Source organism: Lactuca virosa, chromosome 4 (genome assembly GCF_052849685.1).
Source record: "Lactuca virosa cultivar CGN04683 chromosome 4, Lactuca_virosa_CGN04683_v6, whole genome shotgun sequence".
Lineage (NCBI taxonomy): Eukaryota > Viridiplantae > Streptophyta > Magnoliopsida > Asterales > Asteraceae > Lactuca > Lactuca virosa.
This window is the reverse complement of record NC_136429.1, coordinates 58,987,541-59,059,629: the sequence shown is the minus strand read 5'-3', so window position 1 is coordinate 59,059,629 and position 72,089 is coordinate 58,987,541. Positions and strand designations below refer to the sequence as shown.

The 72,089-nt window shown below is 37.4% G+C and overlaps 3 protein-coding genes and 2 long non-coding RNA genes across 9 annotated transcripts; 3 read left to right on the top strand and 2 right to left on the bottom strand.

The window, feature by feature from the left end:
* Positions 1-7,963: 7,963 nt before the first annotated feature.
* Positions 7,964-8,896, bottom strand: LOC145104511 (uncharacterized). Its single transcript, XM_079041741.1, has 2 exons — positions 8,414-8,896; positions 7,964-8,032 (listed from the first exon to the last, which is right to left on the bottom strand). Exons 1-2 carry the CDS (start codon positions 8,894-8,896, stop codon positions 7,964-7,966), a joined length of 552 nt encoding a protein of 183 aa, XP_078897867.1.
* An 881-nt stretch (positions 8,897-9,777) lies between these two features.
* On the top strand, positions 9,778-12,090 carry LOC145104604 (uncharacterized). 4 transcript variants are annotated; one of them, XR_013707110.1, is made up of 5 exons: positions 9,778-9,945; positions 10,201-10,352; positions 10,551-10,642; positions 11,592-11,704; positions 11,874-12,090. It is a non-coding gene; the product is annotated as an uncharacterized LOC145104604 (long non-coding RNA). The 4 variants fall into 4 exon arrangements; XR_013707108.1 differs by having other exon boundaries at positions 11,866-12,090; XR_013707111.1 differs by having other exon boundaries at positions 11,592-11,710.
* Positions 12,091-16,185: 4,095 nt separating this feature from the next.
* On the top strand, positions 16,186-17,752 carry LOC145104599 (protein TILLER ANGLE CONTROL 1-like). Its single transcript, XM_079041820.1, has 4 exons — positions 16,186-16,275; positions 16,353-16,979; positions 17,139-17,271; positions 17,517-17,752. The coding sequence occupies exons 1-3, from the start codon at positions 16,270-16,272 to the stop codon at positions 17,241-17,243; spliced, it is 738 nt and encodes a 245-aa protein (XP_078897946.1). The 5' UTR covers positions 16,186-16,269; the 3' UTR covers positions 17,244-17,271; positions 17,517-17,752.
* Positions 17,753-24,921: 7,169 nt separating this feature from the next.
* Positions 24,922-28,976, top strand: LOC145104597 (SWAP (Suppressor-of-White-APricot)/surp RNA-binding domain-containing protein). Of its 2 annotated transcripts, none has more exons than XM_079041818.1 (4): positions 24,922-25,189; positions 25,853-26,912; positions 26,984-27,240; positions 28,095-28,976. In XM_079041818.1, the coding sequence occupies exons 2-4, from the start codon at positions 25,885-25,887 to the stop codon at positions 28,814-28,816; spliced, it is 2,007 nt and encodes a 668-aa protein (XP_078897944.1). In that variant the 5' UTR covers positions 24,922-25,189; positions 25,853-25,884; the 3' UTR covers positions 28,817-28,976. The 2 variants fall into 2 exon arrangements, with proteins under 2 accessions (XP_078897944.1, XP_078897943.1); XM_079041817.1 differs by having other exon boundaries at positions 26,984-27,261.
* Positions 28,977-68,308: 39,332 nt separating this feature from the next.
* LOC145109778 (uncharacterized) lies at positions 68,309-69,930 on the bottom strand. Its single transcript, XR_013709199.1, has 3 exons — positions 69,638-69,930; positions 69,516-69,560; positions 68,309-68,510 (listed from the first exon to the last, which is right to left on the bottom strand). It is a non-coding gene; the product is annotated as an uncharacterized LOC145109778 (long non-coding RNA).
* Between the last annotated feature and the right edge of the window lie 2,159 nt (positions 69,931-72,089).

Sequence of the window (72,089 nt, the reverse complement as noted above, 5' to 3'; positions counted from 1 at the left end):
TAAATACTCCGTTCACCCAGGTTCGGACAAGATGTACCTCGATCTCAAGAAACTGTATTGGTGGCCGAACATGAAAGCAGAGATCGCTACCTTCGTGGGCAAGTGCCTGACTTGCGCCAAGGTGAAGGTCGAATATCAGAAACCCTCAGGTTTACTCCACCAGCCGGAGATACCTGAATGGAAGTGGGAGAGAATTACTATGGATTTTATCACCAAATTACCCAAGTCTCCGAGTGGGCACGACGCCATCTGAGTAATTGTCGACCGTCTGACTAAATCCGCCCACTTCCTACCGATCAAGGAAAACTACAAAATGGAGAGGCTCACGCTAATCTACATCCAAGAGATAGTTCGACTGCATGGTGTGCCTGTGTCCATTATCTCCGATCGAGATAGCAGGTTCACTTCGAGGTTCTGGCAGTCACTTCAGAAAGCTCTTGGAACTAAGATGGATATGAGAACGGCTTACCATCCTCATACTGATGGACAGAGTGAGAGAACAATTCAAACATTGGAAGATATGTTGAGAGCCTGCGTCATCGATTTCGACGCGTCATGGGACACTCATCTTCCTTTGGTTGAATTTTCCTACAACAACAGCTACCATACCAGCATTAAGGCTGCACCTTTCGAAGCCCTCTACGGTCGCAAGTGCAGATCCCCTCTGTGTTGGGCTGAGGTGGGCGACACGCAGCTAGCTAAGGGACAAGTCCCCGACAGCACTCTCACAGGTCCAGAAATCATCCGTGAAACCACCGAAAAGATCGTGCAAATCCGAGAACGACTTAAGGCCTCACGAGATAGACAGAAGAGCTACGCCGATAAACGACGAAAACCCTTGGAGTTCCATGTTGGAGGTCGTGTCCTACTAAAAGTCTCGCCCTGGAAAGGCATGATACGCTTCGGAAAGCGTGGAAAGCTAAACCCGAGGTACATAGGACCATTCGAGATCCTCGCTAGGATTGGTCCCGTAGCCTACAAACTTCGTTTACCGCGTGAACTTAGCAACATTCATCCTGTATTCCACGTTTCGAATCTTAAGAAATGCGTATCTGACGAAACCTTTACGATTCCTCTCGATGAGATTGAAATCAACGAGAACCTGAACTTCGTGGAAGAACCAGTCGAAATCATGGATATAGAGATCAAACGAACGAAACAGAGTCGCATCCCGATAGTGAAGGTTCGCTGGAATGCCAAGCGGGGACCTGAATTCACTTGGGAACGCGAAGATCAGATGAAACAGAAGTATCCACATCTCTTTTCAAATCCATGATTTGTATTCTATGTTCGAATTTCGGGACGAAATTCCCTCTAACGGGGGATAATGTGACAACCTGAAACTTTTCCGTTATCCTTACTAAATTCCCGTTAATCAAATTTGGATTTTTATCTAATTCCGTCAAATTTGATAGTTTGGGAAGGACTTTACGTTTAAATAAATCTTTTCGAATTTATTTCCGTTCACGTTAGTATAATTTTTAGTCTAACGGAATATTCTAAACTCAGTTCGATCGACTTCCGTATTTGAAAACGAAGTTTTCTAAGTCGAAACATAGCATTCGGGCCAAACGACTCTTCAAAAGGAGTTTACGACCGCAAACCCGGTTTACGACCGTAAACTCTGTTTACGGCCGTAAACACTGTTTACGACCGTAAACCCTCCCCCACCTCCTGACCGTAAACTCACCCCTATATAAGGGATGGGTGGCCTCCATTGCTCACTTTACACACTCCAGAAGGCTTTCTCTCTCTACTCTCTCTCTCTACAAACTTCGATTTTTCTCAAAGATCCTCAAGAATGTAAGTGATTCTTCACCTTGATTATGTTTCTATCTCATTTCTAGTGGCAAATCCATGTTCTTAGCTCATAAATCTCATCATTTTTCTAGATTTTCTCTCTCACCAAGAACACCAAGAACACACACTAGTGTTTTTGGGACTCTAACCACCCTTTCAAGCTTCTATTTCGTAAGTACTCTACCCTTAGCTTGTTGGATACAAGAATCACTTGTTAACATCTAGAAATCATGACCAGAAGGGTGTTTACGGTCAAGGCAATCTCCCTTGACCGTAAACTCTATTTAAGTGGCACAAAGTTGCCACAACACCCTCCTAAACATAGAAACTAAGCTTAGAACACTTCCAGAAAACTAGAAAGGGCCTTGAAACACCGAAAATCGCACTTCTCGTCGAAGTGTTTACGGCCGTAAACACTTGGACCGTAAACACCTTTTACGACCGTAAACACCTGGACCGTAAACCCCTTTTACGACCGTAAACTCATGAACCGTTAGCCCATGAACCGTAAACTCCTTTTTCGACCGTAAACTCCCCATTTTCAATCACATATGATTCTAACACTTAGTTTTAAGTGTTTCCTAGTCCCTAAGGTGGTTTCCTTCCATAACAAATAGTGTTATGCCCTCACCTAATGTATATATATGAACTTCTTCATGCTAAATAGGATCCGTTTGTGTCCAAGGCTTTTATTGACACTCAAAAATTCCTAGCAACTTACACTCGGATCCCATGTCAATTTGTGAGTTCATACCCCTATACTTTTCCGAATTTTTCATGTTTTCAAGGGGGGGAATACAAGCAAAAAGTACAAGGAAACTTGTGCTCAAATATATAATTTTGTTTAAAATAATTATATGTTCAGTATGCTTTTAACACAGAAAAGCGTTTTACCACTCGATTAAGAAATCAACTCGTAGAAACAGTTTTCAAATCTAAAGCAAGGAACTTGTGAATCTTATCATAATATGTATTGTCTCATAAAGGATTCATGCAAATCATAAACAAGATTTTCGTACTATTACTTGTAAATTCGTAAGGCTAAGTTTGAGACATGTCCTTGGTAACACTCCCCCGGATTCGTGAGTGGAGGACTACGACTTATAACCAGAATCTCTTGGAGGGAGAGCGTGACTATTGTGTATAGATCTGTACGGGACTGACTATCCTGCACCCTCGCTGCTAGCTACAGCGGAACCGTTAGGTTCAGGGGTGACAAAGTCTTAAAAAGATACTGGCCCCCGTTCGTGCCTTATCCAGTCAAAGTACGGTTATGGCACTCACAAATTAGGTAACGAGAATTTACTTTTCCAATATACTCCTCTGGATGTAACCAGAGCTTCGAAAATACGGCTAAAATACTCCTTTGGGTGTAACCAGAGCTTCGAAAAGAAAATTGCTGTCCGAGTATGGTAGATACTCGCGTATGGATAATCAACTATCAACCCTTAAGAAAATATGGGGTTTTCTGGAATAACTTAATCTTTCATAAATAATCTGTTTAATGTGTAACTAATGGATAATCAAAACTCTTTCATAAGAAAATATGGGATTTTTCTTGGGAAACAACTTTTCAAAGAATCAAGGAAACATTCCTTTCACCAGAATTAACCGCTTATGAACTCACCAGCTTTATGCTGATATTTTAAAACTACTTGTATTCTCAGGGCATCAATAGGCAGGTACTTTTGCCAACTTTTGGAGAAGATGGAACATCCTGAAGTCACATCTTTTACTTTTGCTATATATACTGACATGTATAAACCATGTTTTTGAACAATGTAAATATTCTTATTTCAATGTAATGGTTGTGTTTACTATGCTTACTATGATACAACTGTTGTGATACTACGCATGACGTCCTCCGCCCCGGAACGTTTCCGCCTTCGGTTTCGGGGTGTGACACGTTGCCTTTTACTCAGTAACTACGTGTTTTAAGCTTGACTGGAATGATTTTCCAGTGTAGACGTGTCTTGTGTTTACTATTTCTACACATGTAAATAATAAACAAGAAACATATTCGTTAATCTCGTCAAGAAATAATATTTGTAATATTCAGGATCCTGACTCCACTTTAAGATCTGAGATTGTAACACCCATAAAAATTGAGTCAAATTAAAACATTTTCATTCATTCAAAAACCATTAACTTCATACATCTCGTTTTCAAAATAGTTTATTATCATAGTATCCCCAGAACCATATCATAAAAATCGTAAAACATGAGGAGCGGTACGATCACGCCTTCGCCTTGCCACGATCTCCTGAAGTACCTGAAACATAACACTACAACTGTAAGCCCGAAAGCTTAGTAAGTTACCCCCAAAATATCAACCACACATAACATACTCATATCATATCACAAATGGAACAACCACGCATATCGGGTCTACTGTGTGACTGGTCCGCCCGCACCTGGCCTTCAGTCCACCTGGTCCACCCTCCGAGTCTAGCCATGTACATCGAGTCTATAGTGTGATTGGTCCGCCCGCACCAGGCCTTCAATCCACCTGGTCCACTCTCTGAGTCTACAATATGACTGGTCCGCCCACACCGGGCCTTCAGTCGGCCTGGTCCACTCTCTGAGCCTCGGCACGTCTGGTCCGACCTCTCGGGGCCTTCAGCCTATCCGGACCGCTCGCTGGGCCTTCGGAATGTCCGGTCCGCCCTGGGTATGTTGGCCTACAGCACTAAGCAGGACCCGCCTCAACCCAACCCCCGTCAAACAACCATGTGCACATAAAACAAATAATCACATAACAATCCTCAACCAGACAACAGTCTAACAGATCACATAACATATCAACATCCTAACCAGGATTCCGACCTAACCGGTCACTAGCATAACATTACCCTATATCTCGGGTACCGACCTTAACCAGGTCACTAACATAACACCATCCTAAATACCAGGATGCAGATCTAGCAAAACAATCACATAACAATCAATACCCGGATTTCCATCCGTTAAAGGGCCGGCCTTGGTGCCGTAGACCCTGTCGATATAGTGAGGATAACTCACCTTGCGACTGCCGAAATACTGCTGGTACCCTTCTGGCTGCTATCTGACAATCCCCGCACTGCTGCTCCTCTAGCTCCCCGAACTATCAATGCCACAATAACACTTAGCCCAAAACAATATCCTTCTAAGGGTAAATTGACCATTTTACCCTTAACCCAATCTGGTCCATGACTAAGGCCCAACACCATAATATGAAGGGCCCAACACTAGGTAAGCTTCTCAAGCCCACTAGTGACCCACTAATGGCCCAATTTGCTACATTGGGCCCAATCCCTTAATGGGCCTCACCCTAAGCCCAAAATATATTCCTTGGTCCATATAATATGATTTCTGATGGCCCACTAAGACCCAAATACCCAAACATGCCCCTAACCACGGCCCAAAAACTCACGATCCATACAGACAGAGTACGCGGGGCGTACCCCCCATGTACGCTAAGCGTACAGGCAGAATGGTGAGTACGCTGGGCGTACATCACTTTACGCGGGGAGTAAACTCGCTGAACTAAAAGTCCTCATAAGTTCTTAATGGCTTAAGCTCTTAAGCCCAAACTTCAGATCCATCGACCAAACATGCCTAGGATCCATAAAGTCTCAAACTCTATCACTTGGGACGTCCATAAAGCTCTTAACTCAAGGTCTTAATCCATTAAGACCCACCTACATCATACATGAGACAACCAAAGCCATTGGGACCTCATTTTTTCTCACTCAAGACCTCTCCTAAGGTCTGAAAGGACAGCTAATCTCAATCAAATCACATCATGCATCACTTTGGGGTTTTAGGACAAGAAATGATGTCAAAACTTCATAACACCAAGATCTACACAAAATAGATGACAAGCAAGAGACTTTATACCTCAAAAGGGCTCCAGAATATGATGCCTTCCCAGATCTACGAGCTCCAGCCACCCAACTCCTTCCTTGACAACTTCCTATTTTCCTCTTCCAAGCTTAAACCACCAGGATGAGCTTTCCAAGGCCAAGATCTCTAAAAATGGAGGTTGGAACGTTCTAGGGTTTCTTTTGAGGTTAGGGAGGCTGATATGGGGGCTAGGGTTGAAGCCATTATGTTCTATATATAGTGGCTCACTCTCAAATTAGGGTTTAAAGACTCTGGACGTATGCTGGGCGTACATCCTGTACGTTGGGCGTACGCCCCCAACACCCGCGTTCATTTATCCACTCTACGCTGGGCGTAACCTAGCTTACGTTGGGCGTACCCAACCAATTACACGCATGCACTCCATGCATGCCTAGTACCCCTTTGCCAGATATTTCCTTTAGGGACCATTGTTGACACTATCTTCAAAGTGTCATAACTCCTTTATTCTAAGTCCGCTTCCGACGAACTTTATATCCACGAAAAGGTGGCGAGAAGCCCTATGCTTCTAGCAACACACCCCGACCCGAAATCTTCTCGAATAAAACCCATTGCCCATAAAAGACCGAAACGCCCTTACTCTTGATCTCGGAAGTTCATAAATAAGTACTTTTCGAACGGGGCGTTACAGAGATCCTATACATGTTTCAGGATCTTGACCCCTAACAGTAGCAATTGAAGATTTCCAAAACTGCTTCAACTCAAACATGGTTCATGCCTATTGGCTTCCCTATTGTTATTATGTATGTTGTTCCCATCTTCATTTTTCTAAGAGGTGTTGTTCTCATTGGCTTTGTAAGTGGCCAAGTGTCTATGATTTGTATTGTAATCATTTCCTTGACAGTGGTTGAGTCTAGTGTTGGTGATGTTCCTGGTATCAGTGTTGGGTGACTTTAACGAGATGGGGGATGGAAAATTTATATACGCTAGTTTGGAGTCCCTGATGTTAAGGGTATTGATGTCCTTCAGAGTATCCCTAGTCGATGGTGTAATATGTGGAGAGTCTGATCGTCTAAATGGCGGTTTAACTTGATGCTTAGCATCCAACCAACTAGTGTTTTAGTAGTCTTCTTGATGGTCTTTACGTTTTTACTAACTAATATGAGCTAGTGGTCGAGGTGAGTATCGTGCGTCACTATATGGGGCACAATGCTCTCCACTGGCTTATTTGTGAGAGATGTGGGTTCGTGAGTCTATGATGACTCGCACACCTCATATGTAGAGGGTATCCCTTTCTTGGCTCTCCACTGTTGTAGGGTATTAGTCATTGAATTCTCAAATGTTTGGTTGATTGGTCAGGTCATCTTTACTATTGGTGCAGGTAATGACGTGGTTGGAGTATATGAGAATGATCTAAGGATGAGACTGTGCAGCTTGTTCCCTAGGTGTGTTCATGTGAAATTAATCTGTAGAAGGGATCAATATGATTGATGGAAAAGTAGGAAAGTGTAGCAGTGGGCATGGGCTCATCGACCTTTTCCAGTTTGATCATGGGTTTGATTTTCAAGGTCAATATCCCTTCCATAGAAGACTCTTCCGTATTCGTCGTTGATATGCAGGTGGGTGATGAAATAGTCGGTGAGGTGGGGGAATGAGATGGTGAAAGTGGAACTACCTGTTCCATAGAAGGAAGTGGAATAACCTGAATCTCGTCGGAGTCAGAGATGATGGTTATAAGTAGTGTTGGTGAAGACATCTATGTTATATTGATAATATCCATTTTTTATTAATCGTGTTAGTAGTATGGGATTCATAAGTAGTTGTAACTTGTTAATTAATTGTAACTGCGCAAACTTTCTAAGGTATTCATGCGTTTTGTATCGTCGTTAATTAGTTATGGTTCTGTATAAACATCATACAAGATTGATGTTTATAAGTGTTAGAGTTTTATGAGTATTTGTAATATATATTTATCAAGTATATGTATTCATAAAAACTAGTATTCTTGTGAGTTCTTAAGTGTTCTCCATTGTATTTTGAACTATGGTCTTCCTTTGAGTTTCTTAGAATCTCCAAGTGTTTAGTCTGTTAACTACCATATCCAAGTTTCGTTGTGCATCGGTCTGACCATAATTAAACATAGGTGATCAGTCCACGTTTAGTTGTGGTTCAGCCTATGTACAACAAAAGCTAGCTAAGGTATTTGACCTAAAATCTTGAGTTGTATTCTCATCGAGTGTTAGAGTTTTCTATATGTTTGGGCTGTATATACATGTGTTCTCCTCAAGGGTCTGAGTTTATATGTATATGTATGTATGTACTAGGTTAAAACCCGTGGAAATCCACGGTTGATAATTTGAAATTGAATTATAATTTTCATTTTGGTTATCTAATAAAAAAACATATCAAAGTTTACAAAAAATGAAGAATAGTGATATTGTAATTAACATGAATAAATCAAATGCAATAAAGTATTATAAATTAATTAATTATTATGATGGATGAAGTATGATTTTTGAAAAGTAAATAAAAGATGGTACAAAAACACTATTTATAAATTCTGGAAAACTTCTTTATAAACAACATTGGAAGTTTGATTTGTGAGGCTACCATCCTTATCTAAAATTAATAATTTTAATCTCTCTCTGCTTTGAACTCTAGATAATGCAACATACAATTGGCCATGTGAAAACACGGGATGTTTGAGAAACAAACCAACCTTGGATAATGATTGTCCCCGACTCTTATTAATGGTCATTGCAAAACATACAGCCAATGGAAACTGTCTTCTTCGGAATTTGAAGGGAATCTTCTTTTCTGATGGAGTTAAAGACATTCTTGGAATAAAAGTGTGGTTTCCAATATTAGTTCCAGATATGATACGCGCCTCAATAACACGTTTGCCCAATGATATCACCTGGAGTCTTGTCCCATTACATAAGCCATTTTTCTGATCAATATTTCTCAGGAACATAACTGGAACACCGATTTTTAAAACTAACTTATGGTTTGGTAAACCTGTCACCTTCAGACCATTTAAAACATCAGGTGAATATAAATTTGCATCAAACTCATCATGGACAAATTCAGATTGGCATATACTATCTGAACTTAAGTATTCAACCTCATCTCCTGGAAACTTCGATAGCAAACGGTCGTTTATTTCCTGAACCACTTCATTCTTTGGAGCAAGTATTGCTCTTTCTTTGAAAATAACCGTTGTTAACAAATATTGCAGATGATGAATATTCATCTGTCGATGAAGAAGACAATGTATTTGCTTTTTCTTCTTATGTCAATATATCATCATATTTCTATGTTATTAAATGATTTATTTAGGCCTTAAAAAGTTTGTATTGACATAAGAAGAAAAAGCAAATACATTGCCTTCTTCATTTAATAACATAAAAATATGATGATATTATAAGGCCTAAATAATATTTGTAGTGGTTGAAGCTTGTTCGATTGATATAATAGACAAATTAATGTTACTTATATTATCTAAATAAAAACTATTTAATTTTTTAGTCTTTTTAGAATTAAACAACTTCATGATATGTCTGTAATATGAACAAATAATAACAATTAATTTATAAAATAAGATGATAGGTAATAAAGAATATGATTAAATTAAAGAAAATAACATATAAACTAACATTATGCTAATATTTGATATATAATTGCTATTTGTTTGATACAAGTTTGTAAGTCGGTCAATTTTTGATAAATAAATTATGAACAAATAATATTTATATTAAACACAATATAATAAAGAAAAGATAAGACACGATGATTTTGACATATATTTGAAATATTTTTTACACAAGTTTGTAAGTGGGACCATCTTTATAATTTGGTTGCATTTAAATATTTTTATATTATTACTAAATAAATATAAAACATAATTTTATCATACTTTTTTTTCAAAATGTTTTAATCAACCAATACAATAAAACAATTTTATTTAATATCATAGAAATGCATTTCCACTTTTGTATTAAAAGTGAACCGTAAATTGAGAATATATATATATTTATATTATAAATTTTATTTTTATTTATAAATCTTAAATAATAAAATTGTAGCTATAATATTTGTGGTTACAGACAAATTATACATTTTGGGAAATGGGAAATGTAATCGGCACAAACAGATAAAATCCTCTCCCCTTTCTAACTTTACTTATCTAGACTTGAAGGTATGAGAAATCGGAAGAATGGTATTTAGAAATCCAATATTATTGCCCTAACAAAATCGTTATGATTCAGCACCGATATTGAAATCATTATCATCCCGATAACAGTAAGTATCCTTCATCCATGTGTTTAATTCTTAAGATTTTGTTTTCATCTATCGATTTCTTATACGTATGTCATCAACCGAAGTCGATTACATGTATATGCTCGACATTCATTTGTTTTGTTCTTCTATCGTTTCTCTAGTTCGGGTATCGACTAATATCTATTTAGAAGATTCTGCAATTTCATCGTATTCCTTATTTTTTTCTGACAGAAAATAGATTAAAGTAAAAATAAAACTTACCTGTTAATTTTGCAGGAGAATCGATGGAGAAGGATGCTACACCAGAAGAAGACATATAGAGAACGGAAAAAAAAACGTAAATTTTTTGAAATAAATTATTGGCTGTTTTGAAGAGTTTTCGGCAAGCAAAACTTCAAAATTTGAAATTTGAAAATGCGATTATTCAGGTGATTATTCGTACAGAATATTTATGTCCTTAATTAAAGTAACAAAAGATTGATTTTTATTTATGTAAAATAAGTAGCATTTGGAAATTGACAAATTTCAATTTTTTATTGATTTCTAAATTTATGTTATCAATAATGGACCAACAATGAAAAACATATGTATGAACATAGAATTTGGTTTTTTTGGAACCTGAACAGGAAAATGATGGTCCAGAGGTTGCTGTTGCTAGATTGTTTACATCTGGGAAGAAGAGTTGTGCAGAAGAAGTTGTTGTTAGACTATTTATCAGGTGTGTTGTTTGTTGTTATGTTCTTTCATCAAGGTAACATATTAAACCAATTACTTCCATTGTTGAATGTTGTAGTGTTTTGGTGAGTAACAAAAGAAATAAAAACATTCAGTTTCTTGTTTTCAAATTAAGGGCATTATGGTCTTTTCTGCAGTAAATGAAGTTGATAATGAGGTCACATTGTCGTTTAAAAATTTGTGTAACAGTTGTGAGTTTTAGAAAATATAGTTATATATAAGATATATATACAGCATTGAAAGTAAAATAATATAATGAGAAAAAAAATCGAAAACTATATCATACACTATAGCAGAAGTTTTATTATTCAGGATACATAAAAATAAAAAAAGACAAAATAGCAATGTACATTCAGTTAATTGTTTTTGATACTATAATTATACAGAAACAACAATGAAGGGGAAACAGTCAAATACCGACTGATAACAGGTAAAGTATATTGTTGCTATGAATCGAAATGAAGGCGATGGAAATAGTAAAATACATATAGAAACAGAAAGTATATATCACATAAAGATAGAATGGATATACGTAACAAACCTGGTTGATTATGCAGTCCACAAAAAGAAGGCGATTGGTATACCCTGAATATACGAAAAACAGATTGCAAACAGAAAAAAAAATAAAAATCGATGAGTATAAGCTCGATATATGAAGAACAGAAAGAAAACAATGTAGTATCCCTTACCACACATTGAATATTCGATTTATTCGTATTGAAAGAGGAACGTAAAGAGGAACGTAGCTGTTTCTGTATATATACAAATATTTAAATTTAAATTAGGAGGACTTTACCTGATTTTTTGGGATTGTTATTCGATTGACTGATTATTTGGGATTGAGATAGAGTTTAACACATATTTTCTTCCTAATTTGTTGCAGATTTATATGGTATAATTGATAATTAAAATTTTAAATTTCAAACTTGCAGTATTTGTCCGGATTTGCAGTATTTTTGGAACGGAAGGGCAAAGTGGGAAATTCAGTTAAGACTATTGAGCGGGAAAATGAAAGAAGCAGGATACAAGGGAGTGACACGTGGCGGTAATGGTACTGTTTTATTAGGAGAGAAGATATGTGTGTGTCTATATATATATATATATATATATATATATATAGCTTTATTAACGTTTTTTTATTACTTCAGGATTAACAAGTAAGGATCAACCAGTCGATAATATAACTAATAATACTTTTATTTTTAGGTTTACAGGGATAAACCTAATCGGAGTGGTGAGCCTAGAGCTATAGTCGTAATTTCCTACGAAAATACTAGTTTGCCATAGCCAATAGCTTTGACACCAATCTGTCACACCCTAGTCGGCGGCTGAAATGTCGGGCTGTGCGACGTCATGATGGATCACATATATTTGTTACATTGAACAATAAACAAAAGTATAACATAAATATCACTTCAATTATAACATCAATTATTATCTATCGTACTAAGTATTGAGATACTAAAACTTATGTACAAGCAGTGCCTTAATAGTTAGGCAATTTAAATAAACAAAATGATAAAAAAAGTACACCTGCGAATCCATGAATGTTCCCAAAAGATGATACGCGACTGAATTTTAGTTTCCTGAGAACATATGTGATTTTAAAAACGTCAACATATTGTTGCTGAGTTCACAGGTTTGAAATGTTTGTATCAGAAAGTAATTTTATACCAAAAATATGTTTACAAAAAGTATATCTTTATATAAAAAATATATTTATTGAAAGTGTACTTTTAAATCAAAATTGTGTTTTAAAAGTGTTCTTTCTTGATTGAAAGTATGTTCGATATATATATGTGCTTTGTTGATCGAAAGTGTATTCGTTAAGGACATACTTTTATGCGAAAGTAGCGTTTTACTGTGTATGTACTTTCTTGACTGAAAGTGTATTCGTTAAGAATGTACTTTTATACCAAAAGTAGTGTTTATAAGTATTATTTTAACTTCTATGTATTTAGTATTATTTAACCATGTGAGTCCCTATAATCGAGTTCTTGATGAAAATTGTCACTCACGACGCTTCATCGGGCGTCATAATTGTTTAGAAAGTTATCACCCGATATGACTATTCCGTCAAGGTTGTAGCCAACAACCACAGATGGGGGTATCAACCCGTGTAGATCTACACATAACTATCCTGATCACTTAAGATTTAACGGTTTTAAGTCTTTACTAAGCGTTGCCACTTAGGTGATCAATGTGCCTCAAGGTACCATAACGTTTAAATAAAATGTTCTAAAAATTGTAGTCGTAACTTTATAAGTTCGAGTTATCAGGAAAAATTTTGTGTTATAAAATTATAAGAATGTTTTATAATTATATCCTGTAATTATTTTATAAAATTAATCGGTCAGAGTAACGACATAGTATAATAAATATTTTATATTATACGTACAGAATAACAACAGAGTATAATAAATATTTTATATTATATGGGCAACAAATATTTTATATTATACGGGCAGAGTAACAACAGAGTAAAATATTTATATTATGCGGGCAGAGTGACGACAGAGTGAAATATTTGATATCATATTGGCAGAGTAACGACAGGGTAAAGCTAATATCCAAGTTTTGTAAAAACAGTACATTAATATTTATAATATAACAATAACAATTGATATATAACAAATAATATTATTTTAACACGTATCCCCCCTCCCCCTAAAAATGGTAAAAAAGCGGAAAATGGGGTCGTGAAACTCACCCTCAAAACACTCTTTATATCACGATAATACCTCTCGGAAAAGTGGCCAGAAGCTCGGGATCGGGCCTCGGGGTGGGAAGATTTCCAGAGCAAAAGAGGGAAGTTATGAAAACTTGTGTGATAATGGTTCAACCTTTGGTTTCTTTCTATAGCTGCCAAAAGGGGAGGGCGCGTCGTGCCTAGGCGTAAGAGGAAAGGATTCGAGTCTGATGCTGACACGTGTTCAATCTGTTCCCATTCCAACAAGCATTTTTCATAATCTTTAAAAATTCATATCTCTCGTATACGAGTCTCGTTTTCGACGTTCTTTATATCTCCAATTTTGTATCGACTAGTACTACACCTTTCCTTTAGACTTCCACAACTAATTCACATTCTATTTTTAATTTTATTTTTATGAAGGGTGCTCTCAAAAAGATTTTACGAAAATCATAACTCTCTCATACGAGCTCTGTTCTCTACATTCTTTATATCCACATATTTGTATGCATGAGTACTACAATTCTCTTTTACATTGTTTTGGCTAAACTCACCCGATTCTCCTCTAACTTTTTATGACACACATTTTTGTGTTGTGTTGAGTGTAAATCTTAGATAAATCACAATTTTTTCATACAAAGTCAGATTTTTTGCGTTCTTTATATTTTTGGAATTATGTTTACGTGTACTTTCAGATTATTATACAAAATAATACAAAATTTGCACTCCTAAATTTTCTGCTATTGGATGATTTAACTCACTTTGATGTGTAATGTTTTATTTTCATTAAACTTTGTTATATATTGACGTTCGTCACGTTTGTGATTGACGATCGTTGACCAACTTTTGACGGATGTCACAATATGACGATCCTTTCATATTTGTCTCACAAGTACGACATGTATTCTATGTGAGAGACCCGGAGGATAACAAAAAGTCAATTGTGATCATGACACCTCCACAAAGTTATAAAGATACATATAAAATCGATGATGAGGAATACAATACAGTAGTTTTACCACACAAACATAATTATATAATGTCACTCGTAGATAAAATTGATATGACTTCTGAATCCTGCAATGATTACTTCCGATGGAACTGTACGGGTATAAAAATACGTAAGGCCAAATAAAAGTTATGAAGATACAATAGTTGCAGGACAAAACTTGATACTATTCTTTTATCTTTTATAAGTTTTATAGATATTTTTGTTTAGTTTTTTCTTTTTGATAATTTTCAGTATATATACCAGTATACTGGGATCTGTTATTGTATACCTACTATTTTTATTAATAATTAGTTTAATATTTTTTTAGTTTTTGTTAAGATTACTTGTGTAAAATTATTAGCTTAACAAATTCTTCCTAGTACGATCATTTCTTTTTTGTCATATGCTCGTGAAATTTATCATATTTATTTATAACATGAGGTGCATGAGAATAACAATATAAATAGAATGTGATGAATAAATTGAATGACCAAAAAATATTTATAACAAGGTTGATATTTTACAACTTGTAGTGAAAAATTATAATATTATGACCAATGTTTTTAAAACCGGTTCAAACCAGGAATCGGGGACGAGATTGGAAAAAAACAAGTTTTATGCCAATTTTTAGACCAATCTAACCTGACGTTTTCTTGAAAAACCGGGCTGAAACGATGTGATAGATACGTTAAAAAACCGTTTGAACCGGTTTATTGGACTTGAATAATTGGATTTTACTTAGCCTATTAAAAACACAGTTCATTTCCCAAAAAATTGAATAACTCGATCGATCATGTGTACACAACTTGAAGACCAACACGGACCACTGCCACATGTAGACCGGCTGTTGAAACGAGAATTGGTAATCAGACCAGTTCAAATAAAAAATAGGTTTTTAAAACATTGTTCTGACTATTTTTTTTACTTTGTCATGGGTTTTTTCATGTGACAAATTTCAATATAAGATCCACAAGGTAAATTAAGGTACATATCAAATAAAAACCCGTTATAAAAGATGACATTTTTGCCACCGTTTTCGACTGTCACTATTTGTCATGATGAGTTATTTCGTGTAACAAATTTCAATATAAGATTTAATTTAATCTTTTAAAATTATACTTTATCACTTTATGTCTTTACGTCTCACTCAATACCCGAGTCAATGTAAATGTACATATAACATAAAAAAACCTGTTATAAAAGATAACATTTGGCCAACGTTTTCGACCGTTGCACATCTTGTCACGAGTGTTTTTTTATGTTACAAATTTCAATTTAAGATTTAATAACTTAAAATGAAATTTCAACACCTTATGTCTTATGTAATAACCGACATAAGATAAATGTACATATAAAATAACAAACATGTTATAAAAGAAGATATTTGACCATCGTATTCGGTTGTCACATTACTTTTCATCTTTTTTATGTAAAATGGACGTTAACGTGTGAAGTCCGATTTGCAATGGTGATTTTTTTTCAGTAAACTGTCATGGAAACAATCATGTGAATTAGTTTATGACCTTTAGTAATAAGAAAAATGAAAACCGACACTACACAGTTTTCAAAAACAGACGACATACAGTTTTGTACCAAGGTCATATATGTATATAAAAATGAATAATAATAGAAAATATATATAGAATTATTAATTATATACAAAAATTGTTGCATTCGACATAACTCATACTCGTAAAAACTTGAGGCTTGACATTGCAGACAAATAACGTTTAATTGAACCTTGTTCACTGTTGAAATACTCTACCATGTTAGTCCCTTCCACTTTGGTCCCCCTGTGGTCCTTGTTTTCCTCTTTTTTACCTAAACCCTATAATTCATTCGTTTGTGGCCAACATCCACACATAAAACGCTTTCCATGTTTATTTTAGTCTTTGTTAACTAAATTGAGCTGCAACCAAGAAAGAAGAATATGAAGGTATTCAATGGTTAATATTAATTATTCTCGTAACATTAGTTGATTATAGATCATAACTAGTTTTCATTAATCCACAGATCTTCAGTTGGGTTCATCGTCGGTTTCAAAAAAAAAGTGTGGCAGATGAAGATGCCAAGAAGGCTGAAAATGACAAGTTATCATTGCTTGAGAATGAAGCGTTAGCAGGGGTTTGTGATGGCTGGAAAGAAGGTATACTCGCCATTGGTACGTTGGGGATTGATCTTTCCAAAACTTTCCAGGTGAAAGATGTTGCGTACACCGACAATCAGTTGTTGTTTGGCCATGATGAAGATGAGGAGGACCAGGAAGGAGAAATGGAATGGCCATTGGTGCTAAAAGCTTGTAAACATGGGTTTCATCATGTTCAGAAACAAGATCCGTCACCATGTGATAAGGTTGCTAAACCTAATAATGGTAAAGAAGAAGTTGATGCTAAAGATCCTACGAATTTGAACACTGAATGCACCGAGAAGAAGATTATGAATAGTGGAGAGCGAACAACTCTTGCGGATTTGCTTTGGGGTGATTCGGAGAAGAACTTGTTGAAGGAGAGGTTATGTGATCCTTTCAATGTCCCCTACCATGTAAGCACAGGTACCGAATCCATCAAGAGTACCCTGATCTCAAAAAAGAAGAAGATCGAGAAAGATGATTCCACTCACCCGATCAAGAAAACAAAACGAGTGAGCTTCTCTCTCTCTCTCTCTCTCTCTCTCTCTCATACATTCGAGTTATGGATCTCTCTCATACATTCGAGTTATGGATCTTTAATTTTATCTTTTGTTACTATCTATTGAAACTTCTAATGTGGGTTGCTGCCATTTAAACGTTTTATGTAAAAGCTGATGAGAAAGATGCTGAAGAAGAAAATCTACCCAGATATCGCGAGTCAAAAGAAGGAGACTGAAGGGATCATCTATCAGGATATACATGTGCATGCTACTTGATGAATCCATCCCAGTCTTCGAAATTATGGTAATCCTCTAAGGTCTAGACTTGACGTACGTATTTTGATGGCCATTTCTACAATAGGAATCCAATTAGAATGCGCCAAATTGTGTCGCATGCCTCATATCCTATCCACATCAAATGATATATACAGATCAAAGTGTCACTGTAGCTAGATTGATTGGTTTAGGCACTTTATCTTACACTTTTAGCTGCTAATTAATCCTTTTTGTCAAAAAGGTTGTGGGCTAACTTGTGTTTTATTTGTCTAGATGCAGTTTTTCTACATCGAGGAGTGTGTTTGTACGTATTAACCATCCCTGCTGCATGCCAATTATTTCCCCTTCCTTTAATTTGTTAATTGTTATTTGTATTATTTTATGATCGAACTATATATGTAAGGTGGTGTTGCTCATATTATTAAGTTTGTGATTCGGATTAATTGAACGAATGTTTGGCTTTTGTTGGTGTTTATCCAATAAAATAAAGGGAAGATTTAGACATCTAATTAACCTGATCCACCTCCCACAAATTACCAGTTTTCCGTCAAGTAGATTTAGAAATATGGCTCTGGAAAATAATGTGGTCCAAAGACTCCTCAAGACTCGAAAGAAGGGGCGCAAAGGAGCTATCGAGGTCCTCTCCATGTTATAGAAAATTAGCTTTGGTCCAAAGCTTGTTGAGGGCCACTCTCTGTTAGTGTATATTAGTTCGTAGGTTAATTAAAAAAGATTAAATATAAGATGCAAACATTAATTATTTTTTAAAGTAAAATTTTGAAATAAATACAAACAAAACGATGAATATGTAAGTAGTTCAATCTAAACTAAAAGTCTTAAGGAAGTAACATGTGTTATTGTAGCTATTAGACATGATTAGCTAGCTGTGTTTATTTTGTTATTGTCTAAGGGTGTATTTGTAACTTTTTTATTCTATTTATTGCATTCCTCTCTGCCTAATTGTGCATCAGAGAGTTCTTTGTGAGTTACAATCATATGGTATCAGAGCACTAACCGTTCCTCTTCTCCTCTTCCATTCCTTCCTTCTCATCTTCATCTTCTACATGGCTAGTTCATCTTCTGATTCCCTCCTCTCCATGAATACAGTTCTTCATCTCATCTCCAATCGTCTCACACCTTCAAACTACCTATTGTGGAAGAATCAAATTCTTCCCCTTCTCTCTTATCAGAACTTGATGCCCTTCGTTGATGGCACCTCCCCTGCACCGCCGCCTACATTAATCACTGATGGAAAATCAACTCCAAACCCGGAATTTGCTGCCTGACAATCCGCTGATCAAAGGGCTGTTATTCTCCTTCAGGCCTCCCTATCTGAAGAAGCTTTCTCTGAAATTGTTGGTCTGTCCTCTGCACGTGACATCTGGCTGGCCTTAGAAGATGCTTACAGCAACTCCTCCGTCGAGCGCATTCAGAATCTGCGGGATCAACTTCGTCAGATCACCAAGGGTTCTTCCTCTGTTGCAGATTTTGGTCGAAAATTTCGTGCCCTATGTGATCAGTTAGCAGCGATTGGTAAACCTGTGGCCGATTCTGACAAGGTTCATTGGTTTCTATGCGGTCTCGGAGCACCTTTTGAGACCTTTTCCACCACGATTCGAGCCTCGTGCACTTCTATCACCTTCTGTGACCTTGTTGCTCAAGCCGAAGGGCATGAGTTGTTCATGCATTCTATTCACGGTTCATCTACACCACCGGTTGCTTTCAATGTGAATTCTCGTGACTCTCCTCCTACTCGGGGTTGCGGTGGTCGTTTTTCTCGTGGCGGTCGAGGGCGGGGGCGTCGTCCTCCCCACTGCCAACTTTGTCGAACTAATGGACACTTCGCAAATACTTGTCCTCAGCTTGCTCGGTTTGCTAGCTCCCCTGTTGCCACTTCCGATGCCGATCTTGCAAGAGCCTTTCATGCTCAATGTCATGTGACTTCATCTGGCCCCGATTGGTATGTCGATTCGGGTGCATCTGATCACATGTCATCCTCAGCCGCTTCTGTCAACAATCCGACTCCATTTTCTGGTCCGAACAAGGTTTCCTTTGGTAATGGTACGACTCTTCCTATATCCCACATTGGGCACACGTTTTTACACAAGAATATCCATCTTCGGGATGTGTTAGTCGTTCCCAATCTCACTATAAACCTTCTATCTGTTAGCAAATTGACATACGATAATTCTCTGGATGTTTTATTTTCTCATCCTAATTTTTACATTCAGGACCGAAAGACGAAGCAAGTTCTAGCACAGGGCCGGTGTAACGGTGGTCTTTATGTGCTCTCCTCCAATCCGCATGTCTTTTTTGCTTCCACTAGTTCCAAGTTGAAGGCTTCTTTTGAACTTTGGCACGCCCGTTTAGGACATGTGTCCTATGACTCTATTTCTCTGTTAAATAAAAAGGGCCAATTGTCGGTTACCTCTATTTTACCCAAACCGTTTTTATGCTCTTCTTGTCAGATGGCTAAAGCTCATCGGTTACCTTTTGTAAACAATGAAAAACGTGCTATGAAAGTATCAGATCTTATTCACTGTGATTTGTGGGGACCTTCTCCCGTATGTTCGGTTGATTCTTCTCGTTATTATGTTGTGTTTGTAGATGACTACTCTCGATTTACGTGGTTTTATCCACTAAAAACAAAGTCGGGTTTTCATGCTGTATTGGATGTATTTCTTAAATTTGTGCAGACCCAATTTAACACTAAAGTCAAAATCTTTCAAAGCGACGGTGGCAAGGAATTTCTCAATCACTTAGTTCGTTCTCTACTTGAGAAAAATGGCACATTTCACCGTATTTCATGCCCGTACACTCCACAACAAAACGGGCGGGTCGAGCGGAAGCATCGCCACATCTTTGAGACAGGTCTTGCTATGCTCTTTAGCGGTCATGTTTCCCCATCTTACTGGGTTCACGCATTCAGCACCGCCGTCTATATTATCAACCGGCTCCCCTCTTCGGTATTAGAGAATCGCTCCCCATTTGAGATGCTTTTTAAGACTCCACCTTCCTATGATCATTTTCGCCCGTTCGGGTGTCGGGTCTATCCTTATTTACATGACTATGTGGATCACAAACTATCTCCACGAAGCCTTCCATGTATTTTTCTCGGGTATTGCTCTCAATATAAGGGGTTTCAATGTTTGGAGCCCTCCACATCTCGTATCTTTGTCTCTCGTCATGCTCGCTTTGACGAACAATGCTTTCCCTTCCATAATGATGCAACTTCATTACCGGCCCACATGCTTGTTTTATCACAGTTTCGAGATGACGCTTACGATGCTACGACACTGCCACCGTCTCCACCTGCTACTGTTACCGCTCCAACACCAACTCCCATGTTACCCTCGTGGTGTCTATCTGAGGATCACTCTCCACCGGCCGTTTCTCCCATTCCTGCTCCCACTGCTGATAATAATGACCATGGCGCTAATGATCACAACCATGGTGGTGTTGATTCTGACTATGATGTTGTCTCTGAAGATCTTCCAACTGAGCCGACATCTTCGGTCTCCTCATCTCCATCACCATAATGTCCTCCTCCTCCGAGTCACCCGATGATCACCCGGGCTAAAGCTGGCATTTTCAAACCTAAATATCGGGCGGATCTCGCTTCTCATGGGCTTTTGGCAGCTCTTCACGCTTCCACCGATCCCACCAGTTTTAAAACCGCCGCTCGTTACCCGCATTGGGTGGACGCCATGCAACAGGAGTTGGATGCTTTACGTCGCAACAATACCTTCACCTTGATCCCTCACCCGCACAACCACAATGTTGTTGGCTGTAAATGGATATTTCGGACAAAATACCTTGCTGATGGTTCCATTGATCGTTACAAGGCCCGTTTAGTTGCCCAAGGATTCAGCCAAGTTCCTGGTTTGGATTACTCTCATACTTTTAGCCCGGTAGTTAAAGCCGCTACAGTCCGCATTGTTTTGTCTCTTGCCGTTACCAACAAGTGGAATCTTCATCAACTTGATGTTAACAATGCTTTTCTCAATGGCCACTTGAGTGAGCGTGTGTACATGGAGCAGCCACCGGGTTTCCAAGACCCCCAATTTCCTAATCATGTGTGTCGTTTAAACAAAGCTCTCTACGGCCTCAAACAAGCGCCATGGGCTTGGTTCCATCGACTTAGCTCGTTTCTAATCACAAATGGTTTTGTGTGTAGCCGGGCCGACCCTTCTCTCTTTATTTTTAAACGGGGTGTATGTATTATGTATTTGTTGGTTTATGTTGATGACCTGATCCTTACTGGAAATCAGGCCTCGATTATTCAATCCTTTATCCACAAGTTGCATGTTGAATTTGCCATTAAAGACCTTGGTCGTCTTAACTACTTTCTTGGTCTCGAGGTGACATATACTACCGACGGTTTGTTCCTCAATCAGTCCAAATATGCCCATGACATCCTCAAGCGGGCAAATATGATTGATGCCAAACCTGTCACCACTCCCCTTGCCGCTAATGCTGCTTTTGTCACAAGTGGTGACCCGTTTGATGACCCCACCACTTACCGTTCACTTGTGGGAGCACTCCAATACTTGACGATTACCAGACCTGATATCTCGTATGCGGTAAATCAAGTCATCCAGTTCCTTCAGGCTCCGACTCTCCCCCATTTTCAGAGTGTCAAACGTATTCTTCGGTATGTCAAGGGCACCATGTCCTTCGGCCTAACTTTCTCTCACCGAAATTCTCCATCACCTCTTCTCGGGTACTCTGATGCTGATTGGGTTCGTTGTCTTGACACCCGACGCTCCACCTATGGCTACTCTATCTTCCTCGGTGGCAACCTTGTTTCCTGGAGTGCCAAGAAGCAACCTACCGTCTCTCGCTCCAGCTGCGAATCCGAATATCGGGCCATGGCAAATACCGCTGCTGAACTCATTTGGATTACCCATCTGCTTCAAGAACTCCATCCTCTCCCATTTGTTCGTCCCACTCTCCTATGCGACAACAAAAGTGCGTTATTTCTTACTCAGAATCCGGTTTCCCACAAGCGTGCGAAGCATATTGAACTCGATTACCATTTCATTCGGGAGCTCGTTTCTTCTGGGAAACTTCATACCAAATTCGTATCCAGCAAGCTCCAGGTGGCTGACATCTTTACCAAAAGTCTTCCCCGCCATCAGTTTGAGTTCTTCTGTGACTTGCTCACCATTGGTCCACCACCGTTCCGCTTGAAGGGGGATATTAGACATGATTAGCTAGCTGTGTTTATTTTGTTATTGTCTCTGCCTAATTGTGCATCAGAGAGTTCTTTGTGAGTTACGATCATAGTAGCCCATTAGTATCCACCCAGTATTGTTGTATGTAGGCGCATATGTATTATCTCTTGTATATATTTGTGTATACGTTTTAATGAAAGGCAAAAGAGAATATTTCACATCCTAAAATGCTATCAGAGTCGAGATCGCTATACCTCTATCTTCCCCTCCTCATGTTGATTTTCTATTCTCCTTGACGATCCATCTTCTGTGATCGCTCATTTGTTTCGTTCCAATGACAGGAGGTGAAAGCTCTAACCCTACCAACAAAAACCTTAAACCCTATAGCATCACTAACATCTAAGCCTTTGTTCCTTTGATACTTGATTTGAATCAACTAGACTATGATGCTTGGAGAGTCCTTTTCGAGACCCACTGCAAAGCCTATGGAGTCTTCAATCACCTTGATGATACATCAAATCTGAAGGATGCTATTGACAGGGAATAGGAAAACCTCGATTCTCTTGTTTCCATGCATGTGGATCTATGGCACCCTTACTCATCGCCTTCTCACTATGGTTCTTAAGAATGGTCACAAGGCTTGGGATAACTGGAAGGCTCTTGAAGACTTATTATGTGACAAAAAAGATGCAAGGGCCATTAAACTAGAGAATGAACTTCGCTCCATGGTTATTGGTGATTCGTCCGTTATGTAGTATTGTCAAAAGATCAATGCAGTGGCAGATTTATTAGCAATTATTGGCTCCCCCGTCCTCGATAAAACATTGGTTACTTACCATCTCAATGGAATGGAACCCAAGTTTGATAATATTCCTAATCTTATTCGCTATCGTGAGTGTCTCCCAAGTTTTCTTCAACCCTGTTCAATGTTTGTCCTTAAAGAACAACACTTTGATCGGATCTGTTCTTTTCAAGCCATCCACTCGGATCACCGTTTCACCCCTCAAGTGCTCTATACGATGGCAATGGGTCTCAATCTCAGTCTCCGGGGAACCAATCTTGTGCACCAAATCGTAGCAACAAAAACAACAGAGGACCACCTCACAACAATCGTCGTAGCCAAAACCACGACAACCGTCGCGAGCAGCCCCTTATTGAGCGGAGTAATTAAGCAACAAAAACAGACACCTTCACTGCCGTTTCCTTGGCTTAGCTACCCCTACCATGGCAACCTTATGGTTGGCCTCCCTCTTCGTGGTCCAACTACCGCCTGACGCAACAACATGCCCACTCCAGATACTAACAAAATGTAGTCCGACAGCAGCCGAGAATCCTCCGCCAACCTCCTTCGATGACTCCTCTTTCGAGTTTTCATGTTTCACAAAAAAATTCCATGCAGCCACCATGAAATTGGTTTCTCCCCGTCTCAAATGATCAACCTACCGATATTGGTCAAACTTTTAGCTCTATGTCTCTCCAAGAGCCTACATACTCTACTTGGTTCATGGACACGAGTGCTACATCCCACTTAGCCTCCGATTCAGGTATACTTACTTCCTTTAGCAATAAAATCAATTTTAATTTTGTCTTTGTTGTTAATAGTTCATCTATTTCCGTTACTCACACTAGTCACACTATTATTCCTTCCACTCACCGTCCTCTTCATTTACATAGTGTCCTTGCCACCCCTAATATTATTAAAAATCTTGTATTTTTCTGTAAATTTGCTAAAGATAATATATTTTCTATTTAATTTGATGATTATGGTTTTTCTGTGAAGGATTATCTGACCAAAAAGGTCCTCATCTGGTCTGATAAGCACTGGTGATCTTTACCCTGCTCTCACGAAACAACCTGATCTTGTTGCTTTTCTCACCAGCAGTCCTATAACACTCGTGAATTAGGCTTCCATAATAAGGTCTACTATTTACCGGTGAAAAAGAAGATTTTGATCATAGAAGAAGCAGAATTGGCGTCGAATTCCGACCATCTTCTTCGCCTACAACTCCAGTTCCGATTCCGAAATCATATGTATCTGATAGCGGGGTAGATCCATTTTCCGGTGGTGGTTGTGGTTAAATGTTCTTTCGGTAGCAGTGTTAGGTGGTGGTCCAGTGGCCAGATTTTTTCTTTAAGGGGAGTGAGTTCGTGACTTCGTGGGAGGCAGATAGAGAGTCTGAAGGGAGAAATGGGGTGGGGTGGGTAGGGAATAAAGATGATAGGTTTATTGTTTAAAAATTATTAATATATATGTAAATAATGGGTTTAAATTTATTTTCTTTTTATTTTAAATAAAAAATAAAAAAAGGTAATATAGTCATTTTATGTTGGCGAAAAATTATGCAAATTTAAACTAACAACAAGTTAAATTTTGAAATTAATGAATTATGCAAATTTAAACTAACAACAACTTAATTTTTGAAAATAAAGGGTAAAGATACGTTTTGACATACCATTCGCATGATTACTCTAAATATTTAAACAAAATAGATTAATTCAAATCGTGGTTTTATCAAACCTATACAGCGGCTACAGCCGAGTTGCACCGCTGCTTCTGCTCTAGAGACCGTGAATGAAATAGAGGACTACAGGAAACAATCGCTCCACCAATTATCTGGTTTTCCGGTATCAGCTTGCCGGCGCCTTACTTCTCCTGCGCCGTCCATCTTCTCCCTCCGACCGCCGATTCCACAATTTATTCCCTCAAAAAGCTTTGAAGATCTTCTTCCTACATTTGTCTATATTAAAAGCCCTAATTTTTACTCTCAAGTGCGTACTGATGCCTTAGCTTTTTATCATATTCTAATTCATATCTACAATATGATTGCGTTGAAATTTTGCTTTATCATTTTAGAATTCATTTACTAATCTGAAGTTTTCCTCAAGTTTTATTCTGTTCCCAGCATATAGGTTTTTGATTTACCTGTGTCGTTGATGTTCCTTTAGCAAATACTCGTGCAATAATACTTCCACTGATAAAATCCTCTTATGTAAAGTGGTTTAGTATGTCTTCGAGTTCAAATTATATTGATTATCGGGTCCATTGATTCATTTAAGTTCATTCAAAGTTAGATTTTAAATTGATTTGTTCTTTTAATGGAGTGCATATTTATGTCTGCTTCTTGTATTTAGCACTGTCTCTCACTTCTATAACGAATATAGGAGGGTTTCTGGTTAACAATTTGAATTCTTCAGTTTGCGTTAGCCCATGTACGATTAATTAATCATAAATAGCTCCATACATTTTTGTGAATTGTGATAGGATCTGAATCATGCAGATAGATAGCTGGTTTAGCCTCATTGCTTATGGAACACACTAATGATTCAATAGTCACGTAATCATCTAGTTAGGGGTTTCAAATTCATGTATAGTTTCTATATTGCAACTACTTTGAGCTTATTGCAAGTTATATGTTAATATCATCATGATAGGTGGTTCTTGAAGATCATCTTGCTAAAGATTGATGGATCGTCAAGGCCATGATTATGCAGCTGCTGCCATGGCATTTGCACAACAACAACAGCAACAAGCTGCTAATATCCAGAACCAGCAGCCACCACCACCACCACCACCATATGGTTTTCACCCACAACATCAACAACAATTCCTACCTTCAGTTCATGGCCCTCCTTTTATACCACCACATCCTTCCATCCAACAATTTCCCCGCCACCCCCTCATGCAACAACCACAAATCCACCCTCACCCTCAATCCCATCTTCACCTTCTTCACCTCCCCCAACAACAACAACAACAACAACCACAACCACCTCCAAATTTCCCCCCTCATATGCCGCCTCATGTAAACCCTTCTCCATTCCATGGTCCATATGATGCACCACCACCACCCGCCCCTCCTCCTTCTGACCCCGAACAACAAAAGACTATTGATAAGCTTGTGGAATATGCAGTGAAAAATGGCCCTGAGTTTGAAGCTATGATCCGTGAAAAACAGAAAGATAACCCTGCTTATAGTTTCTTGTTTGGTGGTGAAGGCCATAGTTATTACAGGTATAAACTCTGGTTAGCTTCACACCCACCTGGTGCCATGTTTAACCCTTCTTTTCCTCCATCTAATGTTAACATGTTGCACACTTCAAACCCTATGATGAACAACCAGTCACCCTTAAATCCTCCACATTTACCTCCTGCTCCTCAAATGCATCAACAACATCCATATCCACCGTTTTATGAACAGCAACACCATCAGCCTTTTGTCAACCATGGGAGGCCAGAGTTTGACCAGTCTTCCAGGGCTTTCAAAGGTCTCTCTGGCCCACTTCCTTCTGATGTTGCATCAGAGATGAATAACATGCTGAATAGTCTCACAGGGACAAAAGAGTCAATCAAAGGTGCTAAAATGTGGTTCATGCAGAGGTCTCCTTTTGCTCCTGCTCTTGCAGAAGCACTTAGGGATAGAGTGTTTTCTCTTGATGACTCTGAAAGACAGCTGCATATCATTTACTTGGCTAATGACATTTTATTTGACAGGTATGTCTAATATTTTTTATATTGTGATAGTGTAATATTCTTATGTGTATGTTTTCTTGTGAAAACTGCAGCTTGCAAAGACGTGTGAATCCTCATGAGATTGATAACGAGGCGCTTGCTTTTAGACATGTTTTAGGCTCTATGCTTGCAAGAATTTACCACAACCCTGTAAACAAAGATGAAAATCAATCAAGATTGCAGAAAATTTTACAGTTTTGGGCATCAAAGGAAGTTTATGATCCTGATACTATCCGTGTTCTTGAGACTGAGATGCTCAGTGGCCCACCTGTTGGTTCTTTTCCTAAGAATGACTTATCTACTATCCCAGGTGATCCATCAGCCATTCCAGGTACCCCCCAACATACACACACACACACACACACACACACTTTTTGAGTAGATTACAAAAATGGCCTCTGTGTTTTCTGGATTTTACTGTGTTTAGTTAAAAAATGAAACAGTTTTCAGTTTTGGTCTGTATTTTATGGTTTCACATGGCTTTTGGTCTTTGGGGCTTTCTGGTTTTGATCCTAGGGACCAAAATTGATATGAAAACTTGAAATAAGGACCAAAACAGATATGAAAACTAGAAATAAGGACTAAAATCAATATGAAACCTAGAAATAAGGACCAGAATCGATATGAAAACTTGAAATAAGGACCAAAATTGATATGAAAACTAGAAATAAGGACCAAAATCGATATGAAAACTTGAAATAAGGACTAAAATCGACATGAAAACTTGAAGTAAGGACTAAAATCGATTTGAAAACTTGAAATAAGGACCAAAATCGACATGCAAACTTGAAGTAAGGACCAAAATCGATATGAAAACTTGAAATAAGGACCAAAATCGATATGAAAACTTGAAATAAGGACTAAAATCGACATGCAAACTTGAAGTAAGGACTAAAATCGATATGAAAACTTGAAATAAGGACCAAAATCGACATGCAAACTTGAAGTAATAAGGACCAAAATCGATATGAAAACTTGAAATAAAGACGAAAATCGATATGAAAACTTGAAATAAGGACCAAAATCGATATGAAAACTTGAAATAAGGACCAAAATTGAAAAATGTTTCAGTTTTGGACTAAAAAAGTTAAACTCAGAAAGCATGAGGACCATTCTAACTTATTTGATGCAGACTCACATTTCGATTAAAACTTTTCCATGTAGGACATCCACAGCAAGCATCCGCTTCAAATATGGTGCATTGGCAGCCTGATAAACAAGGTATGCTTCCAAATTTATCAGACCAAGAACAACTCCCACCCGGAATGGCACCACCGATTCCAACCCCGCAATTCCATTCCAACCCCGGTTATCCCAGCTCCATTCCCATTCCATCTTCCATCCAACAAATACCACCACCACAAGCACCCGAAAAATTACCACCATACCCTTTATTCCCACCCGGACTAATCCCCGGAATGGTTAGAAAAATGCAAATCGGAAGCGGAGTACCCTATTCCCCCATGAGTCCTCTCGACATTCCAACCGTGATTCCGCCCTCTACAATCTCCCCTTCTGAGATTCTTGAAAGTGTATCGAAATTCTTCAAGGAGATTGGAGAAGTGAACCCTTCAGAAGGACCAATGGGAGCAAAAAGTGATGATGAGGATGAATATGAATATGAAAGAGGGAGAGAGACACCTGTACGTAAAGGGGGTGCGTGTATACCCCCACCCCCTAACCTACAGGTGGACCCCGAGACCGGGACCTACGCGGATGGAACCGTGGAGAAGAAACCCGGGTCGAGTGGGTCCGGGCGGCTCGGGCTCGGGGCGATGGCTAACCCGAATGAGGTTAGTCAGTATGATGATGTTTACACATCATATAGGAAACAAAGAAGCACAAATTATCATTCTTCCATGAGTGCAAGAGCTTCTACTAGGTGATGGTTGTATTTGTTCATGTCAAAATGATTTTTAAGATTTGATTTTTATGGATTAGGTTTTGTTTTTGTTTAATTGGAACCATTCTAGTGTTTTTTTAAATGAAGGTTGTTGAGATCAAGTGTATACATCAATTAATTTTAGATGAACGTACTTTGTATTTCTTCTTCTTGTTCTTCCTCATATATTCCTAGCCATGAACTCACTTCTTCTGGCATCTCAACTCAGTCAACTGTAGTGAGATCTCAAGTTACACTATTGTAAACGATTCGGACATGGCTGTAATTAGATTGATTCCACACAACTGATTTCAATCTTACTATTATATACAAACAGAAGTGGGCTATGGGCTAGTCTATACAACAAGAAAAATTAAATATCCTCCTATTTATCTTCCATACTATTATAAAACATTGACATGTGAAATTTATTAATTATCTCTATTAATCTATTTTCATGATTTTGACATTTGGCTTAATGAATAGGAAGATTAGTAGGAAAAAAAATATATATATATGATTTATCATACAACAAATACAAAGGCCTAACATATAAGTAGACTATAATTCATGTATGGTTTTTGGTAAATTTTAATGTATCATTTTGGTATTAATCACATATTTGTTAAAAAAAATCCGAAACCGAAACCAAAAAACTAGAAAAAAAACCTTGAGAAACAGAACCAAAAAAGGCGCACACAAAGACCATGAAATCGGGCTAAAAATTTTTGTGACCCGACCCATTTTGAGACTGGCTCAATACTAGTCCGGGACTGCTAATGCGTAGGTCTAGAGAAGATTATCGGGCGTTTATTGAATGATTGGACCCAAAAGATTAGAAGAAAGTTTCCAACCTTTCAAGAGGACATGTTCTCCAACTCAATTACAACTTGACAAAATAAAAACCAACTGAGTAACTGCTCTAAGGTAGCGTTTGGTAGTGGGATTAGACGGAATATGACTGAACATGATTGAACAGAACTCGACTGGACGAGACTATATATATTGTCAATATGGTGTTTGGTAATACTAGGACGGGACAACAAAAAACAGTCAAGATTACTATATTGCCCTTCATACAAAATAAACAACATAACTTCATAAATACCGAATAATATGAATTCTAAACAAAATTTATAACAACTAACAACGTCAATATTAAGTATCATTCTTGAAACCACAAATTCGTTGTTGTTGAAACTTAAATTAAACAAAATATTTGGACAACAAAAAACAGTCAAGATTACTATATTGCCCTTCATACAAAATAAACAACATAACTTCATAAATACCGAATAATATGAATTCTAAACAAAATTTATAACAACTAACAACGTCAATATTAAGTATCATTCTTGAAACCACAAATTCGTTGTTGTTGAAACTTAAATTAAACAAAAATATTGAAATTATTTGTTGAAGAATAAATTCATATTACTTGTTTAAACACAATATGAGCAAAGCATATAAAGGAAAGAAACAAATCATGAAGCCAGTATGAAAAGTATACACTGTTCAAACTTCAAACATATATAATTTAAAATTAGGTGTTTTACCCTTTGTCATCTACCATATAACAAATCATGAAAGAGTATTGGGAAAATGGTACAAATAGTTTTTCTTTTCCTGGAAGCATTGTCTCTCTTGTTAGGCTCACATTAACACCCAAAACATCCGAAAAAATCCGTAGGTTTTCTTATCTCCTTCTTAATTTTCATTTTTTCTTATATTCTCAATTTTGATCTTGATTCATGCCGAATCCGACTTTTTGAGTTCCTAGACTCATTAATCAAGGTTCTCTCTTCTTTATTCTCCTCCAACTTGTTGATTAATCACTTTTCTAACTTATCATTCTACAAATCATGAAGCAGATGTATACATACACACATTAAGTTGTTCGAGAAAAGAACAAGTGAAATCAATAAAATCTTACCATGTGCAAGAGGGAGTGAGAAGAGGAATCAGAGACCAAAAGAGGTAGAGAAGCAAACCGAGGAGTCGAGATGGACAGAAGAGGAAGCAATAGATCGAGTAGCAGATCACAATGGGAAGAGGAAGATTTAGTAGGGAAAAGGGGGAGGGGGTGATCTAGGTGTCTCTAGGGGTAGGTGTCAACGGAGTGTTGCTTGACAATTGAAAGAGAGAGGGAGTGGATAAGGATATAACATGGGTTTTTTTGTCATTTTCTTTTTTGTTCCACTAAGTTCTATCATTTTTATGGGACTAAAATTTAACCAATTAGTCCCATTTGATTTGGTCAAGATCTTTTTTGTTCTTGCTCCACTCATACCAAACACTTCTTGAAAAATTTAGTCATGTTCTATCCTGTCTGGTACCATTCACCAAAGGGTACCTTAAGTGACTTGTTATGTTAGAAATTGGGTAGGGTTTATACTGGAGATCTGGATACCCCTTGGATCGTTTAAATACTTTCCAAACTGATATTTCTATCCTATGCTCGGGTTACAAGAAATTCAGCCTAGGATAATCCCAATGGGGCACTTATGAATCTAGCTACATGATATGCAGGGCAGCAGGGCAATCCAATTGGGAGGTTGTAGGCCAGGGTAAACCAACTAGGAGGTTGTGGACCCAACATGTTGAATTGTATGTGTTATGTGTTGTGTGGTGATACTTTGCGGGAACTCACTAAGCTTTGGCTTACAGTTTCAGTTTATTGTTTCTGGTACTTCAGATGATCGCGGGAAAGCGAAGGCGTGATCATGCACATATTCCTGTTTTTATAATATTGGATCTTGGGAAACTAATTATGATTATACTTTTGAAACAATGATTTTTGTAAACATTTTTTGGTTGAAATAGGTTGTTTTTGAAAAACTTAAATTTCTTTGATTTTTGGGATGTTACAAGTTGGTATCAGAGCCCTGGTTTGAGAGAATTGAATGAGCATTCGTGTGAATCCAGACTCAAACTAAGTATCTGCAAAAGTTTTTGAAAATAAATTTCAAAATTGTTTTCAAAAGTAACCAGAGAAGGACGCGATGTGTACGATCAACCGGAGTAGAAAGTACACCCCAAGTTACCCACACTATTATTTGTTTATGATGATTATGATAGAACAACATGCTAGTTGTAGGATAGGGATCTTTAGCAATTGCATGATAGAATTTTCTGATGTATGATGCCTTATTCCTATAGAGTTTTCTTGCTTATTGGTTGTAGGACTCTTTCGGGTGTGAATTAGCTATTAATTGAATACGTTAAGTTACATACTATGTGGGTTAAATAATTTTAGAGTGAAGGATTTGGTCCTATTGCGCAGCTCTTGTCTGAGTCCAACCATTATAGGGTTGAATCTTTTAATCTAAGATTATTTAAGTTATGTTGCATGTGATTGTATTCATGAAGTAGTTAACTGGCATGAATGGGGGTCATTCAGTAGTTGATGGCAGGATGAGGTATGGATCCTAGGATAGCCTAGGGAGTATGTAGCACTCATGATGCGCTTTTTAGCAAGTCTTAGGGATATCATTATGAGTGAGTATGGATGTATCAGGCCAGTTTTGGAATGATTAGTCGCTCTCGAGAGAGAGTGAGGATAGAATGTATGCCTATCCTAGTTGTGGTACTTGTTTTGTTGGTTGTGATGATCCTTGAGACAAATATGGGTAGGTGTGGAAGGTAGTATGGGCTCGTACTACTGAAAGCACAGGACCCGTACACGTAGCAAGGAAGTCACAAACCCGAGGGGTAGTCTCTTCGTATGCTGTAGCAATGTGTATTGTGGCATTTATGATGCATTTTGGTTCGTTTTTAGTATGGAGTTCGTCAAGGGATCTGGTTCAGGATCTGGAGCTGGTGGCCAGGATAGGACGGGGTTGACTGTTTAATCAGATATGAGAAATGATTACCGTTAAGGTTTCATAGATATTACAGGAAGAATTGTCGGGTATCGTGGATCTGATCACTTGCAGGTTAATTGCCAAGTTCGAGGAGCGAACTGCAGCTGTGCAGCCTGTGAGAGGGACTGATGAGATGACTACTGGGGGGGATCTTGATGTGGGGACATGACTCGGAAAGTGAAGGAGGGCTCATTCAGCGATTGACGAAGAGTTTGAGGCTGCTAACTGATGGGTTTTGAGCATTCTAACACTCCTATGGTGTACATGCAACCCTATAAACCTTGGATCTGTGTTTTCTCTATTATACATGCAAATATTCAATATTCCAAGATTTCATCCTAACTAGCATAAAATGAAGCAACTATATCACAAAAGCATAGTTAGATAACATACCTTTTGATGGAGCTTGAAGTCTTGATCTTTAAGAGCTTAGCCCCAATAGTGTGGAAGCCTCAAGTGGAATCACAAATCACCAAAAACTCCTTGGAAAGCTTGAGAGAATAGAATGCATACTAGAAATCGGCCCACTCTTGTATCCTCACACACTAGTGTCATTTCATGTGCCAAAGACCTCTTTATATAGTATGAAGGATTAGGGTTTCATCCATGTAAACCCTAATACCCATGACCTTTCATTTCCATAGGATCCATGGGTTAAACACTCCATGGACTATCCATGCAAGCTTAGCCCAACCTAAATGAACTTGGTCCATACTATATATAAGAGTCCATATTTAATTAGTTCCTTTTGATCACTAAATTAATTCTTGATCAATACTAATTAAATAATATGATTCCATATTAATATATTAGAAGTTATAATATATTAATATAAATCATAAACACACTATTCTCAAAAGACTATCCATATAAATTGTTCCAGTGAAGTGCAACCCAAATGGACCATGCCAAATCGGCTCAAGTACATACCAATTATAGTTATGGACTTAGACACTAATCCAACAGTCTCCCACTTGGATAAGTCTAAAACTATTATTGCGTATGACTCCAAAACCCGACTAGCAATCGTAGCTCTTAAAAGCCGTTGTCAAACTCTGAACAAATCAATGACGCGTCCATTAGATAAGGGATCATATATTCCTCCATTCTAGATATCATATGGACTGAGACATGGATTATAATCATTCTCTCTCTCCATTTGTTGTTTCCCGATTTTCGATTTATGGCGACTAACTAATTGAACAAATCAAATCAGTCTAGGCTTGGCCAAGCACTTCGGGGTGTCATCACTAAATCATCGAGGGGCCCACATATATCACTTTTATCCCTTTAAGGGTAAAAGGAATGGATAAACTTCGACTCATATGCTTGTTCTACTACTTTTTGAATCATACACAAAGGCACGTTTTATAACATCGAGTTACCAATGCTTTTTCGTACAATCAATGTATAACCAACTCATAGGCAACAACTCATATCTCTAGGTTTGAAGAATATAAGATATTATCGTCTCATGATCACTCGTGATAAAATCCATGAAGTGAGTCAAATGAGCGTGGGTTTAATCTAATACTCAGAACTTATGAGCACTCATGAATGTTGTAGCAACTCTTGCTATGTCTAATACCTTGGGCATCTACAAACCAGCTTCATGACAGTCTTGCCTTAATACCTACTTCCAACGTATTATCGACTGTGGATGGTTTGAATAACTTAGTCATTCAGGAAGAACGACCTAATTATTCTGGAAGTCAAAACATGCAAAGTGAAACACAAGAATAATCGAATCCAATATGGTCTCAGAACTTATGAATATAAATAGAACACCTTTTATTTATCACCATATTGATTACACATTATTCATTGTATAATGTTTCAAATTTATCAACTTAATACTTGAATTAAAACAATAGTTGTCCCATGCTCCACGCATGTACACTATGTTTTTCTAAACACTAGTCATGCCATACACCAAGTATGCACACTATGTTTGTCTGTGATCTTTACTTTGTGGGATAGATCGATTGAACATAATTCCAATGATTCTCATTTCACAATCCCAAATCCTTACCACAAATGCAAGAATTCCAAATTCCTGCCATTTACCGAAATCTGTTAGATTCTAAACTTATATGCATTAATCCTCTCGTAATGACTATGCACAAAGTCACAAAGACTTGTCAACAGACATTACAGAGTATTCCAATGGAGATCATTCCATGGAAACGAAGTCTCAAATTTAAAGTACAATGCTTTGAACATCCTTCTTGCATTAAGTTTCCTAATCTTACACAGATCTAATGAATAACTTCCACCTATGGGAACATTTCCACATTCCCATTTTGACTATCACTTCTGAACAAGAGTTGCCTCTTTTCAGAATATGTCAATATGGTCCTCTCCAAAAATTTACACCATACTTCCAACTGTCCCTGAGCAACCAATCTTTGGTAAACCTTAGATTGTCCTCGACAATTGCTTAATCACTTTAGTCATATCCGATTCTAGTACTTTTTCCCTCTTAATGCCATAGGCATTCGGAAGAATTTAGAACAGATGAATATTATAGCACATGCAATCGATCCTATATCCGAAGCATATGGGACACGATTCATGATGTCTCACATAAAGACATGATACTAGACCAGTCTTTTGCTATAATACTCCTATTTCTATTTGCCATGTTCTCATAATTCAGATTATGAAAAGGGATGTCGTAATCATAATCGAATTTTAGAATGCAAATAATGTTCCCATATATAGAATTTCCTTATGTTGAACCATTCCAACATAACATTCATATATATACTTGACTAAATTTGATTAAAATCTCACGATCTAAGCTTTTAGATTTGAAATGAAGTATAATTTCCTCTCCCTTAATTATAGCAAAACAACTTTTCCCCATTGAAACTTTTGTTATCTATAATTAACATTGCTAACTTGCAACACTTGTTATAATTATCATATTCCCACTTGAATGATGATTGTTAGCATAACACTTATGCTCCCACTAGCTTTGACATGTACTCAGAAATCAGCTGGACTTCTAGAAATCAATACTTTATTGACTTTCTTACCAAAGTTCAGACTTCTGATACGAAATGCTTTGATAAAACTTTATCAAAATCATACACCTTTCCTTAGATAGCACACATGTGTATCTAAACAATTTTAGAACTATGAAAAGGGATGTCGTAATCATAGTCTCAATTGTTTAAACCTTTGTCATTTCTCACAAGTCCATGTTAGTGTGCCGCTTAACCACACACGCTCCACTAACGACTTTGAGAATGCAAATATCACAATTGCTATCTACTTAAAATCTACTTAGTGAAAGCGTTTCCTCGCCATCATTTTCATGAAACGGAGAGAAACCTTATGACACTTAGATTTTATGGTGTATGTGTTCATATCCATGTGAATTTGTCAAAACCATAATCACAAGACAAGGTTAGTGACAAATCCAAACTCATATGGACTAAACTTGTGCAGCCTTAACTTCTTGCCACCTGGCAGCACAAGGGCCTGCCATTGCTTCCAATTTGTTATGCAACCAATTGAGAACTCTCAGAACTCATATGCAAAGCCAACTTTAACTAGAATGGGCACAGAAATAGGAATATGTCAACACGATAGGTTATAAACCTCAAGTCGTCTGCTAGTGATAAACTACAGGTTTTATTCTTGATTAGACTCTTTCAAGATCTTTTAGACTCCCACTGTCCTCTTGACATATAAGACTCTCTTGCCAAGACCCATTCCTTGACAAACAAATATTCAAGAGATAGTGCGGATTCTTATCAAGACAAACACTTCACACAATTGGCCTAAGTTGGTCTCTGTTTTATCCAAAACATCACAACTTACCAATTTCAAATGTACAAGAGTAGGACACATTTTACTCTTACATTTGACAAGTGTTAATAAACCTTCTTTAAGATGTGTCACTCAAATTACAATCTTAGAGTATGACTCTAAGACTTGTTTTGGAACGAAGTATGTATCACCTTCTTGATTTAACCATTTCAATAATTCATGACTCCTCTTCTTAGCCATAAGAATGCACTAAGATGTCCGTAGAGGATGAATTGTGATATGGTCTCACAATCATTAAGATGATCATAAAACATGATACTAAAGTACTCTCCCATCTTTTCAGATTTGAGAAACTTTTATCTTTCTGCCAAATTTAATTCTTCTCATTCGTTCTGCCATACATCGAAACTTTTCCAATGCTTCAGAATTATACTTAAACTTGTAAGTATAACCATATTTACTAAACTTTAGTAAATCATGACGAATAGTCTTATCGATCTTTTGTGGTGGACTTGACCAGTGCACAAGAATGTGTACTCGATCCCTTAGTCCTTCACTTGACTCACATATACATGTGAACAAGGAATTAGTCTTAATTTTCCAAAGGTGAAGATTTTCATTCATCATACTATACAACTTGCATGATTCCAAGTTTCGGTCCAATTGAAACTTGGGTGATGGGAATCTTTCCTTATTTGGTAAATTTAGACACTACCACAAATGAAAGAATCAAATTCACATTTCCATTATTGCTAGAAACATACAAACATCAATTTTCCATAAATGCTATTGCAAGGAGATATGAAATAAAACAAAATTTTATTTATTTATTAAAAATGCGGAAAAACTTTTTCCTTACAATGCAACTTTAAATGAAAACTATGCTATTACACATTTCCTAGGAATCTATCATAACTCCTAAGTAGTAGCTCAAGAATCTGATCTTCGAACCATGCGATTGAAATCCATGTTCGCGATCAGATACATCATACTCTTCATTTAAGTTTCCTTCCCTTTGCTTGATCCTGCCAAACATCAAAATGTAACCGCGTCACATTTTTTATTAAGAATCATCAATTAGGAACTTAACAGAGTTAGATAGTGGACTTACCTGAAGCAGAATCAAACTTTTTTATTTGACCTTCTCTCATATCTTTCAGGTAGTTAGGGCAGCTTCGCAACCAATTCCCCTTCCTTTGACAATAGAACCATATGGACACTTTGGTAATGGTACATGGGACTATCTCAGACTTAGCCTTTCTCTTTACCATTTGGTCAACCGAGTTGACTATGACCGATCCCTTTCCATTGGGAAGAGAAGGCTTTTCTAGATATCCAATGTTACCATTATCAATGTCCATGGAGGTTTGGGAAGTTGATCTTCTAATCAAATTTGCTTTACCAGTCCTCCAAATCATTGCTGATTCAGCAGCTCCAAGCAAATAGATAAGATCATTAAGGGTCATGTCGTAGTCCCAAAGGAAACTATGTGACTTAGAAAGTGATTGGACAACCAACTTTCTCAAGACTTTGACACCCAACTCTCCCGGCTTGTCAATATGTGACTTCATCTCCAAGATGTGAGCACACATAGACCTTGCTTGCCAATAGGGCTTGAGTGACCTTGAACTATTCAAGAACTTATGGGTTAGGGAGAATAATTGGAGGAGGTGGAGGAAGTGAAGTATGATTTCCATGAGCCAATCACGGGACATCATCTTCATTAGGAAAGCTTGTTCCATGAGATTTGGGAAGATCATAGTTGTCTGAACCAGACATTTACAATGGGAGAAATTCAAGTTAGTTGATTTAAAGTCCTTAATATAACACCCAATATGAAATATTAAGGCTAGGACCCAACACAATATTTTATAACTTGGAAGAGGGATGGCGTAATCCAAGCTATAAAATATTTGAAGGTAGGTGAATGACGATTCACCAATTTCCACCATGAAAAACGAAATGGGAATTAGGTTTTAATTGGTTTTGAAACTCCTAGATCTTTTGAGATTCATTGAACTTTTCAATGGCATGTTTCAATCTCGATTGTGCCCTCTCAAGTTTTGTGACTGGGATGCCGAGGATGACAAAACAAGGTGTGAATAACCATGCAAATATACTTGGTACCCTTAATATTTATCATTTAATCGATGTGTCGGTTAACCACACGCGCTCCACCGATCCTATGATAAACATTAAGTTACCCTTTGCCTACCTTGTTAAATCCAAGTTAGCGTGCCGGTTAACCACACACGCTCCACTAACGACTTAAGCAAGGTGCAAAGTGTAATTTCATGGGTTAGCACCAAATTCACACTTTACTACGTAAATAAGATTGGGAATTTACAAGTGTTTAGTTACTTAGTATTTTTAATTATACTTTTAATGAAGGGAGAATTATAGTCCTTGTCCTACCTGTTTGGATAACGACCCTCCACCAGTTAAGGAAGCGGTGGGTAAGAGTGGACACCCATTAAACTGCCATTTTATAGGCAGTAACCTTATACCCCCCTTATAGACCGACTTGTGAATGAGGCCTACTAACGGTAAGACTGACTTTGTTCTTATATATATATATATATATATATATATATATATATATATATATATATATATTATTAACTTATAATACTATAAAGTATAAGGGTTGAATTTTAACTTTTAAAACTCTAGGGTTTGGAATTAAAGTGTGTGTGAGACTTTACAAATTCCAAAACTTGAGGGAAAGTTTTGAACTATTCAAAAAACTTTTGGATTTTCATAACTTATGAGTTTAATTAAGGTTTTTTAAAAACTTTAATGAAGAGACTCTTGAACATCCATAACTTGAGGACAAGTTATGGAGTTCATAAGACAAAAAGACTCTTCAATTGTGTAACCTATGAATTTTAATGGATCTTTAAAAGAAATGACTTTTGGTAATCCATAACTTGAGGACAAATTATGGACTCCATTAAAAAACATTTAGTTCAAGAATTAACTAACAACCAATTTGCAAATAATTCCTATGACCTAACAAAACTCATAAGTATATGAACAATCATATCAACAATTTCAAGAATCATATAAACACATATAAAACTTGAAATTTTGATAATAACCTTGAAATTGGTTTACCATAATCATTACCACATCAAAAAATAGGTTTTATAAGTCCAAAACAGTTTAAGGTAATGATTCTAGACCAATTCCAGCCTAAAACACGAAAATCTGCAAACTGGAAGACCAACTCGTCGAGTTCTATAAGGAACTCGTCGAGTTCATGCTTTAACACATGAACTCATCGAGTTTTTAGCCAGAACTCGTTGAGTTTTCAGTCTGGGCAGATTCTGGGTTTTGAAAAATAAGTTGCATCAAGTATAAATGAAAACAAGCCTAGGATCTAATACCACTGATGGGTTTTGAGCATTCTAACACTCCTATGGTGTACATGCAACCCTATAAAACTTGGATCTATGTTTTCTATATTATACATGTAAATATTCAATATTCCAAGGTTTCATCCTAACTAGCATAATATGAAGCAACTATACCACAAAAGCCTAGTTAGATAACATACCTTTTGATGGAGCTTGAAGTCTTGATCTTTAAGAGCTTAGCCCCAATAATGTGGAAGCCTCAAGTGGAATCACAAATCACCAAAAACACCTTGGAAAGCTTGAGAGAATAGAATGCACACTAGAAATCGGCCCACTATTGTATCCTCACACACTAGTGCCATTTCATGTGCCAAAGACCTCTTTATATAGTATGGAGGATTAGGTTTTCATCCATGTAAACCCTAATACCCATGACCTTTCATTTCCATAGGATCCATGGGTTAAACACTCCATGGACTATCCATGCAAGCTTAGCCCAACCTAAATGAACTTGGCCCATACCATATATAAGAGTCCATATTTAATTAGTTCCTTTTGATCACTAAATTAATTCTTGATCAATACTAATTAAATAATATGATTCCATATTAATATATTAGAAGTTATAATATATTAATATAAATCATAAACATACTATTCTCAAAAGACTATCCATATAAATTGTTTCGGTGAAGTGCAACCCAAATGCACCATGCCAAATCGGGTCAAGTACATACCAATTATATTTATGGACTTAGACACTAATCCAACACTAACATGGGTACTGGAAGTCAAGGGGGCTATAATATATGCAAGAAGTGTGGGGGAACCCACAGGTTTGTTTGTCACAAGTTCAAATGCTATAAGTGTGGAGAGAGAGGGCATGTATTTCGTGACTGGAAGAAGGATCGGATGTGTGTCCACTGTCACCAGCCGGGTCATCTAAAACCCGACGGTCCTACATGGGTAGCGGAGGGAGTGCAAGCCCAGATGTCCACCGTCCGACAGGAGGTCACCGTTGAAACGCAAGAAATCACAGGTGTGAAATTCTAATCCTCAGTTTAATTTTGAATGGATAGTCATTCGTGTAGTAGCTTATTAGAACTATTATGCTAGCATCTATAGGCCGTAAAGGGGTCAGGGATTCGGCTTACGGGGTGCTTTGTGAATCATAAAGTAGGATGACCGTTCGTGAAGGGTTGGAAGTTGCAATGTTGGGAAGGTTTTTGACATACCCATTTAGGATTCGGGATTTCCTCGTGATTGCTGGTTATTATTCAGAAATTGTCACATGTCGGTTTGTATACCAAGAGTTGTGTTTTGAGAGTATTTGGACGAACCGGTTTTTAGGTGGCAATGGGAAGAATGTGACATCCCCAAATTCACGGTCATTTTAAAAAAAATTATTTATGCTTATTTGAAAATCAGAGTATTCCTTTTAAAGAATAAGATTGCGGAATTTGTTCCCAGAAAACATGATAAATATATTATCAAAGCATTTATGAAGAAATGTAGTTTGTTTATATTAAAACTTTGGGATGTCATCGTCAATACAGAAACATAAGCATAAACAGACCGTACATTCATTTACACCAGTGATTTACATCTCTTTTAATCTCTCAGTGTAATATAGCTTCGTATCGACACTTGTGATACAAATAAACTGAGTGGGTCAGGTTGTGAAACCTGGTCAGTACATAGGGTTTTCAACCCACAATAATATAATTATTATGTTTAATCATCAAACAATCAACCCAATTACCCTTCCCCATTATCTTCTTTATTCTTAAGGATCTACCTTAAAAATCAACTATTCTTCATTCATTCCTAAGGATCTTCCTAAGGAATATGCACGAAGTCTATCGCTGCCAGGGTTCATCTAACAGACACTAAGTCCATAGCTGCCGATGTTATCTATTAGGCAAAGCTACCAAAACTATCATTTAGGTACTAAGTCCATAGCTACCAATGTTCATTCATAAGGCATTAAGTCCATAGATGTCAGGGTTATTACAACTAGTGAACACGTAGTTCAAAGGTTAGGCACAGCTGCCAATGTTATCCTTTAGGCGCAACTGCCAGGATATTTAGAGCACATTTGGTGAACACATCGTTTACAACACCTACAGTTGCGAGCCTGCTAGTGTTCCACTGGACTGTCTAGAATAGTCTGTGGCTGTCATCTATACTCTGCTAGATGACTGGGCTAACGCTTGGGTCAAGGCTTCTCCTTATCTTTCACCTCTCATCATCTATATCAACTTTCATCTCTCAGCTCATCTCATCTTTAATCTACCCATCTTTACCCATCATAATTATAGGTATAAAATACGTATACAGTTTAAATCAAGTAAAACATGTATATTTTGTTCATCCAACATAGATATCAAGAACACAGATAATATACACACATAGCACGTAATTTATATTAAATACTTCATATCTATATGTAAGATGAAAGTAACTATGCACTCACTTGTTAAAGTGATGATTCCAAACTCGGGCAGCGCTTCACTTCTAACGTTTCTATTTTCCTTCGACGAAACCTAGCGTTATCATCGTTAAGTTTTAGTCTAATCTTTATTGCGACTAATTATTATTCTAGATTCATCATTAACTCAAAGTCTACTTTCATGATCTATCAAGTAAGGAACAACCAGGTAGGATCATATCGGAGGTAGGGTCCGTTTGGTATACGAAGTATACTGTTTGGAAATCCCACTTTAAACACCTCACTAAATCACAGCCTAGACATCATCCCCATAATTAGATCAATCAGTATAACGACTTGGAATCACTGATAAATCTTGTTTATAGGTTCATAATAACGATAATGAACTTAAACATAAGTTATACTTAAAGTACGTAAGCATAACTCAACTTACAGGGGGTTTAGCGAGGAACCGGGCTCCACGGGCAGAACTTCCGAGCCGAAAAGCTCTTTTTTCTCGGAGCCTTCGAGCGCTCCGGGGCTTTCCTCTAGCACCTTGAGGTTACTAGGGCTTTGGGAGGCTTAGAGAGAAGTTAGAGAGATAATTGAAGGGGTTTTGGTGTGAGAAATGAAGGCACTCTCACATGCTATTTATAGGCTGAATTTTGGACCTACTCGTCGCGTTTTGGCCTCCAACTCGTCGAGTTGGTGCCACATGTTACCCTCTGGTGGCAAGGCTTGGGGAGAAAGCAATGGTCCAGATTAAGCCACGTCACCCCTTTCGCAGCAGCACCCTTCCGCCTTCTAAATTCTGTAACGTTCACATACGAGCTCCGTTGTCGACGTTCTTTATATCGACGCGTAGGTAGAGATGTACTCTATAACTTTCGTTTAGACTCCGTTGGCTAATTCTTGACCGATTTTAAATTTAATAGTATGAGACGATTACACTGTTTAACGACCGTGTAAAATTCATAACTTCTACATATGGACTCCGTTTTCGACTGTCTTTTTATCGTTGAGCTCCGATTAATGAGATATTCAATTCTCATTTAGGTTGTGTCAGCTAAAAATCGATCGATCTAAAATTCGAATTCCGAGCTGTGCATTGTTATGCTAAATCTTAGAAAAATCATAACATCTTCATACAAAGTCAGATTTGGAAGTTATTTTTATGCACGCTTTCGGTTTAACGTATACTAAAACTTTTGTTTAGATTGCTAAGGCTAAAAAGTATCTTATCATAAATTCATTTTTTACGTTACGCGGTGCCGTGTCGGTTTTGCTGTAAAACTTCGACGGGTAATAACTTCTTCGTGATAACTCGGATTTCAGCGTTCTTTATATGTACGGAACCCTTTTGACATATACTATAAGCTGGTTAAGATTATTTCTTCTAAATAATCTTCCATCAAAAAGTCATTTTCGATGCTCATTGTCTCTAAATTGACTAGCCTGAATGTGCGGGCGTTACAAAGAATGTCGGCCATTGAGGGAGCAAGTCCTAAGCGATGGAGGACTGAGCATTCTGCTCGGAGGATCAGCAGCCAGATGAATTTTGATGGGTTCCGCGCGATGAGCCGAAGGAAGTTTCAGTTTAAGTTTGTTGGATTTTTTTGGGTATTCGAAACTGTTGAGATATTTTATGATAACAATGATTGATAGATTGATCCGAATTGGGTGCAGGGTGAGTTGTCATAAATTCTTGCTCTCGGGGTTGTACACACAGTTCTTGCGTCGGAGGTTCTAGATAAGATCTCATTGCATTCGGCTGTTCCTTCTAAGACAACGAAATAGAGTTAAGAGGAGTGTGTATTGCTCAAGCTGAATATCAATTGAGGGTGGTAGGGTGGAAAGGAGTCAGTCCGACCTTGGTTTTGATAGCATTCAAAAGATTGGATTCAGTCAGTTGATCAATTGTAGGATCGGTTCCGTTATTACGCTGAAAAAATATGTGAGAAGGTTGTATGGATGGTGATCGATCTGAAAAGCTTAGGATTTGGACACTATGGATTGTGAATAAATAGTAGAAGTCTTGAAATCGTTAGAGAAGGACTAACTCTAGGTAGGGGAGAACCGCTTGGAAATATCGGTAATAATTTCAAATGCGGATTATCTTGGAATTCGTATCTATGGACAAGAGAATAATTGGTTTTGATCATAATCCGGGAATCAGAGGCTAAGGATTTGGATTATCTCGGTCAGAGGATTTGGCACATATTGATCTTCGATTACGTATTCTTGTGGATGGATGACAAAACCATGGGCAGGGCCCATGGAAATTGAGGGAATGCTGTGAGACCGTGGGGTAACGGTAGCATTATGTAGGTGGTAGTCAGACGTAGAAGAGTGGTAATTCTATGATTTGGATGTAGCATTCTATGGGATGAGTTAGGTTGTACCAGGAATGTTTGTGAGAATGTGGAAAGAACTGTAAGGAACCGTGAGCTTCTCATTCCAATGATTAAATAGTGTCACGACATGTCACGGACCCTCGTAGATTTCATCTATGTGATGGCGAGTATAGTTATTGGTTATTAGATCGGGGGTAAGCCCCAATGTAGTTATTGGTTATCAGATCGGGGGTAAGCCCCACTGTAGTTATTGGTTATCAGATTAGGGGTAAAACTGAGTGCAGCTACTGGTTAGGCGGATCAAGGGTAGGCTCGAGTGTAGTTAGTGGATGACAGGGCTGTTGAGCCGAATGAGTGCTTGGGTTAATCTGGTATGCGACCGATTAACTTTCGTTCTGGTCTTTCCAGCACATTTATATGTTGAGTATTCTTTCCGCATTTTTTGATGGTGTTTCTAGTCAGCGACTAGGGGTAGGTACGACAATCAGATGATCACTAGTCATAGAGTTCGATTTCTGAAGTTTAGGACTGATGGGTTCCTAGTTCCAGGAAGTATATTGATGGAGTTAGTTGTGAGTGTAGTTCGAGAATTTCTAGTTGCTGGGTTCTCACTGAAAGTTGGGTCTTCAGTTGGAGGGAGAAAGATAGTCGTGTAATTGAGTAACTTCAAGTTATTGTTTGTTGGCAGTTGTGGGTTCCCGTGTAGTCTCTCGAGTTTTTGGAGTAAGATTCTTTGACTTAAAGTGGTTAAAGGGAGTGTGGGATATGTGACATTGTGATGTTTCACAACAACAACTATCACTCCAGTATCGGTGCGTCGCCATTCGAGCTCCTCTATGGGAGGAAGTGTCGTACCCCACTTGTTGGGGAGAGATTGGTCATAGAGTCATGGGAATGACTGAGGTAGTCCTTCAGACGACAGAGCTTATTCAACAGATTAGACAAAGATTGTAGATAGCTTAGAGTCAGAAAAATAATTATGTCGACAAGCGCCGATCTGAGATGGAGTTTCAGGTTGGCGACATGGTGTTACTGAAGGTATCGCCTTGGAAGGGTGTAATACGTTTCAAGAAGAGGGGCAAGTTGGGGCCCCGGTATATTTGGCCATTTCGGGTGATTGCCAAGGTTGGAAATGTAGCTTACAGGCTGGATTTTCCTGAGGAGCTCAGTCAGATCCACAACACCTTCCATGTTTTGCAACTACGGAAGTGTGTAGTTGATGAGTCAGCAGTGGCCCTTTAGACAACATTCAGGTTGAAGATCACCTGAACTATGTTGAGAGGCCCGTGGCAGTTTTGGATAGAAAGACAAAGGCCTTGCGCAACAAGGTGGTATCTTTGGTCAAGGTCCAATGGAGGCATCGTAAGGGTTCCGAGTGGACCTAGGAACCCAACGCAGAGATGATGGAGCAATTCCTAGAGTTGTTTGTAGCAGCGAACTTCGAGGACGAAGTCTGATTCAAGTGGGGAGAATTGTAACATCCGGATTATTGGAGGTATTTAAATTTAATGTATTTTGTATTTTGGGTGGTACCATGTCGTGGTGAAGGCATCCCATGACGTGGTGATAGTCGATATATCGCGGGTTTTAAATGACCACCACAACGTGGCAGCCTATGGCCACAGTGTGGCAGCTGTTTAAATGAGAAACCCTAATATCTGGGGTTTGCATCCTACTTAAAGGAATGTGATGGCTAGGGTTGCTAACCCTCAACCTCCATCATACTCACTCAGCCTATAAGAAAACCCTAACATCCATTTTTTCTCTCTCTAAGCTTTTTGTGTTGATTTTTGGGGATTAAAGAAGACGGAGATGACTTCTAGGATTTGATTCAGCAAGCAACACTTCTCAACATATTATTATGCATAGATTTAGGTTTCTATGCCTTAATCTTCATGTCCTTGATTATTGGGTGGTGAGATTTCATAAAGTTTGCAAATTTATGAATCTCCAGGCCATTTTGGGTCGTTGATGCTTTGGATCTGGAGTAACATTGAGTTTTAGCATCATACATGGAAGATTTGGCCAAAAACCCTCATTTTGACCTAACAGAGTCCAAGACATGCATTGGACATGAATGTATAGAAAGTAAGGATTTTTATGTTGTTATTTGATGCTAGAAATGTTATGAAAATGGGGATCTAGTAGTTTTTAAGAGAAAGTGCTTAATGGGCTTAGCCAAGTTATGTTCTTGTCATATTTAGGTCTAGAAATGGGATCTCTATCCCTCAGAGATTATAATGGGATAAAGTTGGAAACTTTTTCCACTTGGCCCTTAGAATGGACCAGAGCTGGGCTTTGGAGGCCTTAAGATCAAGGAAATCGACTAAACCCATTCAGCTGTTGGGAGCCTAGTGCCCACGACGTGGCCAAGGTCTTCACGGCATGGCGGTTGGGCTGAGACTCGATTGTTTTGTCATTTAGTGGCCACGACATGGCCAAGGATGGCCACGATGTGATGACCGGCTATGTTGACAAGGTTTGACTTTTGACTTTTCGAATTTGACCAAGTTTGACCTATGGGCAATTTGGGTATTTTGAGTGGTATTTGAGATTAGTCCCTATTTGATGAATAGGTGACAGGTAGAGCTGAGATTCAGAGTAGAGACCTGTGCAACTATTTATTCAGACTGAGAGGTGAGTTTTCCTCACTGTACTTGTGGGTCGAAGGCACCAAGGTCGACCCATTGGATTGATAAACTGTTATATACTGACTGATGATATGTTGAGTATGCGGTAGATCTATAAGATTATATGATAGTTGCTGATATGGTTTAGACTGGTAGATCTGTAGGACTACCTGTGATTCCTGGTTGTATGCTTATCTGTCTGCTGAATATGTTTGTTATATGTTATATGTCGACACGTTATGTTGGGGTTGAGACTCCTGCTTTGTGCTGTCAGTCAACAGACCGGGGAAATCCAACCGGGAGGTTGTGGGCCAGGGTAATCAAACCGGGAGGTTGTGGACCCAGAACGTGATATGCAGGATAATCCAATAGGGAGTTTGTGGGTCAAAGTAAACCAACCGGGAGGTTGTGGACCCAACATGCTGAATTGTATATGCTATGTATTGTATGGTGGTAATTTAGCGGAACTCACTAAGTTATGGCTTACTGTTTCAGGTTATTGTTTCAGGTACTTCAGATGATCGCGGGAAAGCGAAGGCATGATCTTGCACATCTTCCTATTTTTATAATATTGGATCTTGGGAAACTCTGATTATCATTATACTTTTGAATCAATGATTGTGTAAACACTTTATGGTTGAAATGGATTGTTTTTTAAAAAAATAAATTTATTTGATTTTTGGGATGTTACATAGGAAGTACTAGAACAAGGCCTAGAGACATTGGGAGTGTTTTGGAAGATATTGGATGAAGAGGTGTGAAGAAAAGAGTGAAATTTTCCATTTATTTATAGGCTGCCCCGAGGGCAGTATGCTGGGCATACTCAAATTACGCTAGGCGTACTGGGGGCCACATGTCATCATCTGGTGGCAAGTCGTGGGGAGGAAGGGGTGTGCCCGATCGCGACACGTGTCGCTCCTTTGTTAGCCGAAAATTAATTATCTTGTAAAATGCTTAACTTTCGTATACGATCTCCATTTTTATGTTCTTTATATCCACGTGTAGCTATCGACAAAGATATAGAACTTTCATTTAGACTCTGTCGGCTAATTTTGAATTTATTTTTAAAGTTACATTTTAACATATTTAGACTATTAAAATCCGTTAAATATTCATAACTTTGTCATTCGACGTCCGTTTTCGACTGTTTTTATATCATTGAACTCCTATTAATGAGATCTTCAACTCTCTTTTATATTATTTCGGCTAAAAATCGACCGATCTAAAAGTCGATTTCTGAGCTGTATATTGCTACGCTGAATCTTAGAAAAATCACAACTTCCTCTAATGTAGTCAAATTTAGACATTCTCTATATGCACGCTCTCGCTTTAACGACTACTAAGACTTTCGTTTAGACCACTTAGGCTAAAAATTAATTTATCAAAAATTTACTTTTTACGATACGCAGAGTCGTGTCGATTTAATCGTGAAAGTTCAACGAGTCATAACTTCTTCGTTATAAGTCAGATTGGAGCGTTGCTTATATCTCCAGAATCCTTGTTATGACTAGTTGTACTTTCTTCAAGGATATTAGGTCTAATTATTATTCTATTTTAGATGCGTATTTTATTCCTATTTTATTATATCGTTATAAGCACATATATTGCACATAATTACACATAAATCGCATAATACTCAAATAATCCTTCCTTTGTTACATCAAATAGGTTATAATTGTTGACCCTAACTATTACATCATCATATTAATGCCTAGCGAGAAACATGATCGTTACAATTCTCTCCCCTTTTGGATGATTCCGCCCCGAAATCATGCATCAGCAAACATATGTGGATAGCGACTCATCATGTCGTCCTCTGTCTCCCAGGTGAGGTTCGGCGCATTCGAATGTTTCCATCGCACTAGCACTAATTCAACCATCTTTCATCGCAACTTATTTGTCTTATGGTCAACAGTCACTTCGGGCTCTTCGATTAACCTCTTATCTTCATCAATCGTTAACTCCAAAAGTGGAATTATATAGAGAACTTATCTCGTGAACTTCCTAAAATAACACACATGGAAAGTGTTATGAATACCGTCTAGTTCGTGTGATAATTCCAGCTTGTAAGCTTGGTTCCAATCCTCTAAAGAACCTTGAATGACCCAGTAAATCTTGGACTCGACTTTCCTCTCTATCCAAATGTTATAAGTCCCTTCCACGGTGAGACTTTCAGCAACACCAAATCTCCAACTTCGAAGGTCATTGGTCGTTGCTTCTTGTCATCATATCTCTGTTGACGATCTTGAGCTGCTAACATCCTTTCTCTAATCACCTTTAGCTTGTCAGCAGTCTGATGGACTATTTTAGGACCCATAAATTTCTTTTCTCCTATCTCAAGCCAACAAGACAGTGTAAGACACTTCTGTCCGTACAAGGCTTTATAAGGTGCCATCTTAATGCTCGAATGGTAACTATTGTTGTAGGAAAACTCTACCAGGGGTAGGTGCTCATCCTAGTTACCTGGGAATTCTAGGGTACATGCTCTTAACATATCTTCCAGTGTTTGAATTGTCCTTTCGCTCTGACCATCAATCTGTGGATGGTAGGCTGTACTTAAACACAACTTTGTACCCATTTCTTCTTGTAGGCTCTTCCAAAACCTCGATGTGAAACAACTGTCATGACCTGACACAATCGTTAAGGGAACATCGTGAAGTCTTTGATGGGTTTTGAGCATTCTAACACTCCTATGGTGTACATGAAACCCTATAAACCTTGGATCTATGTTTTCTCTATTATACATGCAAATATTCAATATTCCAACGTTTCATCCTAACTAGCATAATAAGAAGTAACTATACTACAAGAATCTAGTAGAATGACATACCTTTTGATGTAGTAGCTTGATTCCATGGAGCTTAAGAGCCTAGTGCCTCAAGTGTGACACCTCAAATGGTTCACACAACACCACCAACAACTTGGAATAACTTGAGTGAGAAGTTCTTATGCTCAAATCGGCTATCCCTCATGTGTACACACACTAGTGCCAATTTCTTGAGCCATGGGGTCCTTATATATTGTGGCTATTAGGGTTACACCATGTAACCCATGTCTTTCCATATTCTTCATGCTCCATGGGTTAAAACCTCCATGGAGTATCCATGGGTTACTCCATGGGTTTAGCCCAACATGAAGAACTATGGATCATAAGCCCGTATATATAAGAATGAATGATTTACACAATCAATCCCCATATATTTAATTAGTCTCCTTTTGATCACAAAATTAATTCCAAATTAATTCTTGATCAATACTAATTAAATAATATGATTTCATATTAATATATTAGAACTTATAATATATTAACAAATCATAAATATCCTTTTCTCACAAAAGTTTATCCAAATTGTTCCGATGCCATGCAACCCAAATGGACCATGCCAAATCGGGTCAAGTACATACCAATTATAGTTATGGGCTTAGACACTAATCCAACAGTCTCCTACTTGAATAAGTCTAAAACTATTATTGTGTATGACTTCAAAACCCGACTAGCAATCGTAGCTCTTAAAGCCGCTGTCGAACTCTGACCTTAGTCAATGGCCTATCCATTAGATAAGGGATCATATATTCCTCCATTCTAGATATCATATGGACTGAGACATGGATTATAATCATTCTCTCTATCCATTTGTTGTTTCCCGATTTCCGATTTATGACGACCGACTAATTGAACAAATGAAATCAGTCCAGGCTTGGCCAAGCACTTCGGGGTGTCATCACTAAATCATCGAGGGGCCCACAGATATCGCTTTTATCCCATTAAGGGTAAAAGGAATGGATAAACTTCGACTCATATGCTTGTTCTACTACTTGTTGAATCATACACAAAGGCACGTTTTATAACATCGAGTTACAAATGCGTTTTCGTACAATCAATGTATAACCAACTCATAGGCAACAACTCATATCTCTAGGTTTGAAGAATATAAGATATTATCGTCTCATGATCACTCGTGATAAAATCCATAAAGTGAGTCAAATGAGCATGGGTTTAATCCAATACTCAAAACTTATGAGCACTCATAAATGTTGTAGCAACTCTTGCTATGTCTAATTCCTTGGGCATCTACAAACCAGCTTCATGACAGTCTTGCCATAATACCTACTTCCAACGTATTATCAACAGTGGATGGTTTGAATAACTTAGTCATTCAGTAAGAACGACCTAGTTATTTTGGAAGTCAAAACATGCAAAATGAAACACAAGAATAATCGAATCCAATATGGTCTTAGAACTTATGAATATAAATAGAACACCTTTTATTTATCACCATATTGATTACACATTATTCATTGCATACTATTTCAAATTATCAACTTTATACTTGAATCAAAACAATAGTCATGCCATGCTCCAAGCATGCACACTATGTTTATCCAAACAACAGTCATGCCATACACCAAATATGCACACTATGTTTGTCCAAACATTAGTTATGTCATACACCGAGTATGCACACTAAGTTTGTCTATGATCTTTTACTTTGTGAAATAGATCGATTGAATATAATTCCAATGATTCTCATTTCACAATCCCAAATCCTTATCGTAAATGTAAGAATTCCAAATTCCTACTATTTACCGAAATCTGTTAGATTTTAAACTTATATGCACTGATCCTCTTGTAATGATTATGCACACAGTCACAAAGACTTGTCAACATTCATTACAGAGTATTCCAATGGAGATCATTCCATGGAAACGAAGTCTCAAATTCAAAGTACATTGCTTTGAACATCCTTCTTGCATTAAGTTTCCTGATCTTACACAGATTTAATGAATAAATTCCACCTATGGGGATATTTCCATATTCTCATTTTGACTATCACTTCTGAACAAGAGTTGCCTCTTTTCAGAATATGTCAATATGGTCCTCTCCAAAAATTTACACCATACTTCCAACTGTCCCTGAGCAACCAATCTTTGGTAAACCTTAGATTGTCCTCGACAATTGCTTAATCATTTTAGTCATATCTAGTTCTAGTACTTTTACCCTCTTAATGCTCTAGGCATTTGGAAAAATTTAGAACAGATGAATATTATAGCACATGCAATCGACCCTATATCTGAAGCATATGGGACACGATTCATGATGTCTCACATAAAGACATGATACTAGACCAGTCTTTTGCTATAATGTTCCTATTTCTATTTACCAAGTTCTCATAATTCAGATTATGAAAAGGGATGTCGTAATCATAATCGAATTTTAGAACGCAAATAATGTTCCCATATATAGAATTTCCTTATGTTGAGCCATTCCAACATTAAATTCATATATATATACTTGACTAAATTTGATTAAAATCTCAATCTAAGCTTTTAGAATTAAAATGAAGTATAATTTCCTCTCCCTTAATTATAGCAAAACAACTTTTCCCAATTGAAACTTTTGTTTTCTATAATTAATATTGCTAACTTGCAACACTTATCATAATTATCATGACGATTATTCGCATAACACTTATGCTCCCACTAGCTTTGACATGTACTCAGAAATCAGCTGGACTTCTAGAAATCAATACTTTATTGACTTTCTTACCAATGTTCAGATTTCTGATACGAGATGCTTTGATAAAACTTTATCAAAATCATACAACTTTCCTTAGATAGCACACATGTGTGTCTAAACAATTTCAAAACTATGAAAAGGGATGTCGTAATCATAGTCTCCATTGTTTAGATCTTTGCCACTTCTCACGACTCCATGTTAGTGTGTCGCTTAACTACACACGCTCCACTAACGACTTTGAGAATGCAAATATCACAATTGCTATCTACTTAAAACCTCTTAGTGAAAGCGTTTCCTCACCATCATTTTCATGAATCGGAGAGAAACCTTATGAAACTTAGATTTTATGGTGTATGTGTTCCTATCCATGTGAATTTGTCAAAACCATAATCACAAGACAAGGTTAGTGACAAATCCAAACACATATGGATTGAACCTGTGCAATCTTAAATTCTTGCCACCTGGCAGCACAAGGGCCTGCCATTGCTTCCAAGTTGTTATGCAACCAATTGAGAACTCATATGCAAAGCCAACTTTAACTAGAATGGGCACAGAAATAGGAATATGTCAACACGATAGGTTATAATCCTCAAGTCGTGTTCTAGTGATAAACTACAGGTTTTATTCTTGATTAGACTCTTTCAGAATCTCTTAGACTCCCAATGTTCTCTTGACATATAATACTCTCTTGCCAAGACCCATTGCTTGACAAACAAATATTCAAGAGATAGTGCAGATTCTTATCAAGACAAACACTTCACACAATTGGCCTAAGTTGGTCTCTGTTTCATCCAAAACATCACAAATTACCAATTTCAAATGTACAAGAGTAGGACACATTTTACCCTTACATTTGATAAGTGTTAATAAACCTTCTTGAAGATGTGTCACTCAAATTACAATCTTGGAGTATGACTTGTTTTGGAACTTAAGTATGATTCATCTTTTGATTTAACCAATTCAGCAATTCACGATTCCTCTTCTTAGTCAAACAAATGCACTAAGATGTCCTTACAGAATCAATTGTGACATGGCTTTATAATCATTAAGATGATCATAAACATGATACTAAAGTACTCTCCCATCTTTTCAGATTTGAGAAACTTTTATCTTTCTGCCAAGTTTGATTCTTCTCATTCGTTCTGCCATACATCGAAACTTTTCCAATGTTTCAGAATTATACTTAAGCTTGTAAGTATAACCATATTTACTGAACTTCAGTAAATCATGACGAATAATCTTATCGATCTTTGTGGTGGACTTGACCAGTGCAGAAGAATGTGTACTCGATCCCTTAGTCCTTCACTTGACTCACATATACATGTGAACAAGGAACTAGTCTTAATTTCCCAAAGATGAAAATTCTCATTCACCATACAATACAACTTGCATAATTCCAAGTTTCTATCCAACTAAAACTTGGTTGATGAGAATCTTTCCTTATTTGGTAAATTATGACACTACCACAAACGAAAGAATCAAATCCATTTTCCAATATTGCTATCAATGGAATCATATAAACAACAATTTTTCACAAATGCCATTGTAAGGATACTTAAAATAAATAAAATCAAAAAAAAAATTATTTAAAACTTGCGGAAAAACTTATCCTTACAATGCAAATGCATATGAAAACTATGTTGTTATATATTCCTAAGCAATATATCATAACTCTTAAGTGGCAGCTCAAAATTCTGATCACCGAACCATGCGATCGAAATCCATCTTCGCGATCAGAATCAGCATATACTTCCTTTAAGCTTCCTCTTTTTTCTTTGATTCTTAAAACTTCAACATGTGACCCAGTCACATCATGTAATAAGAATCTCCAAATAGGAACTTAATAGAGTTAGATAGTGGACTTACCTGAAGTAGAGTCAAACTTTTTGACTTGACCTTCTCTCAGATCTTCCAGGTAGTTAGGGCAGCTTCGCAACCAATACCCCTTCCTTTGGCAATATAAGCATATGGACTCTTTGGGAATGGTACACGAGACTGTCTCAGACTTAGCCTTTCTCTTTACCATTTAGTCAACCGAGTTGACTATGACCGATCCCTTTTCCATTGGGAAGAGAAAGCTTTTCTGGATAATTGGAGGAGGTGAAGGAAGAGAAATATGATTTCCATTCAAGAACTTGTGGGTTAGGGCTTGAGTGACCTTGAACTATTCAAGAACTTGTGGGTTAGGGAGAATAATTGAAGGAGGTGAAGGAAGAGAAGTATGATTTCCATGAACCAACCATGGGACATCATCTTCATTAGGAAAGCTTGTTCCTAAGGATTTGGGAAGATCATAGTTGTCTGAACCAGACATCTACAATGGGAGATATTCAAGTTAGTTGATTTAAGTCCTTAATATAACATCCAATATGAAATATTAAGGCTAGGACCCAACACAACACTTTTATAACTTGGAAGAGGGATGCCGTAAGCCAAGCTATAAAATATTTGAAGGTAGGCGAATATACTTGGTACCCTTAATATTTATCACTTAATCGATGTGCTGGTTAACCACACACGCTCCACCGATCCTATGATAAACATTAAGTTACCCTTTGCCTACCTTGTTAAATCCAAGTTAGCGTGCCGGTTAACCACACGCACTCCACTAACGACTTAAGCAAGTTGCAAAGTGTAATTTCATGGGTTAGCACCAAATTCACATTTTCCTACGTAAATAAGATTGGGAATTTATAAGTGTTTAGTTACTTAGTATTTTTAATTATGCTTTTAATGAAGGGAGAATTATAGTCCTTGTCCTACCTGTTTGGATAACGACCCTCCACCAGTCAAGGAAGCGGTGGGTGAGAGTGGACACCCATTAAACTGCCATTTTATAGGCAGTAACCTTATACCCCCCTATAGACCGACTTCGTGAATGAGGCCTACTAACGGCAAGATTGACTTGCGCTTATATATATATATATATATATATATATATATATATATATATATATATATATATATATATATATATATATATATATATATATATATATATATATATATATTATTAGCTTATAATACTATAAAGTATAAGGGTTGAATTTTAACTTTTAAAACTCTAGGGTTTGGAATTAAAGTGTGTGAGAGACTTTACAAATTCCAAAACTTGAGGGCAAGTTTTGAACTATTCAAAAACTTTTGGATTTTCATAACTTCTGAGTTTAATTAAGGTTTTAAAAACTTTAATGAGGAGACTCTTGAACATCCATAACTTGAGGACAAGTTATTGAGTTCATAAAACAAAAAGACTCTTCAATTTTGTAACCTTTGCATTTTAATGAATCTTTAAAAGAAATGACTTTTGGTAATCAATAACTTGAGGACAAATTATGGACTCCATTAAAACACATTTAGATCAATAATTAACTAACAAACAATTTTGCAAATAATTCCTATGATCTACCAAAACTCATAAGTGTATGAACAATCATATCAACAATTTCAAGAATTACATAAACACACATAAAACTTGAAATTTTGATAACAACCTTGAAATTGGTTTACCATAATCATTACCACATCAAAACAGATTTTATAAGTCCAAAACAGTTTAAGGTAATGATTCTAGACCAATTAGAGCCTTAAAACTCGAAGATATGCTGTCAGGGGGTCCAACTCGTCGAGTGCATGAACCAACTCGACGAGTTGGATGAATTTAGGCATGGACTCGGCGAGTCAGCTGATCAGACAACATACAAACTTCGATTTTTAGCAATTTGCATCAAGTATAAAAGAAAACAAGCCTAGGCTCTGTTACCACTGATGGGTTTTGAGCATTCTAACACTCCTATGGTGTACATGCAACCCTATAAACCTTGGATCTATGTTTTCTCTATTATACATGAAAATATTTAATATTCCAAGGTTTCACCCAAACTAGCATAATAAGAAGTAACTATACTACAAGAATCTAGTAGAATGACATACCTTTTGATGTAGTAGCTTGATTACATGGAGCTTAAGAGCCTAGTGCCTTAAGTGTGACACCTCAAATGGTTCACACAACACCACCAACAACTTGGAATAACTTGAGTGAGAAGTTCTTATGCTCAAATCGGCTATCCCTCATGTGTACACACACTAGTGCCAATTTCTTGAGCCATGGGGTGCTTATATATTGTGGCTATTAGGGTTACACCATATAACTCATGTCTTTCCATATTCTTCATGCTCCATGGGTTAAAACCTCCATGGGTTACTTCATGGGTTTAGCCCAACATGAAGAACTATGGATCATAAGCCCGCATATATAATAATGAATGATTTACACAATCAATCCCCATATATTTAATTAGTCTCCTTTTGATCACAAAATTAATTCCAAATTAATTCTTGATCAATACTAATTAAATAATATGATTTCATATTAATATATTAGAACTTATAATATATTAACAAATCATAAATATCCTTTTCTCACAAAAGTCTATCCAAATTGTTCCGATGCTATGCAACCCAAATGGACCATGCCAAATCGGGTCAAGTACATACCAATAATAGTTATGGGCTTAGACACTAATCCAACAGTCTTACTATTTCTTTCACGTAGGCATTTGCAAGCTTATCCATACACCATCTCTCATTGGCTGCTATGAAGTGTGCATTCTTTGTGAATCGATCCACGACTACCCGAATCATGTTGTGACCATTCTTTGTCCTGGGTAGTTTAGTCACAAAATCCATCATCATGTCTTCTCACTTACCCACGGGTACATGCAAGGGCTCCAAACTCCCATACGGTTTTTGATGTTGCTCTTTAACTCTAGCACATGTTACACACTTTGCTACATACTTTGCAACATCGAGCTTCATCGTCGGCCACCAGTAGTAAGGTTTCAGATCCCTATGTATCTTATTGTCACCGGGATGGCTCGAGTACATGGTCTTGTGAGCTTATTCCATGAGAAAATCTTTCATTCGTCCCATCTAAGGCACCCAAATTCTGTTTTGGAATACCTTCAAACCTTAGCCGTTTGTACCGAATTCCAATGGTTTGCCTAAACGCTCTTTTTTTGGGTCATTTTCTCCAAAGCTTCTTCCTGAGCTTTCTTAATACTCTCTATAACTGTTGAGACAATCTTAATTCTCAAAGCCGATGGCTTCTTCCTTCCGAATTTATCTTTCTACTCAAAGCATCTGCTACGACATTGGCTTTACCAAGGTGGTAAAGTAACTCGCAGTCGTAATCCTTGAGTAATTCCAGCCAGAGCCATTGTCTCATATTAAATTCCTTTTGATCAAAGAGATACTGGAGACTCTTATAATCAATGAAGAGTTTGCACTTTGTGCTATAAAGATAGTGCCTCCATATATTTAATGTGAATACTACTGCTACCAATTCCAGATCATGAATGGTGTAGTTCTTCTCGTGATCTTCCAGTTGTCGAGATGCATGTGCTATCACTTTATCTCTCTGGGTCAGAATACACCCTAAACCAACTCCAGATGGATCACTATAAACTACGAAGTCTTCAACTCTGTCAGGTAAAGAAAGAATGGGTGCTTCACACAATTCTTCTTTAATTTATCAAATGCTTCATCATGTTTCTTACTCCATGTATATGTAGCTCCTTTATGGGTCAAAGCATTTAATGGAGCAGCTATCGAAGAAAAGCCTTGGATAAACCTTCGGTAATATCCAGCTAATCCTAAAAAACTATGAATCTCAGTGGGACTTTTTGGTCATTCCCACTTCATCACTACTTCAATCATTGCTGGATCAACCATTATTCCTTCTTGGTTAACCACATGACCCAAGAATTGCACCTCTCAGATCCAAAAATCACATTTTGAGAACTTTGGATACAACTTCTCCTTCTTCAAAACTTCTAATATTGTTCGTAAGTGTTTGTCATGCTCTTGCTGGCTCTTTGAGTAAATCAGAATGTCATTTATGAACACTATTACAGATTTATCAAGGAATGGTTTACTCACAATGGTCGAGGAATGAAGTAACCTTGTTATATCTATACTTGAATCCTTCTTCTATAAACTTTGCCACAACCGTGTTCTTCAAGAATCCACCTTCCAATGGAGAAATAAGCTCATAAATGATGTACAGGCTCAAAACAAGAGTGAGGAGGCTAGGGTTTCTCAAGGAATGATCTTAGGTGATAGAGGTTGGTTATGAGAGGGTTTCCCATAAGTTAGAGCCCTTAAATAGGGCTCAAAACTGATAACTTAGGGGTTTGATTTGTCGCGAGTACGCCCTGCATAACCTAAGTTATGTCATGTGTAGCTCATTAGAAACATGATCCACACTTAGCAAGTTATGCCCTGTGTAACTTGGCTACTCCCTGCATAGCAGCTACGCCGTGCGTAACTTTCGTACGCCCTGTGTAGGACAAAACCCCCAATTTCCACTTCAACTTAAAAACAACCATAACTTCTTCGTTTCAACTCCGTTTTCGGTGTTCTTTCTATGCAAGAAAAGGTATTGAAGATCCCCACGGTTCTATATAATTACTTTTGACTTAAAACATACCAAACTAAAATCCTTAATTCATGAAAGAAGTCTGAAACATCACTTTTCCTATTTTACCATGTGACTCCAAAAGATAAACCAAGGCTTGGATCACATAACCAATATTATCAACATCTAATAGGGTCTAAACCCTATTCCATTAAAGCCCAAGGCCTTTACTTGAACCATTTATTGTCCAAAATCTTGAAATAAGAACTTCTCGAAACAGGATGTTACACTACCGCACTCTTTCTCTGTTCTTTACTCTTCTTTCTCCTCTCCCAATGCTTTGTACGGTAAAAAAATTTAAAATTCAATTTTTTCCTTTTTTACCTGTAAATAAAACCTCACAAACCTTTATTTACCACACCTAAATCCAATTCTTCTATCTTTCTATATACTTTTTTTCTCAAAAATCTCTAGATGTCTTCTTCCAACCACCTAAACAACCAAAAGACACCCTAAGACCTTATGATCAACAGATTTATTTGCCCCTAGTTTGTGAATATGGCGATATGCTACTGTATTATCCACAACAACACCCACAACAATACCCACAACAACACCGACACCCACAAACACAACCACAAACCGTACCCGACACCAAATTTAATTTCTTTGGTTTTTTTGTCTCAACCTGAATTCGTTAAAGGAACTCAAGAGCAGTCCGATTCCGAACCCAAAATCATTCGAGAAACCCAACCCAACGAAGAATTGAATAAAAGAAAAGACAACGAGGCAGGAAAAACATGGGAACCCGGATAAGTGATAGCACTGGCACAAACATGGATCGATGTTTCCGAAGATGCGAAGGTTGGTAAAGACCAAAGACATGACCATTTTTTTAGGCGAGTTACAAAAAGGTTCCACAAAGGAATGAAGAAAGGATAATATTGTTCAAAACAACAAGGGTATTCCAAATGAGGGAAGACAAACAAGGAAGTCATGGTGTTTATTGATTTGTATAACAACATGAAACGTCAATTGAAAAGTGGAGAATGTGATGACGTGATTTTGAAGAAAGATCTAAAAGTGTACCATCAAGAAAACAAGAATGCTTTCAAGTTTATTGAGTTTATAATGTGGTGAAAGATAACCAAAAATGGAAAAGAGCAAAACGTCCGACAAGCATATCGATAGTGGTTCAAAACGCCCAAGAACATCCAAATCCGAATAGATTACATGGGAAGCTCGTGTTGGGAACGACCTCAACGATGATGAACCGATTCAAGTTTGTAACACCCGTTTATCAGATATTTTTCATTCATAGCTTAAATATAAATTTTCTTGCAAAAATGGTCCTTACGCAAGGCATAATAAGTAATGAATTACGCAGGGTGTAAGTCGTTTAATGAACGCGAGGACTTTATACTCTACGCAGGGCGTATAATCCCCACGTAGGGCGTAATTACTTAGACACCAAACCCTAAGTCTTTTAGGGTTGAGACCCTATTTAAAGACCTTAAGTCCCTTGAGGCCTCTGTTATCATCAGCCTCCACTCCCCCAAGCTGTTATTTCGAAACCCCAATCCCTTGTGAGCTTGTTTAAGCCCTTTTGTGAGTTCTTGGTGCATATTAAAGAATGAGAAGTCAATCATTTTTTATTGGTGTGGCTCAAACTTGAAGATCCAAAGCTTTCATCTCTTTTTCAAACTTCTAGAGGTATAAAGCTCTCACCTTTATAGTTCTATGGCTTAGATCTAGGCTAGATTCTTGATTTGCAAGCTTTTGGTCCCATGGTTTTGGTTCTTGTGAGTCAAAGCTACTTCATAGCTTAAGGTTGTCATTTTATGTTGTTTCTGAGGATCATATGTCATAAAAATGAACTTTTTGTTGCTATCTTTCACTTATCCAAGGGGTTGAGGTCATTAAAGGGTGGTATTGACCTAGGGTTTGGTTTTGGGCTCTATTAAGCCATGCAAAGGCATAAAGGCGGGAACTTTACCCTTTTAGACGTCCATTAGGTTCAGATCTGTAACATTCATAAAATTCTCAAAAATTTTAAACTTTCAAATTTACTCAAAACCCATCATTGTTTAGAAATTGTTTTCAAAATAAGTTCAACATCAGAGAAATCCCAAAATCGTGAAATAAAATACGAGGAGGTGCACGATCACGCCTTCGCCTTCCCGCGATCCTCAGAAGTACCTGAAACACAATAAAAAATAGTAAGATCAAAGCTTAGTGAGTTTCCCCCAAAATACCAATATATAACAAACAACACAAATATAATAATAGCATACTACGGGTCCAATCAACCATCGGTTTGGAATACCCCAGGCCCCTCAACCATTGGGTTGGAATGCCATCATACTATGGGTCCAATCATCCTCGGGATGGAATACCCTAGGTCCTCAACCATCGGGTTGGAATGCCCCGGCCTGTTGGCTTACGCACAAAGCAGTGAAGCCCCAGCCACCAACCAATCATGTGCACATAATACAGATAATCATATTATGAACCAGTCAGCAACAGACAAACAGATCTTACATATCACTAAGCATAGCAACATCCTAAATACCAGGATACCAATCTAACAGATCACAACTATACTCAATCATGCAATAATCAGGATAACAATCCAAAAGGGTCGGCCTTGGTGCCTTCGACTCAACAAGTACAGTGAGGAACACTCACCTCTCAAGTAATGTAGAACTGATAAGATCTGACTCCGAATCTCAACTCCTGACTCAAATGCCTATAACCACCATGTGACCAATTCCATCACAATCCCGGAATACCCAAAATGCCCTCAAAAGTCAACTTGGTCAACCATGGTCAAAGCAAGGTCAACGGTCAAGGTCAACAGTCCATGTTGACCCAACTCATCGAGTGCACCAATAAACTCGTCGAGTTCCTACAGTAATCAGAAGGTTGGGAAAAATCCAGCCAACACGCCAAGTTGGCTTGAAAACTCGTCGAGTTTACCCGAGCTTAATGTATTCAGCTGATCCTATGATTCCAGAGAATCCAAGACTCAGATCTATCCTCAAATGCTATCAAAAAGGATAAAGTTTCTAACTTTATCCTTTGGGGCTACTCCAAATGCTCATGAACCCATTCACAAGGCTTGAAGATTCAAGGGCTTAACCAATAAGCACAAAATCCTTGAGATCTGGAACCCAACCTTTCCAAAAGAGATTCTAGCCTCAAAATCGACCCAAAGGTTGGTGCTTTAAAGCTATGCATGTCCAATGCATGTCTTGAACCCAAAATAGGTCAAAAAGAGGAAAATATGGCTTAAACTCCATGCATGGCATCAAAACTTAACTAAGGGTCAGATCAAAACCACTACAAGGTTATCTTGACCTGGAGATTCATAAAGTTGCAAACTTTATGAGGTCCATCCATTGCAACATCCAAGAATAAACGAGAAAAGGGACAAAACTCAAGATCTAGCTACATAGAGGGATAAAAATCTAATCTTGGACACTTACAAAGGTCCAGAAGAGTGTCAAACTGAAGATGAGAGCTTTGCTTGCTAGATCCTTGCTTCCTTCTTCCAACTTTCTTCTTCTTTTGCTCCAAAATGCCCTCCTAGTTCACAATATGAGATAGAAGGATGATTGGTGTTCATAAGGGCCGATAAGAGGGTTCGGAGTATGATAAAAGATCAGCCGTAGGGACTTAAGGGGATTATATAAGGTGCAAAACCCTAAAATTTAGGGTTTCTCATCCAGCCACCAACACGTCGAGTTTCCCCTCACTAACTCGTTGTGTTGGTCCATAAAAATACGCGGCCCAAAAGTCCTTCAACATGCCGTGTTGAGGCTACCAACACGCCGAGTTCAAAAGGAAAACATACTTAAGGGAATAATCTCATACCTGGGAATCGGGATGTTACAAGATCTAATTGTTGAACGTTTGGTCTTAAGACATTAAGGGCTTAATGTGGGAGTTGGAAAACTGCAAAGTTACGTAGGGCATAAACCTGGCTATGCAACACACAACCTAGTTTAGCCCTATTTTTTATGGAAACACTCTATGCAAGGCATAGAGCAGGATTACGCATGGCGTAGCCCCAGAAGAGGAATTGGTCATTTCTAGGGCTTTAGGCTATGTTTGCAAGGGACTAGCCTTGGAAGGGTAAAATGGATATTTACCCTAGAGAGAGAAAGTATGTAATGGACCCTTGATTATGGATTATCACCCAAATTGTTAATTAGGTTTGTTTTGGATATGTTAGTGTGAGGAGCTTTTATAGAAGCAGCTCTAGTGTGAGATTTGTTTTTCTTTGTATTGAGGTGAGTTTTCTCATTGTACTTGTAGGTCGAAGGTACCAATGTCGGCCCACTGAATTGTGTAGTATGCTAGTTTTCTTTATGATACTTGCATGGAAGACCCCGGGGGTAGCCCGTGGAATTTTTATGAAAGACCATGGAGCAGCCCATGACAATTGCAAGAATGACAATGGATGTAGCCCATGTCATTTATATGAAAGACCATGAGGGGCAGCCCATGACAATTACATGAAAGACCATGGGGGTAGCCCATGTCACTTGGATTGTAAGACGCTGGCGGTAGCCCATGACAATTATTTGTATGGTATGTGGTATTTTGGGGAACTCACTAAACTTTGTGCTTATAACTTTATGTTTATGTTTCAGGTACTTCCGGTTCCAAAGGGAAAAGTTCGACGTGATTGCATCGCATCTACCAGTGTTTCGCATTTTATATGATTTTTAATTTGATAACTATTTTATACATTTTCACACTTTGATGGGTTTTGGAATGAATCAATGATGGTTTTGATATACTTAAAACAAAAAAAATTACATGGGATATTTGGGGCGTTACAAAGTTACACCACATCCCCGACCAATGAGAATGGACAAAGCAAAATGCAAAGAAAAAGACAAAGCGGTAGATTCATATGACTTGAAAGTAACGGGGGCGAGGTGAAGGGTCTAAATGAAAGAATGAACAAATTTTTACAAGTTGCTTCCGAAAGAGAGCATAGGAAACAAAGGGATACACTACAAGAATATGGACCTATGCCGACGACACCTATGCCGACGATGATTTTCGTCGCTAAAAGGACCTCTATGCCGACGACTTGTCGTCGGCACATCGTTTGCAAACTTTGACTAAATTGCTTTGACCAGGATATATGTGCCAACGACATGTCTTCGCTACAGGTCTAGCGGTAACGACAAAATTTTTCACGGTATTTTGAAACTCTGTACCGACAACTTTTCGTCGGGATAGGTAACGAAAAATAGCTTTTCTATTTATTTTAAATACATGTTCCAGAAATAGAAAACGCCGTCGTTTTATATAACCTATACCGACGACATGTCGTCGGGATAGGTTACGAAAAATAGCTTTTCCATTTATTTTAAATACATGTTCCTGAAATAAAGTACGACGTCGTTTTTGTAGACATGTCATCGTAATAGCTTAGACCTTTCGCGACGACTGGTCGTCGCTATAGGTTTCCCGACGACATGTCGTCGCCACAGATTTTTAATAAAACTTTATTTTTTTTCCCTGAGAATATGGTTGACGAAAGCTGTACCGACAACATGTCGTCGCAATAGGTGGAACTATGCCGACGACATCTATGCCGACACGCCTGTGCCGACGACCCTTTGTCGACGACTTGTCGTCTCCATGCCCTATACCGACGACTTGTCGTCTGGATAGGGTCTGAATTTGTCGTCTCCATAGGGTCCGATTGTTATAGTGATACTGACATGAAACTACTAACGCTAGACACAAGTCACATGACATTGGAGGTGCTTGAAATTGCTTTGGCGGTGAAATCCGGCGTTAATAAATGTTATGTTAATTAGTTAATTATTTATTTATTTATTATTATTACATTGTAAGTTTAAAATTTTTAGTTATTTTTGTTTTCTAAGTGTTTACGAGTTTTTTTAGTGTCATGTTGTTTTTTTTTAAGTAATGAAATTTATGTTTTTTATTAAAATTGAATTGTTTTATGAAATTTTAAAATGTTTGTCGTGATCTTGGCAAAAATAACCATATTTTTATGGTAAAAATGACATGAAGGCGAGATAATGTCTATATAACTACCGAAAAATTCGGATAAGAATGACAACATACCCTCCAACCTAACAATACCTATTCGTAAACAATAAAATTAATATGATAAATATCAGTTTCTTTATAATTAAACAAGTAAAGCAAAAGATACTTTAAAATACTAAGAATCTCCTGAAATAAAAGAAATCAAACACATACTCACATACATATGAAAATGTAATATATAATTTGCCAACTTGGAAAGTGTGTATATATATGTTGTTGGAGTTGAATACGGTTAATCCCGACCATGCATCTTCCACGTATCTCCAACCGATAACCCACGTGTTATCAATTTCCTCTTGCCATTAACCTCGATCATATCGAACCCTCTCCTACGTACCCCCTACAACTTCAGTCTCCCATTAGGCCACTACTGATCAGAAATTCTAATGGGTAGCACTGCAATCAGCAAGCATCTGGTTCGTCTTCCTCAATATCGTGGTGGGAGGGCGCAGCAGCATCATCAGGTGCAGGTGCCGAAAGGGTGCTTAGCTGTGAATGTCGGTGAAGCAGGCGGTGAGCAACAAAGATTTGTGGTTCCAATTATCTGTTTTAACCACCCGCTCTTCATGCAGCTGTTGAAGGAGGCCGAAGAAGAGTATGGGTTCGAACAGAAAGGCACCATCACCATACCTTGTAACGTCCACCACTTTCTTACTGTCATCAGCCGCATCATCCACCACCACCACCACCAACAATATTGGTGCTTTAGGGTTTAATTTGAGCTGAGTATCTCTGCTATCACTGATCTTGTGGTTGTATTAACATGTACAATACATCTTTCCAAGCAGTTTTAGTTATTCTACAAACAAATGGGTTCTTAGCTTGTGCAGATTATTATCTAGAATTTTGTGTTGTCGTTTTTGTTCCAGACAACTACTCATCACAGAGAAATGGTTCCACTGTATGAGTGGCCTTCCAAGTGGTCTCTTTAAATAAATAATTAAATATTATAATAGAATTTCTATTAATACTTAATTAATTAATGCTATCGCTGTCAATATATAAGTTATATATTTCTAATCTTGCCATATCCAAAACGGATAAAAAGTATAGTAATAACTTCTGTCGAATCCAATTATTATTATTATTTTTTATTTCAAATAACTTATTTGGTGATAACTTTTGTTCAAAATAAATTGATGGATGGCGATGCGGTTGAAATTGGTAATGGGTTTTGCACGTACGGTTAGCTTGTTAAATATTTTGGAAGTTCAAGGGCTAATTTGCAAATACTAATAACAAGTAATGACTTTTTTTTTTCTTTGGCAATAATATATACATAATTAATGAAAGTTTAATTTAACTTTTTTTTTTTTTGAAACGATATGTTTTCTCTAGACTCTATGAGCATAGCAACTAGGTTTCACTTAATGATCTTTCCTCTTCTATGGCATCAGATTCTTGTTTGGTGGGTACTCTGGTTACCTTTTACCTTTTAAGGTTTTTGATTTCATGTTGTGAATTCTTCTAGTATGCCAGCTGTTAATAGGAGATACTTGCCAGGTGTTAATAGGAGATACTTCTGTGGTTATTGTCACGATTTGGTTTATTTGGAAATTCAGGAACAAACTAATTTTTGGAGGAAGAAGTATACGGGAGATTTACTTTTTGATAATGTAGTGTCCTTTTCTTATTTTTCGATTTGCAATAGGCGTAAGAATTAAAATGTTTTGGGGTCGTTAGTTGTGTAACTCCCATGTAGCTACTTTGTAATTTTTTTTTTTTCTTCTATTGTCTTATAGAATTTTAATATATCTCTGTTCTAAAAAAATTAGGTTTTACAAAAAAAAAAAAAAAAAAAAAATTGCTATGAAGACTATGAACAAAAGCAAAGTACTCTTATACACGTTTATTTAAAAACAATGGATGGATTTTTTTTTTTTTATAACATCTTATTTTCATTTGTTTTTATTATGGCATTGTATTATAATAAATCTATCCAATTATAATTAAGTCATTCATACAAAGTTGTTTAATTTTATTTTTTTTTGTAAACAATGCATTGAGATCAATATACATAACAAAATACTTAAAATAAGATCTACATTAAATTACATGTTTAAAAGAGAAATTAATGTGACTTCTTACTGTTGGGTTTTACTAAGAAAATAGTCTATAAAAAAAATTAGTTTAGCAACGAAAAGAATTTAAAATGAATAATTTTAAAACCGTTTTCACTCATCAATGATCATCTTGCAAAGCATGAAAATATTAAAACAATCATAGAAGAAAAAAAAAACACAACCTTTGAAGACTTGATTCTCATGGAAAATTAAAAGTTGATGAAGTGAAGCAAAAACTCCAAAATAAAAGCTCGCTATACTGTATCCAACAAGCAAGAATAAACCACTTCAAGATGCTAGTCTTCACTTGTATTAAACACTTCTTAATCCTTAACGAACTTATAACACTACTAGAAAATCTTAAATTACCTACGGCACAATCCGTAGGTATACGACTTTACCTACGGAATTGTGACGGAAAATGTGTCGTAGCATAATCGCCCGTGGGTAAATGTTAGCGACGGAATTGCGACAGATTACCTACGGAATACCGACGACACTTTTTCGTAGGTAATTTACCGACGGAATACCCACGAAGAGATATAGCGACGGATTTCCTATGGATTATTGACGACTCAAATTTTTCTACGGAATACCTACGGAAAGAAATAGCGACGGATCTCCTACAGATTATCAACAGGACCGCTTTGACTGACATTGACTTTGTTACCTACGGATTTCCGACGGAAAAAATTACCAACGGATTTTCCGTAGGTATTCCGTCACTAAAATGAGTACAAAAATTTTTTAAAAAAAAGGATTTTTTTTCTGCTTAAAATGCAGAAAAAAAAATCCAATACATTAAACTTATAAAAATAAACTATTATTTAACCACAAAACTATTAAACATTATAATAAACATTGTCGGTTATAACATTGTACTTTAGTACAATTCAATTAATTCTTGCCAAAATGAAGTAAAAATTCATTAAGTTAAACTACAAACGCCAAACACATTACTAAGTGTTTAACACATTATAAAAAAACATCATTTTTCAAAAATAAACATTACAATAAACGATATCATCTATACATTCAAAGTGTCAACTACTAAGTGTTTAACACATAAAAAATGAGAATCATTTGGTGGATTACCGGGTGGTTAATGAATTCTCACATAAAAGTCGCGAATTGTTTCTCAAGTTGTGTTTGTCTTGTTGCCTTGCAACACCCACACCTAGAAAAATGGTTAGTCAAACACATATAATTAGTAAATGTTGTCAAATTTTAAACCACAATAGGAGCAAATTTATTTATGGGGAAACATCCAAATGGTGAAAAAAATACAATGTTCATTGAAAAATAAACCCACAATCATATTTATACAGTTAAATACAGCAATGTACTTTTTTATTACAACATTATACTTTCATCTCTTCACCTTCCAACAATGTTTTATGTAAAAATTATCTTGTTGGATAGATTTCCAAAGTATAATGCTAGTAATGGATAAAATAAAAATAGGATGCAGGAAACAAACCGGATTTCAAAAAACACAGACCAGAGATAATAAATTCACACCAAAAATTAAAAATCAGGAACAATATTGTCAATGTATGCACAAAAATCAGAAACAAGCTTGGTTATCACAGATATCAGAACTCATCAACTATATGAATGTATGAATCATAATTATAGCTAAAAACAACCTCATAAATCATAATTTACACAAGTCAGCATGCTTATCACATAAATTATAGCTAAAAATCAGTCAAGTCACATAACAGCATGCTTATCACTGAAATTATAGCTAAAAAACACCTCATAAATCATAATTTACACAAGACCTGCTCATAAACCGTAATATACACAAGACCTGCATATAAATCATAATTTAGATAATCATCTCTATTGATTCATCAAAACAAGATCTTATTTCGTATTTACCATTGAGCCATTTTGTTTGAGATGAGGCAAGCTGGTGTATATTCTGGGATTTTATCAGGAGGAGGGATATCAGGGCGAACTGGGCCCCATTTGTTTCCATTAGCAAGAATCAAGAAGATTATAAAGAAATCAAGTGTAGACATGCAGATGATTTCAAGAGACTTGTGTTTTCAAAAGCATGTGAGCTTTTCATTGAAGAATTGACTAAAAGATCTCGGAATATGACCATTCAAGGAAATAGAAGAACCCTAAAATTGAAAACAAACAAATGTAATGAAATTGAAAAGGGGAATACCGTCCACAAGTCGAAGACAACTCATATGTGATACTTCAATGTCGCCTGAAGGAAATCAAAAAGAAGAATTAAGAGTAAAGATCCAGAGAGAGAGAGAAAGAGAAAGAGAAGAAATTGCATACGTGGAGATGGAACTGTCAAAGGAAGGTTGTGTGGCGGCGACGGGGCTGTGCGACAGCAACGAGGCTGTGCGACGGCGACGGGGCTGTGCGCCGGCGATGGAGCTGTACAAGTCACAGACGGGGGCGGTCAAGCCTGAGTTGTGGAAAAACAAGGAATAAAACACGCCAATCAGCAATGGCGAGGCGGCGTCGCTGGATTGGACGGAGGCGACGGTGTCACTGGCGAGGAGAAAGGCAGTCGGCGATTGTATGTAGATCGGAGAGGAATTGGAAGGTCTCTGGGGATCGACTTCGTAGTAGCGAAAGAAAAGAGGGAAAGCAGATAAGGAATTGGGATGATAGAGGAAACCTAGGAGGGAAATTAGAATTTTTCGTCAAATATCCCGCTAAAATGGATTAATGGATTAATGAGTGAGGACTTTTCAAGTTTTCATGGATAATAAAAATGGATAAAACTCAGATTATTTATCCTAATCTTTGAACAACTTTTATTGTTTTGAAAACCTTAATACGATTAATTGTATTATTATGTATATATTTTGTTTTCATATAATTCGATTTATAAAATTATAAAGCTTTAGTTATAGAGATAAAATTTGTGAATCAGGTTTGAAAAAAAACACAATACATATTATTTTTAGGTAAATCGCATAAAAATTATTATATTTTGACTTTTCTGATTTCAAAACTATTTTTTTGTTTAAATTAAAACATTGATTTTTCTAATTTGTTTTAATCTTGATCACTTAACTGGTTACGTGGTTGTTGCGTGACGTGGCACGCTAATTTGGCACTCCATGATGATGTGGCCCTATTGTGGAACTAATGAATTGTAGTGTGCGCTGACGTGGCATTGAGTGTCAAAACGGGAAAAAAGGGATCCCAATGATTCATCATTATAATAGAACAACATTTACCAAAGCAACGGAAAACCTGATGTTTATTTCATTGTCAGATAAATTGCTTACGAAGAATATATAGAATGATATTTAAGATCAACGTTATCTTGAATGTTAACTAAAAACCATCTTAAACCCAAAGACAATCCAAGGTTTCAGATCTCTCTCTCTCTCTCTCTCTCTCTCTCTCTCTCTCTCTCTCTCTCTCTCTCTCTCTCTCTCTCAGAAACACATACACGTACACAGACATACACATAGACATACATACACACATACACATACACATACATACATATAGACACACTTAGAAACACATACACATACACATCCACACATACATATAAACACACAGAGACACATACACCCATGCATACACATACACACATATATACATACATATACACACATAGACACACTTAGACACACATACACCCATACATACATATATACACATAAACACACTAAAACACACATACACCCATACATACACACATACACATAGACACATTTAGACACACCCACACATGCGTACACACATACATGTGTTTATGTGTGAATGTATGTGAAAGGAGTAACGGTACGAAATGAGTAATAGATCGAAAGGTGCACATGACTATACACACATAGATATTAGGTATAACTTGGTGAAAGTATAGATAATCATGTCTAGTAGAAGTGCTAAAAAATGAAGCGAAAAAAACGACGTTCGGTGCCAAAAATGTCATAAATAAAGAAAATTCGTAGGTAATGACGTAACCGCCAGCCATCATGCGCATTCACGTCGCCATTAAAGACGGAGCGGCAGGTAAAGGGAAAACCAACACGTGTAGGCTAATCAAGTCCAGAACGCCGTAACTAGCGCTGCAACGCTACGGCTACCGGACTGGGGGACTTGATGACGTACCTAAGACGGCACGACAGAATCGCGTCTAGCTAAAGAGCCTAGCGCCATAGCGGGCTCAGCGCCCGCCAGCACTCCCGGGAAAAGAATGCCTAGGCGAGGGGCTCGCGCCCGCCAAGAGGCATTTCTGTTGTCCCGACTAAAAGCTCGCGCCCGCCAAGGGACACTCTTAGCTCCAAGACAAAAGATATGGTCAGGAGACAGACAGTAGCATCAGGCCAATGAGAGCACCCTGAAGGTTGAAGGCACATGACCCTCCAATCAGCGCCCCTGATCTTGTCTCCTCAAAAGCGATCTTGTCTAGTACGGACTGGGCAAGAGCGCTAAGTATAAAAGGATACGCTCTCAGACTCAAGAGGTAAGCTATTCTCTCTCAGAAAGACACCCAAAAAACCCTAGAAACCCTCTAACTTGACCGTCGGAGCGTTCTTTCAGGAGCACCCTCCCGGGAACGGCTGACGGCCCTTTCTTCTTTGTGATCTTGCAGAGACGGCGGAGATTTTAGCTGTGTAACACCAATCGAGCCAACTTCAAGGTCGCATCAACGTATATTCATATACACATATATACATACATTCATGTATGTATGTATGTATGTGTATATGTGTATGTATGCGCACGTAGACACAGACATACATACACATACACATAG

Coding starts and splice junctions, on each gene's coding strand:
- LOC145104597 (XM_079041817.1), top strand. CDS start 25,885: ATGGATCGTCAAGGCCATGATTATGCAGCTGCTGCCATGGCATTTGCA. Junction 26,913..26,983: donor AATGACATTTTATTTGACAG/GTATGTCTAATA, acceptor TGAAAACTGCAG/CTTGCAAAGACGTGTGAATC. Junction 27,262..28,094: donor TGATCCATCAGCCATTCCAG/GTACCCCCCAAC, acceptor TTTTCCATGTAG/GACATCCACAGCAAGCATCC.
- LOC145104511 (XM_079041741.1), bottom strand. CDS start 8,896: ATGAATATTCATCATCTGCAATATTTGTTAACAACGGTTATTTTCAAA. Junction 8,033..8,413: donor GAAGACAGTTTCCATTGGCT/GTATGTTTTGCA, acceptor TTTTTTTATTAG/ATAACCAAAATGAAAATTAT.
- LOC145104599 (XM_079041820.1), top strand. Junction 16,980..17,138: donor CGATCAAGAAAACAAAACGA/GTGAGCTTCTCT, acceptor TTTATGTAAAAG/CTGATGAGAAAGATGCTGAA.